Raw genomic sequence first — 72,089 nt, 5'->3', positions numbered from 1 at the left:
TTAAATGATATGAATTTTGTGCCACTGTATTACCTGAAAAGTTACTGTTTCTGTATATGGTCTCTCTTCCTTTCTAGTCTCTGTTCCTTTTGGGCTCTCTCTTTGCTTAAAGTATTTCCTTTAATATTTTTTGCAGGGCTGGTTTAGTGATCACATTCTTTGCATTTCTGTTTGTCCTAAAAGCCCTTTTCCTCTCCTTCTGTTTTGAATGACAGCCTTGCTAGATAAAGTATTCTTGGCTGCATATTTTTCTCATTTAGCACCCTGAATTTATCATACCAGTACTTTGCCACAGGTCTCTGTAGACAGGTCTGCTGCCAGCCTTATATTTCTACCCTTGTAGGTTATGGACTTCTTGTCCTGTGCTGCTTTCAGAATTTTCACTTTCTCTCTGTGATTTGTAAGTTTCAATATCATATGTCAGGTTGTTGACCTGTTTTTAATGCTCTTGAGGGGTGTTCTCTGTGTCTCCTAGATTTTGATGTCTGTTTCCTTCCCTAGATTAGGGAAGTTCTCCACTATAATTTGCTGCAATATACCTTATGTAACCCTCTTTCCTCTTCTTCTGGGATCCCAATTATTCTGATATTTTTTTGCTTTATGATATCATTTATCTCTCAAATTCTCCCCTCATGATCCAGTAGTTGTTAATCTCTCATTTTCTCAGCTTATTTATTCTCCAACATTTGGACTCTATGTCACTAATTTTCTCTTCTGCCTCATCCATCCTAGCAGTTAGAACCTCCATTTTTTATTGCATCTCATTAATAACTTTTTTTTTTAAATTTTGACCTGATTATAGTTCCTTTATTTCTCTAAAAATATTTTCTGTTTTTCTCAGCCTCAGCTAGTATCTTTAAAATTGTTATTTTCAATTTGAGTTCTGACGTCTTGCTTATATCCATATTGATTAAGTCCCTGGCGGTCAGTACTGCCTCTTGTTCTTTTTTTGAGGGGTGTGTTCTTCCATCTTGTCATTCTGTCCAGAGAATAGATAAATGAGAGAACAAAATACAGAAATAGCGACAACCCCAGAAAAATTTACACTAAACAGATCAGAAGAGATCAGAAACAAACAAAAAGAGAGAGAGAGAGAGCGTGCACAAGAGAATATAATATAAACAGGTGAATAGCATGGAGCAATACACTAGATCCTGGATGTATTTTGGTCTCTTTCTTAGAAGAAAGTAGATGCCTAATTTGTAAAGAAAAAAAATTTATATGTGTATATATATATATATATATATATATATAGAGAGAGAGAGAGAGAGAGAAAGGAAACCATAATGAAGAAAATATATATTAAATATGAATGTAAAAATGAAAATTAGAAAGACTTAAAAAACGTTGAAAAAGTAAGAAATTAGTTGAAAAGGGAAAAACAATTATTGGAAGACTAAAGAATCATGAGGAAAAATCATGAACTCTATATAGTATTTTCTCTCAGTCATGAGTTTGACAGTTCTGTGTAATGGGTAAACCTGCTATTAGCTAGAAGTTTCTGCTGGTCTTCTGGGGGAGGAGGTTGTGTGCTGATTCTCAGTTGTCCTTTCCACCAGTGGACTGCACAGCCCTTGCCAGGGGACCAGGCTCAATTTAAGTAGCTCTGGATAACTGGAGCAGGTGGGGGGAATGAAAATGGTAGCACCCAATCTCTAGCTTGGGAGCTTAAAGTTCATGCCTCCAACTCTTCAGTGAGCCCTCACAGATAAACAGTCAATCACTCTTGTCTCAGTTTCTGTTCACACTCTGTGTTCACCCAGCCTGTGACGAAGCATCTTTATCTCTAACACATGACCTGTTTTGAGTCTCCAAACTTTGCAGATTCCTGTGGCATGCAATTGTGCTGTTCTCTGAGGGGAGGGAGGGAGATCTAGGCCATGGTTCTGCTGCTTTCTGGGTTCCACTTGGAGAGTGGTCACCTGACCATGTTGTGATGAGTGGTTTATGGCAACACGGAGCTGCAAGCCCATTCCTGGTCTTGCTGATTGTGTCTGCTTCCCCTCTCTCATGCCTGGGAACTCTGCCACACTCATGCACAGTTTTTTCTGTGACTCCAGGGATCCTGAGACCGTACTGTCCCCCTTAGGATTCCACCCCTCCTTGCCACCTGAGTGCCTTTCAAACAGGGAGAAACCCCCTCACTGGAGCAGACATTTAAAATTTCCAATTTTGTGCTTCTTTGGTAGCCAGCTGACAGAGGATCCCATTACCCACATTTTGTCTACAAATATATTGTCTCAGATTCACATCTCCACACCTCCTACTTTGCAAAATGTGGTTGCTTTTCTATTTGAAAATTGCAACAATTTTTTTTCTTAGATCCCCAGTTAAGTTCACTGGTGTTCAGAATTATTTGATAGATATCTAGCTGAATTCCAGGGACCAGATGAAACTAGGGTCTCCTACTCCTCCACCTTCTTTCTCCTCTAGCCCTTGGTTCATTTTCTGTCTGAAAATAAACTTACATATAATTAACTATGTTTTCCTTTTTTTTTCTCTTTTGAATTCCATATTGTTGCATTAATGCTCCCTTTCATTTCACATCTAGAAGCCATATTATTCTAGAAGACCTAAACTTATTTTTCCACTAGCAGCTTATCTGTAAATTGGTGATGTGATTTTCTTATTTAACTTATAGGCTAATCCTTCCACCCAATCCTTTGTCTTCTCCAGAAAGATCGACTACTTTCGTGAGTCTCTGAGGAAAGCTGAAATTTGGTGAATTCAAACATTTTGGGATTTTGAATTTCCTCATCCATACCTACTTAATTTTAAATTTCTCAGAGAATTTCATGGTGAGCCCACCAAATCTTTATGTAAGGTAAGATTATTACGTTGAAAGATTTTTGTATTCGTTATGATATGACTCCTGATTTTCCTTTAAAGATTACTGTCTTAGTAACAGAGACATGATATTGAACATCTTTGGTTGGTCATTCTACTTCCGCTTCCCATGTCAGAAGGGCTCTTAAGATACAAAAAGGTGTCTTAGGCATTCTGTTGAGAAATTAGACTGAAAAATGGCATGATTGACATACATCTCAAAATATTATTTCTATAGTATGGATAACGGATCAAAGTGACAGGTAAGTAGAGCCACGAAAATCACTAAGGAGACTGCTGTAATCTTCCTAAACAAGCTGATGGAGTTATAAACACAGCCAATTATCATAATGGTAGAGAGATAAGCATGTTTTCCTCAGACACTTTGGGATAAATTCCACATTATTAATGAGTGAAAGGAAGTAAGAGTGGAGGGAAAGTAAGGAAATAAGGAAGTCTCCTGGATTTCCATTTTGAATGTTTATTTGATAGTGATGGTTTCTAATGATGTAGGAAACACATAGAGTTAGAATTTGTTTAAAATTAATACAATGAGCTCTATTTTTTTAATATTTACTTAGAGGAATAATCCCACTTGGTAGGATTTTCAAGTAGAATTTTCTAGAAGTCATTGGATAATATAAGTGTCAAGCTTAGCAAACAGAAAAGGAAATATTGAGAATCATTGGCATAAAGTAGAGTTCATGAGAATGAGAAAAAAATATCCAAATTTTGATTGATTTTTTATCTACCTGAAAATAGGTTCCTTTTGAAATGCAAAAGAAAATTATATTATATCACATTCCTAAATCTTCCAAGAAAAATATGTAGAGTGCTAGGTTGTTGGAAGGAAATTATATTGAGAAACAGAAAAAGAACTATTTAACTATCAATAGAGAGTGAGGAGGAAAATCTTCATTAACTTGTACTGTGAGAATATTAACCAAATCCTTTTAAGAAGGTTGCAGAATAAATGATGTTCTCAGGATTCTCAATTTCTATTTCTAGGAAAATGAGTATTGATGAAATTTCACTTCAGGATTATGAATGCCCTTTTTCTTGCCAATCAAGTTACAGCTGCAAACCAAGATCTATTAAGACTTAATATAATCAACCAATTTCTAACTAGAGATATCAAAAGAGAGGTGACAATTTCTCTGGCTCTCTAGATAATCTCCCATTCTAAATAAATTATCATCGAATTTCCACTTTTACACACACATACACACACACACACCCAAAAAAGTCACATAACTTCACAAAATCATCTCAGATAAAATGAGGAAGAGGGAGGAAATTATCCCCTTACAAGTTCTGTTTACTTCTTGATAAGAAGTTTGTGCATCATGAATAGAAGTCATGCTTATGGTGATTATGTGAGATTAGCACTGAATACAGAGATTGAAAAGCAATGAGGGGACAAAAACACTAATTCAAAGGCATACACACACCTCTATATTTATAGCAGCATTAATTACAATAGCCAAGATATGGAAGCAGTGCAAGTGTCCTCTGATGGGTGAATGGTAAAGATGTGGTACATACACACAATGGGACATTTTCAGCCATAAAAAGAATAAAATCTTGCCATTTTCAATGACATGGGTGGAGCTAGAGAGTATAATTCTCAGTTCAATAAGAGAAAGACAAAGAACATATGATTTCACTCATATGTGAAATTTAAGAAATGAAGCAAATGAATAAAGGAAAAAAAGAACAAGCAAGACAAACCAAGAAACAGACTTTTAATTATAGGAAGTGATGGTGACCAGAGGAGATGTGGGTTGGGGGAGGAGTTAAATAGGTGATGGGGATTAAAGAATGCACTTGTCATATTGAGTACTGGGTGATGTATGGAATTGTTGAATTGTTATATTGTACACCTGAAACTAATATATCATTATATTTTAATTACCAAGAATTAAAAATAAAAACAAGAAAAAAGCAATGAGGGGTCCTCTGACCAAGAACTCAATGAACTTAGGATACACATAAATATATGTGTATGTATTTATGTATATAAACACATACACATATACACATGATACATATATAAAGCTTCATTCAAACTTCATATATTTGGGGACATGAATCAACATAAATATTAAGACAATAATTTCTGAGATGTCTGAAATATTCCACTAATTTTAACAAAGCTTAAAGTGCAAGCTTACTCTCAATTTTGACATCATCTCTTCTCTGATCACTTAATAGCCTTTAATTTGGGAACATGGTGATTTCAGAGATGACACAAAAGTTTTCATTGAGAATACATGACACATGTCTAGAGGAGATTATTCTTATACAATGTGATGTGACTGGCCCAATGCCAGAGTTTGCAGTGGCCAACTTGTATAGCTACAAATGGCAGGGGTTTACTTTACAGAGACAACTAATATCAGTTCTGTACTGAGCCTGAAATTAAGGATATGTAACTCATGTCCACTGAATTGGGAACTTTTATACATCAGGAAGAGAAACAATCACTGTCTCCTCAAAATAGTTTATAATTATTGAGGCAGTTTAAATATGTTATCTCCTTCTATAATATGTTACTATATATCACAATTCTAATAAATATTTTATTAGCCCTATTAATAAGGGAAGACTTAAGCATGAGAAAGTTACCATGGAAACCATATATTTTTTTTAAAGAGCAGATAACACAGTAATAGTTTATTAGGTATAAACTGTTATGATAATAATCTCAGAAACCCAATTCAGACCCATTTCAAGGATTTCTTTTGAGGTGTATTTTTACAAGTTTGCAAACTCACTGTTTTTAATAAAATTAAACCTGGTAAGTAACAGTGTCCATCAATCATGAAAAGTGCTATATTCTTATCAACTAATCCTTTTGTATAATGGCTTGTTTCCATGGCTATTTAGAGCTATAAAAATAGAAAATACCCTCATTATTACTTTATGCTTGCCGCATCTGCTGATGAGTCTGCTGACTTAGAAGTCTGTATATCTTGGATTTCTTACATTCTTGTCTTTCTCTTTAAAGTATATTTTAAAACCAAAATCACTCTTCCCAACAAGTTTGTCCCTGGGCATTACTATTGGCATCTTAACAACAACAAAATAATCACTACCCTCCCTATGAAGTTGGGTTTGTTTTTGTTTTTGTTTGTATGACCCTGAAGTTTTAGAATATTAGTACCTTACATTTAAATTTTAAAATGGTTCAGTATTGCCCTTGAATTACATTTTCTTGTGAGGAGAGATAATTTCACATTATACATAAACAGTTCCACTTTGCTTGTAGATGGTAGTTGTAGGTCTCACTGATCAGGAGAAATGGGTTCTCAATAATAAGAGAAATTCCCACTCAGTGTTGATGTACAAGTAAAAATTATTTGGTAAATATAAAAAGTAAATATTTCCTTAAAATGATACCATGTGGTCATGGAGAAAAGAATTTACATTTTTAGTATAAAAAATGTAAAAAAAATTTACATTTGTGTAAAAATAACTGTCTTTCAACTCACATCAAGCTAAAGTGTATTTTTAAGCAAGAAAGACAGGACTGAATTCAAATAATGACTTGAATAAAGTCAGCTATATCTTAAATAATCTTCCCTTAAACACACATTTTATGAACATCTACCGCATTTTAAGCTGTGTCCCAGTCACTGGGCATATAAATATGAATAATAAAATGATCTGAGGGAAATTTCCTTTCTCTCTCTCTTTCTTCATACACACATACCCACACTTATATGAATATGCTTATCTGTTTAGGCAAATACATTTATGTCACATGTGTTTATGTATATACACACATGTATACACAAATATACATATATACATATATTTATAAATATGCATATTTATATTCCCATAGCCATGGTCTGGGACATTAAGTAACCATACATTCAAACAAGACTTCCTGATCTTAAATCTAGAACAAAAAAATTGAAGAAACTATAGATGAGCCAGTGGGGAAAATGTTCTCCCACCTGTTAAAAATTATGTTAAACACTTTTGTGGCTCACAACTGTGATGTTTGATTGAGTATCTGATCTGCCAGTGAATATAGGTAGATGAAGGCCATCGTTTCTTTCCCCCATTATGTCATGATCAGTTAATATGTTACAACAAAAACATCACAGACAGAATTCTGCTACATTTTCATATATTTATAGCAAGTAGGTAAGTAGTAAAATCAATAAAATCTTATCTTTTTGTCCACCCAATCACTCTAATGCATATTGTGAAGGATTCTTTGATCACTTTACTTGCTCACTAAATGCTGCTAGAGACAGCCTTCAGCTAGCTTTCTAGCAGGAACCTTGGCACCAGACTCTTCTGTTACTCCTTAGACACAAAACAAAATCAAAGCTCTGCCTGAGAGTCTCAACCCTAAGTGTGTTATGTCTCTGGATTCCCTAGACATGATTTATTTATCTGTTTATGCAAGGGCAGAAATACTGAATGATGTTTTCCATTAAGCCACAAATAGAACTCTTTCTTAATCTGACCAAAGGAAATAATTCTAATCTTCCTTATGCAAAGTAACTAATACTCCACTGTAGCTTTTCTTTGTAACCATTTATTTGTTTTAGAGAGAGAGTCAGTGAGTGTGAGTTGGGAGAGGGATAGAGGGAGAGGAAGAGACTCTCAAGCAGACATCCTGCTGAGTGCAGAGCTCAATCCCAGGACCCTGAGATCATGACCTGAGCCAAAGTCAGAAGTCGGACGTTTAACCAACTGAGCAATCCACCCACCCCTCCAGCCTACAGTGTTTGTGTGTGTGTGTATGTTTGTTTGTGTGTGTGTGTGTGTGTTTGTGTGTGTGTTTGTGTGTGTGTGTGTGTACCTGAAGAGCCTTCATTAACTCTTGTGAAGTATATAATCATAATTTAGTTGGATCAAATGTTAATTTCCTCAGGCATGTGAATTAAAGCTAATGAACAATCACACATATGCATCATTGTCTATGATGAAAAATTCTAAAGCAAATTATGGATACCATTCTTTGTCACAACTTACTTCCATCGTTACATAAAGATAGCAAACTCTGTATTCCAGCATACTCTTCCTTACCTCCACCATGGAGTAGTAATCCAATTTCCCTTTGGTGGTCAGGATCAATCACCCAGACAGCAGAGTTATCTTCCTTTTTGCCTGCAGATTTAGAGGCATGAGGACTCTAACTTCCTCCTTCCTATACATGAATGGTCATAGCAACATTATTTATAGTAGTCAAAAATGAAACAACCCAAATGACCATCAACTGATGAATGGGTAAAGAAAATGAAGTATATTCATAAAAAGAAATCTCATTTAACAATAAAAGATGATGAAGAACTGATATATACTACAACATGGATGAACCTTGAAAACATTATGCTAAGCCAAAGAAGGGAACACACACACACACACACACACACACACACACACACACACAAGAACAGAGAGTGTATGATTTATTTATATGAAATGGAGTAAGATTACTCTGGAGCAGGAAAATAGGGACAGAAAGTCGATTAGTGGTTGTCAGAAGCTGAGAAGAGGGGGAAATAAAGAATGACTGCCAATGGATATGGCCTTTTTTGAAGGGGTAATGAAAATGTCATAAAATTTGGGGCACCTGGGTTACTCAGTTGGTTAAGCATCTGCCTTCAGCTCAGGTCACAATCGCAGGGTCCTGAGTTTGAGCCCCATGTCTGGCACCCTGCTGACTGGGGAGTCTCCCTCACCCTCTCCCTCTGCCTGCTGTTCCCCCTGCTTGTGCTTTTGCATTCTCTGTCTCTCTTTCTTTCTCTCTCTCTCTCTCTCTGTCAAATAAATAAATAAATAAAATCTTTAAGAAAAAAAGAAGAAAATGTCCTAAGATGAAATTGTAGTGATGGCTGCATAACTTTATGGATCTACAAAGAATGGAATTGTGTATTTTAAAAGGAAGAATTGTATGACATATAAATTACATCTTAATAAAACTATTATATAAAAAAGTGGGGGAGTGAAGCATCACACAAAGAGAATAAGATTACAGCAATGGCTGACACCAATAAGGCATTAAAATGATATATGTACTGAGTATGAAACTGGATTTTTAACACCATTAGCATTCACAGAATAAAACCTGTAAATTACTGAGATTTGTTTGTAATCTCTTATCCAGAGAGATTATCCTGGTCAGTTAAAAATCCCTCATTTTTTCTGATCAAAACTTTAACATGCTTAAAATATCAAGAACATTCAAAAAGCCAGATGGTGGGAAACTATATAGTTACAATTTCCTCATACCAACAATACTGAATATGTATTTCAAAAGGGTACCAAACCTCCGGTTAAGTTTTCTTGTTGCACAATAATTGGAATTCAGAAACAAAGCTCTAAATTATTTGATTCAGAGCCACGAATCTGAGTGTTTATTCTGTTAATGTTCAATGGGTTACCCCATCAGTCAAAGGGTACACTTTTTGTACTGTGTGTTAACTAAATATGTCAGAACAGCTACTATTTTCCTGCCAAAGAGGACAAAGTCTTGTGAACAGGAACTTTGATTTTGTATAGCAAGGGATGTAATCACTTTCAAAAACTTATGGAAAGATTTCCATTCCTGGTTGGGTGTGCTTTGTTGTGGCAGCACACTCAAAAACACTAGAAAAAGATGGATAAATTACAAAAGTCATACTTTTTATGGACATCAAAAGTCTTCTGGAGCAACAAGAATGGATAAATTGTAATTCCAGAAAAGCAAGAGACACTACCACAATGAGCTAAGAGTTACTGCTTGTTTCTTGTTCTTTGCTGGGAGTATTTAGTGATTCTGAGCATGACGGAGAAGTCAGGCTTCTCTCAAGCAGATGACTCTCTTGGCAAAGAGGAAAGCAGCAGGCTTTTGGCTTTGTTGTAGACCTAAATCCTTGTTTAATTGGTTATTCATAATCTCACTACTATGTACTCTTGCTGGGGAATGGTGGATCAATTTTGTATTATTTACATAGGCCCAATATTTGTTCCTTAAAGATTTTTCTTAGAAAATGAGATAGTCAAATATTTCTCATTTAACATATCAGTTTATTTTCCCTCTATCACCCTTCATTTTTATTCAGGAAAACCTACCACATTATGTGAGATTATGGGGAAAGCTGAAATGTAGTTGATTTGAATTTACTGGGATTTTGAATTTCCTTACTCTTATATACCTGATTTTGAATTTCTTGCAGGACTGCACTGCAAACCTGCAAAGCCCCCGCCTAAGGTAATTAAATATGCTTATTTCTTCTTGTTTATGTGTTTATCTCCTGGAATTATTTCTAGCTTCTTATTTATAGTATTTGATCCCTTAAGTGAAAACACATCACAGCAATTAATGGACATTACTTTCTTAAACTGTTAATTACACTACCAGAGATATCTTATGGCTTTATTATTATTATTTGAACAAAGAGGAGAAATTAGGCTGAAAAGATAATTGGGAGATAATTTATATTAAAAAAGGGGGCAATACTAAGAATTCTTCATTTCAAATTTAAGATCGATGAGGGATCACTATATAATTTTTAAACAGTTAAATGATACAGCTTACCTTTTCATAAATATTGTTTATTGAATGTTTGATATGGAGCAAAATTTAACACAGGGAAATGAGCTGAGATACAGATGCAATAGCTCTTGCAAGAGATTATAGAGATACAAACCACAATATGACAGTAATTTTTTATTTGAAGTAGAGAGATTTAAAAAGTACCTACAAAGAAAGTAAATAAGATTGGGTGGTTTCCTGGAGGTGGAGATTAAGAGAGAATTCAAGAATGAATCCTTAGCTTTTTGTTTATTTCTATAAGCCTTTCCTTGTTTCTTAGTGGCAATTTAGAAGTAAATACTGATATTTACTAAGGTGAAGAACTAAAGGGGAGCAGTTGTGAGGGAAAATAGTGTGTTTATATTTTGGCATGCTGAATTTGAGGTACGAATGCAATGTAAATAAGCAACAATTAAATCAGTGTCTTAATCTCAGGGAATCAGCCTACGCAGAGTTTGTGTGTTTTTTTTTTTTTTAATTGATAGATTATTTTTAGAGCCAAATTACATTCACAGCAAAATTGGGCAGGAAGTACAGAGTTCCCACCCTTCACCTGCCCCTCTCCCACACACAGCTTCCCCACCATAAATATCCCACACCAGTGTAGCATATTTGTTACAATCAATGAATCAAGCTTTTCACATGAGTATCAACCCCTTTCCTTAGCTTAAAGTTAACTCTTTGTGTTATACATTTTTTAGGCTTTGATAAATATATAATGTCATGTATTCACTCTTATAGTATCATACAAAATAGTTTCATTGCCCCAAAAATCTCCTGTGTGTCATTTATTCATCCCTCCCTGTCTCTAAATCTCTGGGGATTGGTTTTGTTTTGTTTTCTTTTGTTTTGTTTTTGCTTCCATAGTTCTATCTTTTCCATAAGCAGTTGTTTTAAATTAAGAATGTCATTGAATAAATTGACATGATTATGTTTTGGGTTCTTATCATGAAAATTAAGCTACCCAGAGTAAAACCAGAACTTATGTGGAGTACAAGACTAGGAGCCAGTTGCCTCCGTGAATGGGAGATGTTCCCAAAAGCTTGACAATTGGCATTAGGGAGCATGGGTCATTAGTAGTACGGATTAAAAACGTAATGTTGAGGATACTTTTTTAAAGCATATAAAAGAAACTGTTTGGTGGGGCGCCTGGGTGGCTCAGTGGGTTGAAGCCTCTGCCTTCGGCTCAGGTCATGATCTCAGGGTCCTGGGATCGAGCCCCGCATCGGGCTCTCTGCTCCGCAGGGAGCCTGCTTCCTCCTCTCTCTCTGCCTGCCTCTCTGCCTAGTTGTGATTTCTCTCTGTCAAATAAATAAAATATTAAAAAAAAAAAAAAGAAACTGTTTGGAAATGTGGTCAAAAGAGAGGAGAACAGAGAACAAGCCTATACCTGGATCTTCATTAATATAGGTATGGTAGAATGAGTAGAATATACTTAAAGGATTATAGAGAAAACTGAAATTTCAGGTAAGACCAGAAAGTATTTGGAATACTCTCTGTAAAGACTGAGAGTTATTTAGGAACATTTTATTTTTATTTTTTATTAAAATATAATGTATCATTAGATTCAGGAATACAGATCCGTGAATCATCAGACTTATACAATTCACAACACTCACCGTAGCATATACCCTCCCCAATATCCATAATCCAGCAACCTCATCCCTCCCCTTAACACTGCCAACAACCCTCAATTTGTTTCCTGAGATGAAGAGTCTCATGTTTTTTCTCCCTCCCCGATCTCATCTTGTTTCATTTTTTCCCTCACTACCACACAACCCCCAGCCCTGCCTCTCAAATTTCTCATATCAGAGAGATCATATGATTATTACCTTTCTCTGATTGGCTTCTTTCGCTTAGCATAATACCCTCTAGTTCCATCCACATCATTGCAAATGGCAAGGTTTCGTTTCTTCTGATGTTGACATAGTATTCCATTGTATATGTATACCACATCTTCTTTATCCATTCAACTGTTGATGGACATCTAGGTTCTTTCCATAGTTTGGCTATAGTGGACATTGCTGCTATAAACATTCCGGTGCACATGCCCCCTTTGAATCACTACATTTATATCCTTAGGGTAAATACCCAGTAGTGTGATTGCTGGGTCATAGGGTAGCTCTAATTTCAAATTTTTGAGAAGCCTCCATGTTGTTTTTCAGAGTGGCTGCACAAGCTTACATTCCCACCAAAAGGGTAGGAGGGTTCCCCTTTCTCCTCATCTTCACCAACATCTGTCATTTCCTCACTTGTTAAATTTAGCCATTCTGGCTGGTGTGACGTGGTATCTCACTGGGGTTTTGACTTGTATTTGGTGAAGGGAACAAGAATCAAAATCCAGTAGCACAGAGAAACCCCCCAAAACAATAAAAATAGATCAACACCTCATCATCTAATAGTAAAACTTACAAGACTCAGTGACAAAGAGAAAGTCCTGAAAGCAGCTTGGGAAAAGAAGTCTATAACATACAATGGTAGAAATATTAGATTGGCAGCAGACCTATCCACAGAGATCTGGCAGGCCAGAAAGGACTGGCATCATACATTCAGAGCACTAAATGAGAAAAATATGCAGCCAAGAATATTATATCCAGCTAGGCTGTCATTGAAAATAGGAGAGGTAAAAAGCTTCCAGGACAAACCAAAACTAAACGAATTTGCAAACACCAAACCAGACCCACAGGAAATATTGAAAGAGGTTTTTAAGCAAAGAGAGAGCCTAAAAGCAACAGACCGGAAAAGAACAGAGACAATATACAGTAACAGCCATGTTACAGACAGTACAATGGTACTAAATTAATATCTTTCAATAGTTACCCTGAAGTTAAATGGACTACATGAACCAATCAAAAGACATAGGGTATCAGAATGGATAAAAAAACAAGACCAATCAATATGCTGTCTACAAGAAATTAATTTTAGATACAAAGACATCTCCAGATTTAAGGAGAGGGGTGGAAAAAATATACCATGCTAATGGACATCAAAAGAAAGCTGGGGCAGCAATCCTTATATCAAATAAATTAGATTCTAAACCAAAGACCATAATAAGAGAAGAAGAAGGAAACTATATCATACTCAAAGGGTCTGTCCAACATGATCTAACAATTTTAAATATCTATGCCGCTAACATGGGAGCAGCCAACTATATAAACCAATCAATAACAAAATCAAAGAAACACATCGACAATATAATAATAGTAAGGGACTTAATCACTACCCTCAGGGAAATGGACAGATCATCCAAGCAAAAGATCAACCACGAAATAAAGGCCTTAAATGACACACTGGATTAGATGGACACCACAGATATATTCAGGACATTCTATCCCAAAGCAACAGAATACACATTCTTCCTTAGTTAACATGGAACATTCTCCAGAACAGATTACATCTTGGGTCGCAAATCAGGTCTCAGCCAGTGCTAAAAGATTGGGATCATTCCCTGCATGTTTTCAGACCATAATGCTCAGAAACTAGAATGCAATCACAAGGGAAAAGCTGGAAAAATCTCAAATGCGTGGAGGCTAAAGAGCATTCTACTAAAGAATGAATGGGTCAACCAGGAAATTAAAGAAGACTTGAAAAACTCATAGAAACAAATGAAAATGAAAACAAAACTTCAAAATCTTTGGACACTGCAAAGGCATCCCGTAGAGGAAAGTATAGAGTGACACAAGCCTTTCTCAAGAAACAAGGAAGGTCTCAAGTACACAACTTAACACTACACCTAAAGGAGCTGGAGAAAGTACAGAAAAGAAAGCCTAAACCCAGCTAGAGAAAAGAAATAGTAAAGATCAGAGCAGGAATCATTGAAATAGAAATCAAAAGAACCATAGAACAGATCAATGAAACTAGGAGCTGGTTCTTTGAAAGAATTACTAAAATTGATAAACCCCTGGACAGACTTATCAAAAAAAAAAAAGGGAAAAAAACAAAATAAAATCATGACTGAAAGAAGAGAGATCACAACCAACACCAAAGAAATACAAGCAATTACAAGAGCATATTATGAGCAACTAACTATATGCCAGCAAATTTGACAATCTGAAAGAAATGGATGCATTCCTAGAGACACATAAACTACCAAAACTGAACCAGGAAGAAATAGAAAACCCGAACAGACCCATAATCTGTAAGGAGATTGAAGCAGTCATCAAAAATCTCCCAGCAAACAAGAGCGCAGGGCCAGACAGCTTCCCAGAGGAGTTCTACTAAACATTTAAAGAAGAATCACTACCTATTCTCCCAAAACTCTCCCAAAAAATAGAAATGGAAAGAAAACTTGCAAACTCATTCTATTTAGCCAGCATTACCTTGATCCCAAAACCCAACAAAGACCCCATCAAAATGGAGAATTACAGACCAATATCCTTGAGGAACACAGATGTGTAAATTCTCGTCAAAATACTAGCCAATAGGATCCAACAGTACATTAAAAGGATTATTTAAGATGACAAGTGGGATTTATTCCTGGGCTGGAAGCTTGGTTCAACAACTGCAAGTCAATCAATATGATGGAATATATTAATAAAGAAAGAACAAGAACCATATGATCCTCTAATAGATGCTGAAAAAAGTATTTGACAAAGTGGGTCATCCTTTCATGATCAAAACTCTTCAAAGTGTAGGGCTACAGGGTACATACCTCAATATCATCAAAACCATCTATGAAAAACCCACAGTGAATATCATTCTCAGTAGGGAAAATGGAGAACTTTCCCCTAAGGAGCATGACAGGAAGACAAGAATCACCACTGCTATTCAAAATAGTACTAGAAGTCCTAGCCTCAGTAATCAGACAACAAAAAGAAATTAAAGACAGCCGAATCGGCAAAGAAGAAGTTGCAGATGATATGATACTTTATGTGGAGAACCCAAAAGACTCCAACCCAGAACTGCTAGAACTCATACAGGAATTCAGTCGAGTGTCAGGATATAAAATCAATGCACAGAAATCCGTTACATTTTTAGACACCAACAACAAGACAGAAGAAAGAGAAATTAAGGAGTCAATCCCATTTATAATTGCACCCAAAACCATAAAATACCTAGGAATAAACCTAACCAAAGAGGCGAAGCATCTGTCCTCAGAAAATTATTAAGAACTCATGAAAGAAATCGAGGAGGACACAAAGAAATGGAAAAACTTCCCATGCTCATGGATGGTAAGAAAAAAATATTGTGAAAATGTCTATGCTACCTAAAGCAATCTACATATTTAATGCAATCCCTATCAAAATCCCATCATTTTTTTTCCCAAAGAAATGGAACAAATGATCCTAAAATTTTTATGGAACCAGAAAAGTCTCCAAATAGCCAGTGGAAAGTTGAAAAAGATCGTCAAAGTTGGTGGCATAACAATTCCAGATTTCAAGTTCTATTACAAAGCTGTCATCATCAAGACAGTATTTTACTGGCACGAAAACAGACACATAGATCATTGGAACAGAATAAAGAACCCAGAAATTGACCCTCACCTCTATGGTCAACGAACCTTTAACAAAGCAGGAAAGAATATCCAATGGAAAAAAGACAGTCTCTTCAACAAATGGTGTTGGGAAAATTAGACAGCCACTTGCAGAAGAATGAAAATGGGTCATTTCCTTACACCACACACAAAAATAGACTCCAAATGGATGAAAGACCTCAAGAAAGGAATCCATCAAAATCCTTGAGGAGAACACAGGCAGCAACCTTTTTGACCTCAGCCGCAGCAACTTCTTCCTAGAAACATCACCAGAGGCAAGGGAAACAAGTTGGAAAATGAACTATTGGGAATTTATTAAGATTAAAAGCTTTTGCAAATGGGGGAGGAGTTAAGATGGCAGAGAAGTAGCAGGCTGAGATGACATCAGGTAGCAGAGATCAGCTAGATAGCTTGTCAAACCATTCTGAACACCTACAAATGCAATAGGAGATCGAAGAGAATAAGAGCGACAATTCAAGAAACAGAAAATCGACCACGTTCTGAAAGGTAGGACCGGCGGAGAAGTGAATCCAGAGCAACAGGAAGAGATGGCGGGGGGAAGGTCGGCTCCCGGCAAGTGGCGGAGCAACGGAGCACAAAATCAGAACTTTTAAAAGTCTGCTCCACTGAGGGACATCACTCCAGAGGCTAAACCAGGGTGAAGCCCACACAGGGACAGTGTGGCCTCAGGTTCCACAGGGTCACAGAAGGATTGGGGGTGTCTGAGTGCAGAGCTCGCCAGTTATTAGAAAGGGGAAGCCAGCTACTGAGATAGAGCCAAGGAGTGAAGTCTCAACTCGGGGTCATCTTGAACTGTAATCCGTGGCACAGGCCACTGCTCTGTGAGTGGGGTCCCCACAAGATCTGGGGTGACACTCCCTGGAAGAGCTCAGGGATCTGTGGGGTTCAGAGATTCCAGGCAGAGCTGTGTGCCAGAGATAGAGATGCTTGGTCACAGGCTGGGTGAGTTTGGAGCATGGTCAGAGGCCCGGGAGACAGGAGCGATTGAACTCTTTTCTCTGAGGACACACTGAGGAGTGGGGCCCCGAGATCTCGGCTCCTCCAGGCTGGAGATTGGGAGACCACCATTTTCATTCCCATCCTCTGGAACTCTACTGAAAGCGTTCAGGGAACAAAAGCTCTCAAAAGCAAACCTGAGTGGATTATGTAGCCGGGCCCCTGGTGAGGGCGGTGCAATTCCACCTTGGGCAAAGACACTTGAGAATCACTACAATAGGCCCCTCCCCCAGAAGATCAACAAGAAATCCAGCCAAGACCAAGTACACTTACCAGGAGAACAGTGGAATTCTGGAGAAGGAGAAAGCAAAGCATGGAATTCAAGGCTTTCTCCCCAAGAATATTTAGTCTTGCAAAGTTAATTAATATTTTTTTAATTTTATTTTTTTCTTCTGCTATTTTTTTAAACTTTTACCCTTTCCTCTTTTAACATTTTTAACTAGTTTATCTTAACAATACCTTTCATTAAAAAACTCATCTTTTTTGAACCTTCATTATTAGTCAGAATTTATCCTTCATTATATCTAACTTTATTTTTTGTATACACATAGGGTTTTTTCTTCTAAAAAATTTGGGGTACAACTTCTTCTACTAGAACAAAATATACCCTAAATCTAGCACTGGGCTTGTTCTAGTCTCCAGCCCAAGCAAATTCTCTCCACCTTCTTTTTCTTTATTCTCCCACCAACTTACATTACATTGTTACATTACATTACATAACTTACATTATCAACACACTTTTTTAGAAATTAAAAAAAATTTTTTTTCATCTTTATAGTCCTATTCCTTCCATCCCTACATTGTGTTTATCCTTATATACTTTTTTCATTCTTTTACATTTTGGGAGGTAGTTTCTTCTAAGAGACCAAAATACTCCCCAAATTAAGGGGGTGACCCTGTTCTAGTGACTAGTCTAATATATATATTTTTGCTTTTTTATAGTTTTTCTTTATTTGTTTTTTTTTATTTTTTTTAACTTCTTTTTACCCCCTTTCTCTCCCCCATGATTTGGGGTCTCTTATGATTTGGTTAAAGCATATTTTCCTGGGGCCTTTGCCACCTTTTTATTATTTTATTTGCTCTTTCATATACTCTTATGTGGACAATATGACAAGGTGGAAAAACTCACCCGAAAAAAAAGAACAAGAGGCAGTACTGAAGGCCAGGGACTTAATCAATACAGACATGGGTAATATGTCAGATCTAGAGTTCAGAATGATGATTCTCAAGGTTCTAGCTGGACTTGAAAAAGGCATGGAAGATATTAGAGAAACCCTCTCCAGAGAGAAAAAACCCTTTCTGGAGAAATAAGAGAACTAAAATCTAACCACGTTGAAATTAAAAGAGCTATTAATGAGGTGCAATAAAAAATGGAGGCTCTTACTGCTAGGATAAATGAGGTAGAAGAAAGAATTAGTGATATAGAAGACCAACTGACAGAGAATAAAGAAGCTGAACAAAAGAGAGACAAAAAACTACTGGACCGACTTGACAGACAAGATGGCGGGGAAGTAGGAGGAGGTGCCGTTTCAACCTGTATCCTAAAGTGAGCTGATTACCCACCAAAGAACTCTGATCACCCATGAAATCAGCCTGAGATCAGAATGATCCAAGTCTGGATCTCTACAGGGGCAGAAGATGCCAGTGGGCAGGTAAAACAGAGTGGGAACGTCAGACTGATATCCGAAGATAAACAAAAAGGGAAGGGAGCCACCAGAGGCGACTTATTGGAAAGTAATACCCCAATCCGAGAGTGCCCTGCATCTGGGGAACAGCATTAACTTGGAGTCTGGTTGAAAGCACTCAAAGAGAGCAAAGGAGCTTGGGGGGAAATTGTGGGAATCGGGGCAGTTAGGGTCAGGGGCTTAAGTCCCTGGACCCAGAACAGCCATCCCTGCTGCTGAGTCAGAGAGAGTGTGGTGGAGAAACCAGGTCTTGGTCCCTGAGCCGCCAGCTCACCTGAGAACGCATGGGGTCCGGCTCCCGTGAGGGGCTGGGAGGCTCGCCAGCTGGCAGAAGCACAGTCTTTTTCCAGTTCCCATGCGAGCACCGAGCCATGCTATCAAAGCCTGAGACGTGCGTGCCCCACACCCTACCGTCAGAGAGATGTGCGCAAGCCCGGTGCTCTCGGACCCGGAAAGACCGGGCACATCCACCTCGCACCAGCAGGAAAATCTCAGTGTGCGATCACTGCTTGGAACCTCTCTGGTGGTCTGGAGCTGCCCAGACAGCCGCCGCTGTTGTGGCTTTGGTTACAAGCGGGAGTTCCTATGTCCCCAGGGACCATGACTCAGAACGTGCTCTTCCAGCGGCCAAGGGGGAACTTATGTGCTCCGCAGCACCTAGATGGGAGCAGACTGAGGCTTCTCTCTGAGAGGGAGGTCAGGGTGCATTTTGCTTTCTTCTAAACCTCCAAAAACCATCAAAAGTTGTCAAGGTGAGAGAGAAAAAAAAAAACAAACAAACAAACAAACATAAAAACCTCCAGAGAACAAAAGCCTGAAAACCGGTTTTCTCAGAGCCCACTCCCTTGAGGGGGGCAGGAGGACTTAACTCAGGGAAAACCCTGAAATGCCTGAAAACCCACGTGGCAGGCCCTTCAACCAGAAAACCAACCAGGAAAAAAAAAGAAAAAAAAAAGACAAAAAGAGAACAACCACCAGTACTTCATAGATACAACTTTTATTTTTAATTCATTCCCTCTCTTCTGGTTCATTTGTTTTTATAGATAATTTTTTAACCTATTTACCATCACAATGAGATGTCCAGTACATCAAATTGAATAATATCCTTTTAACCTGAACTTTTTGATACATATACCCGTGTTTTTCTTTTGCTTTTCTATTTTTTAAATTTTAGTTTAGTTTCGTTTAGTTTATTCTTTTTTTATTTTTATTTTTTAATATTCATATAGAGTTAGACTACAAGGTAATCCCCTTTCCCCAATCAATGCTCCCCCTATAGGTAAACCAATTTTTAATTCACCTTTATCTTAGGAAAGTTGAGTCCTTTAACAAATATAACAAGATACATGCAGGAAGAATCAAAATAACCTTCCTTGCACACACTGAGAATTTATAACCACTCTCCCAACTTTTTCTTCCGCCAGTGTTTCTGTGTATTTGTGTTTGTCCTGATAGTATATAAATCTTATACTTGGGGTTCTTTTTGATGAGGTTTTTTTTTCTTTTATATAAATAAATAAATATATATACATATATATTATTTTTTCTCTTGTCATATACATTTATCAGTCTTTTTATTTGTCTGTTTTTGTTTGTATACATCATAAATCTTACCTTGGGACCCATTTGGGCTGAGCCTTCTCTTTTATCTTTCTTTTTTTCCCTGTCTCTCTCTCTCTCTCTCTCTCCTCTTTTTTTTTCTTTTTCTTTTCTTTTTTCTCTCTTTCTTTTTTCTTTTATTTGGGTGGGGACTCCTGATTGCTCAGAAGCGTTCCAGGATGCACCTTGACTACACCATGGTCAATACATCCAGCTACATCCATTCAGCCATCTCTCACCAAAATGCCTAGGAGGAGGAATGCCCGACAGAAGAAAAATTCAGGAGGATGGGCCTTCTGCAACAGAGCTAATGGCTAACGACATAGACAATATGTTGGATAGGGAATTCAGGCTAACAATTATCCAGGCAATAGCTAGGTAGGAGAGAGCCATGGATGACCAAACGGAATTGATTAGGACAGAACTGAAAGCCACCAGGGATGATGTTCACAATGTTAGAGCAGAACTGAAAGCCACCAGGGATGATGTTCACTATGTTCTCAATGAGTTCCAATCTATTCTCAATTCTCTAAAAGCTAGGGTAACTGAGACAGAAGATAGAATTAGTGATCTAGAGGACAAACAGAGAGAAAGGATCAGGAGGAAGCCTGGAACAAACAGCTTAGAAGCCATGAAAACAGAATCAGGGAAATAAATGATGACATGAAACGTTCCAACGTCAGAATTATTGGAATCCCTGAAGGGGAAGAGAAAGAAAGAAGTCTAGAAGATATAGTGGAACAAGTTCTCCACGAGAATTTTCCCAATATCACAAATGGAACCAGCGTTCACGTACTAGAGGCAGAAGGGTCTCCCCCCAAGATTATAGATTCTCGAAATTCCTCAAGACACCTAATAGCAAGAATGAAGAATTATTATTGTAGGCAGGTCCTCTTGAAGGCAGCAAGGCAAAGAAGCTCCTTACGTACAGAGGAAAACCCATCAGAATAATGTCAGACCTGTCCACAGAAACCTGGCAAGCCAGAAAGGGCTCGCAAGGTATATACAGGGAGCTAAATGAGAAGAAGATGCAGCCAAGAATACTTTACCCAGCAAGACTCACATTCAAGATGGATGGAGTGATAAAGAGTTTCCAAGGCCGGCAAGTCTTAAAAGAGTATGCGACCGGGGCGACTGGGTGGCTCAGTGGGTTAAAGCCTCTGCCTTTGGCTCGGGTCATGATCTCAGGGTCCCGGGATCAAGCCCCGTATCAGGCTCTCTGCTCAGCAGGGAGCCTGCTTCCTCCTCTCTGCCTGCCTCTTTGCCTACTTGTGATCTCTATCTGTCAAATAAATAAATAAAATCTTTAAAAAAAGAAAAGTGTATGCGACCACCAAGCGGAAACTGCAGGAAATATTAAGGGGGCTTCTATAAAACAGGAAAAGTCTTAAGAATATCATTGAACAGAAATATAGAGACAATCTACAGAAATAAATACTTCAAAGGTAACATGATGTCAATAAAAGCTTATCATTCAATAATCACTCTCAATGTGAATGGCCTAAATGCGCCCATAAAATGACACAGGGTTGCAGATTGGATAAAACGACAGGACCCATCTGTATGTTGTCTACAAGAGACCCATTTTTAACCTAAGGATACACCCAGACTGAAAGTGAAGGGATGGAGAAGCATCTTTCATGCCAATGGGCCTCAAAAGAAGGGCGGGGTAGTGATTCTCATATCAGATAAATTATATTTTAAACCAAAGACTGGAGTCAGAGATACAGAAGGACACTACATCATTCTTAAAGGGACTATCCACCAAGATGATCTAACAATTGTAAATATCTATGCCTCCAATATGGGAGCAGCCAATTACATAAGAAAACTATTAAACAACATAAAGAGTCATATTGATATGAATACATTAATAGTAGGAGATCTTAACACGCCTCTCTCAGTAATAGACAGATCATCGAAGCAGAAAATCAATAAAGAAACAAGAGCATTGAATGACACATTGGACCAGATGGAATTCATAGATATATACAGAACATTCCACCCTAAAACAACAGAATACTCGTTCTTCTCAAGTGCACATGGAACCTTCTCCAGAATAGACCATATACTGGGTCACAAATCAGGACTCAACTGGTACCAAAAGACTGAGATTATTTCCTGCATATTGTCAGATCACAATGCTTTGAAACTGGAGCTCAATCACAAGGAAAAGTTCAGAAGGAACTCAAACACCTGGAATCTAAAGACCACCTTGCTTAAGAATGCTTGGATCCACCAGGAGATCAAAGAAGAATTTAAACAATTCATGGAAACCAATGAGAATGAAGACACTTCAGTCCAAAGCCTATGGGATACAGCAACGGCGGTCCTAAAGGGGAAATACAAAGCCATCCAAGCCTCCCTCAAAAATATCAAAAAATCCAGAATACACCAGCTGTCTCTACACCTTAAAGAAGGGAAATAATCAAGATTAGAGCAGAGAACAATGAGGTAGAATCCAGAGATACAGTAGAATGTATCAATGAAACTAGAAGCTGGTTTTTTGAAAGAATCAATAAGATCGATAAACCATTGGCCACACTAATCCAAAAGAAAAGAGAGAAAGCCCAAATTAATAAAACTATGAATGAAAAGGGAGAGATCACAACTAACACCAAGGAAGTAGAAAAAATCATGAGGAATTATGATCAACAGTTATATGCCAATAAGTTAAGCAACCTAGATGAAATGGATGCATTCCTGGAAAACTATAAACTCCCAAAATTGAACCAGGAAGAAATTGACAACCTGAATAGACCGATATCTAGTAAGGAGATTGAAGCAGTGATCAAAAGCCTCCCAGGGGAACCTGGGTGGCTCACTTGTTAAGCCTCTGCCTTTAGGTCAGTTCATGAACCCAGGGTCCTGGGATCAAGACCCACATTGGGTTCCCTGCTCAGCAGGGAAGCCTGCTTCTACCTCTCCCTGCTCGTACTCTCTCTCTCTCTTTGAAATAAATGAATATTTAAAACAAACAAACAAACATCAAAAATTTAAAAAAAAAAAAAAGAGACCAGGACCTGATGTATTCCCTGGGGAATTCTACCAAACTTTCAAAGAAGAAATAACACGTATTCCCCTGAAGCTGTTTCAAAAAATTGAAGCAGAAGGAAAACTTCCAGACTCTTTTTATGAAGCCAGCATTACCCTGATCCCCAAACCAGGCAAAGACCTTACCAAAAAGGAGAATTTCAGACCAATATCACTGATGAATATGGATGCTAAGATTCTCAACAAGATCCTAGCAAACAGGATCCAACAGCACATTAAAAAGATTATTCACCATGACCAGGTGGGATTCATCCCTGGGTTACAAGGACTGTTCAACATTCGCAAATCAATCAATGTGATAGAACAAATCAATAAAAGAAGAGAGAAGAACCACATGGTCCTCTCAATTGATGCAGAAAAAGCATTTGACAAAATCCAGCATCCGTTCCTGATTAAAACGCTACAAAGTATAGGGATAGAGGGAACATTCCTGAACTTCATAAAATCTATCTATGAAAGACCCACAGCAAATATCATCCTCAATGGGAAAAAGCTCACAGCCTTCCCATTGAGATCAGGAACACGACAATGATGCCCACTCTCACCAGTCTTGTTCAACATAGTAGTAGATGTCCTCGCAATAGCAATCAGAAAACAAAGAGAAATAAAAGGTATCCAAATTGGCAATGAAGAAGTCAAACTCTCTCTCTTCACAGATGATATGATTCTTTATATAGAAAACCCAAAAGACTCCACCCCCAAACTACTAGAACTCATACAGCAATTCAGTAACGTGGCAGGATACAAAATCAATGTACAGAAATCAGTGGCTTTCTTATACACTAAAAATGAAAATACAGAAAGGGAAATTACAGAATCGATTGCATTTACTATAGCACCAAGAACCATAGGATACCTGGGAATAAACCTAACCAAAGAGGTAAAGGATCTGTACTTGAGGAACTACAGAACACTCAAGAAAGAAATTGAAGAAGACACAAAAGGATGGAAGACCATTCCTTGCTCTTGGATTGGAAGAATAAACGTTGTGAAAATGTCTATACTACCTAGAGCAATCTATACTTTTAATGCCATTCTGATCAAAATTCCACCGGTATTTTTCAAAGAGCTGGAGCAAATAATCCTAAAATTTGTATGGAATCAGAAGAGACCTCGAATCGCTAAGGAAATGTTGAAAAACAAAAATTAAACTGGCGGCATCACGTTACCTGATTTCAAGCTTTACTACAAAGCTGTGATCACCAAGACAGCATGGTACTGGCATAAAAACAGACACATAGACCAGTGGATCAGAGTAGAGAGCCCAGATATGGACCCTCAACTCTATGGTCAAATAAACTTCGACAAAGCAGGAAAAAATATCCAGTGAAAAAAGACAGTCTCTTCAATAAAAGGTGCTGGGAAAATTGGACAGCTATATGTAGAAGAATGAAACTCGACCATTCTCTTACACCGTACTCAAAGATAAACTTGAAATGGATAAAAGACCTCAACGTGAGACAGGAATCCATCAGAATCCTAGAGGAGAACATAGGCAGTAATCTCTTTGATATCAGCACAGCAACTTCTTTAAAGATATGTCTTCAAAGGCAAAGGAAACAAAAACAAAAATGAACTTTTGGGACTTCATCAAGATCAAAAGCTTCTTCACAGCAAAGGAAACAGTCAACAAAACAAAGAGGCAAACGACGGAATGGGAGAAGATATTTGCAAATGACAGTACAGACAAAAGGTTGATATCCAGGATCTATAAATAACCTCTCAAACTCAACACACACAAAACTGATAATCATACCAAAAAATAGGCAGAAGATATGAACAGACACTTCTCCAATGAAGACATACAAATGGCTATCAGACACATGAAAAAATGCTCATCATCACTAGCCATCAGGGAGATTCAAATTAAAACCACAGTGAGATACCACCTTACACCAGTTAGAATGGCCAAAACTAGCAAGACAGGAAATAACGTGTGTTGGAGAGGATGTGGAGAAAGGGGAACCCTCTTACACTGTTGGTGGGAACACAAGTTGGTGCAGCCACTTTGGAGAACAGTGTGGAGATTCCTCAAGAAATTAAAAATAGAGCTTCCCTATGACCCTGCAATTGCACTACTGGGTATTTACCCCAACGATATGGATGTAGTGAAAAGAAGGGCCATCTGTACCCCAATGTTTATAGCAGCAATGGCCACGGTCACCAAACTGTGGAAAGAACCAAGATGCCCTTCAGCGGACGAATGGCTAAGGAAGATGTGGTCCATCTACACTATGGAGTATTATGCCTCCATCAGAAAGGATGAATACCCAACATTTGTAGCAACATGGATGGGACTGGAAGAGATTATGCTGAGTGAAATAAGTCAAGCAGAGAGAGTCAATTATCATATGGTTTCACTTATTTGTGGAGAATAACAAATAACATGGAGGACATGGGGAGATGGAGAGAAGGGAGTTGAGGGAAATTGGAAGGGGAGGTGAACTATGAGAGACTATGGACTCTGAAAAACAACCTGAGGGTTTTGAAGGGGCGGGGGGTGGGAGGTTGGGGGAACCAGGTGGTGGGTGTTAAAGTGGGCACGTATTGCATGGAGCACTGGTTGTGGTGCAAATAGAATGAATACTGTTATGCTGAAAAGAAGTTAAAAAAAAAAAACTACTGGGAAAGGAGGGGAGAATTCAAGGCATACGTGATACCATAAGATGAAACAATATTAGAATAATTGGGATTCCAGGAGAAGAAGAAAGAGAGAGGGGAGCAGAAGGTATATTGGTGAGGATTATTGTAGAGAATTTCCCTGATATGGCAAAAGGAACAAGCATCAAAATCCAGGAGGCACAGAGAACCCCCCTCAAAATCAAAAAGAAAAGGTCCACACCCTGTCATCTAACAGTAAAATTTACAAGTCTTTGTGACAAAGAGAAAATCCTGAAAGCAGCCCTGGAAAAGAAGTCTGTCACATACAATGGTAAAAATATTTCATTGGCAGCAGACTTATCCACAGAGACCTGGCAGGCCAAAAAGAACAGGCATGATATATTCAGAGCACTAAATGAGAAAAATATGCAGCCAAGAATACTATATCCAGCTAGGCTATCATTGAAAATAGAAGGAGAGATAAAAAGCTTCCAGGACAAACAAAAACTGAAAGAATTTACAGACACCAAACCAGCTCTACAGGAAATATTGAAAGGGGTCCTCTAAGCAAAGAGACACCCTAAAAGTAGTAGACAAGAAGGAACAGAGACAATATACAGTAACAGTCCCCTTACAGGCAATACAATGGCACTAAATTCATATCTCTCAATAGTTACCCTGAATGTAAATGGGCTAAATGCCCCAATCAAAAGACACAGGGTATCAGAATGGATAAAAAAACAAAACCCATCAATATGCTGCCTACAAGAAACTCATTTTAGACCGAAGGACACCTCCAGATTTAAAGTAAGGGGGTGGAAGACAATTTACCATGCTAACTGACATCAAAAGAATGCTGGGGTGGCAATCCTTATATCAAATCAATTAGATTTTAAGCCAAAGACTATAATGAGAGATGATGAAGGACTCTATCTCATACTCAAAGGGTCTGTCCAACAAGAAGATCTAACAATTTTAAATATCCATGCCCCTAAGGTGGGAGCAACCAACTATATAAATCAATTAATAACAAAATGAACGAAACACATCAACAATAATATCATAATAGTAGGGGAATTTAACACTCCCCTCACTGAAATGGACAGATCATCCAAACAAAAGATCAACAAGGAAATAAAGGCCTTAAATGACACTCTGGATTAGATGGACATCACAGATATATTCAGAACATTCCATTCCAAAGCAACAGAATACACATCCTTACTTAGCGCACTTGGAACATTCTCCAGAATAGATCACATCCTAGGTCACAAATCAGGTCTCAAGCAGTATCAAAAGATTGGGATCCTTCCCTGCATATTTTCAGATCACAATGCTCTGAAGCTAGAACTCAATCACAAGAGGAAATTTGGAAAGAACCCAAGTACATGGAGACAAAACAGCATCCTTTTAAAGAATGAATGGGTCAACCAGGAAATTGAAGAAGAATTGAAAGAAATCATGGAAACAAATGATAATGAAGACACAACGGTTCAAAATCTGTGGGACACAGCAAAGACAGTCCTAAAAGGAAAATATATAGCGATACAAGCCTTTCTCAAGAAACAAGAAAGGTCTCAAATACACAACTGAACAATACACCTAAAGGAGCTGGAGAAAGAACAAGAAAGAAAGCCTAAACCCAGCAGGAGAAGAGAAATAATAAAGATCAGAGAAGAAATCAATGAAAAAAAATAGAACAAATCAATGAACAATAAAAACAATAGAACAAATCAATGAAACTAGGAGCTGGTTCTTTGAATGAATTAATAAGATTGATAAACCCCTGGACAGACTTATAAAAAGAAAAGAGAAAGGACCCAAATAAATAAAATCATGAATGAAAGAGAAGAGATCACAACCAAGACCAAAGAAATACAAGTAATTATAACAACATACTATGGGTAACTCTATGCCAACAAATTTGACTATCTGGAAGAAATGAATGCATTCCTAGAAACATATAAACTACCACAACTGAACCAAGAAGAAATAGAAAACCTGAACAGACCGATAACCAGTAAGGACATTGAAACAGTCATCAAAAATCTCCAAACAAACAAAAGCCCAGGGCTGGACGGCTTCCCAGGGGAATTCTACCAAACATTTAAAAAAGAATTCATTCCTATTCTCCTGAAACCGTTACAAAAAAAAAAAAATGGAAGGAAAACTTACAAACTCATTTTATGAGGCCAGCATCACCTTGATCCCCAAACCAGACAAGGATCCCATCAAAAAAGAGAATTACAGACCAATGTCCTTGATGAACAAAGATGCAAAAATTCTCACCAAAATACTAGCCAATAAGATTCAACAGTACATTAAAAGGATAATTCACCACGACCAAGTGGGATTTATTCCAGGGCTGCAAGTTTGGTTCAACATCCACAAATCAATCAATGTGATATAATACATTAATAAAAGAAAGAACAAGAACTATATGATCCTCTCAATAGATGCTGAAAAAGCATTTGACAAAGTACAGCATCCTTTCTTGATCAAAACTCTTCAATGTGTAGGGATAGAGGGCAAATACTTCAATATTATCAAAGCCACCTATGAAAAACCTACCGCAAAATCACTCTCAATGGAGAAAAACTGAGACCTTTTCCACTAAGGTCAGGAACATGGCAGGGATATCCATTATCACCACTGCTATTCAACATAGTACTAGAAGTTCTAGCCTCAGCAATCAGACAACAAAAAGAAATTAAAGGCATCCAAATCGGCAAAGAAGAAGCCAACTATCACTCTTTGCAGATGATATGATACTATATGTAGAAAACCCAAAAGACTCCACTCCAAAACTGCTAGAACTTCTACAGGAATTCAGTCAAGTGTCAGGATATAAAATCAATGCACAGAAATCAGTTGCATTTCTTTACACCAACAAGACAGAAGAAAGAGAAATTAAGGAGTCAATCCTATTTACAATTGCACCCAAAACCATAAGATACCTAGGAAGAAACCTAACCAAAGAGGTAAAGATTCTATACTCAGAAAACTATAAAGTACTCATGAAAGAAATTGAGGAAGACACAAAGAAATAGAAAAATGTTCCATGCTCCTGGATTGGAAGAAAAATATTGTGAAATTGTTTACGCTACCTAAAGCAATCTACACAATTAATGCTATCCCTATCAAAATCTCATCCATTTTTTTTTCGAAGAAATGGAACACATAATCCTAAAATTTATATGGAACCAGAAAATACCTCGAATAGCCAAAGGAATAATCAGAAAGGAAGTCAAAGTTTGTGGCATGATAATGCCAGACTTCAAGCTCTATTACAAAGCTGTCATCATCAAGACAGTATGGTACTGGCACAAAAACAGACACATAGATCAATGGAATGGAATAGAAAGCTCAGAAATAGACCTTCACCTCTATGGTCAACAAATCTTTAACAAAGCAGGAAAGAATTTCCAATGGAAAAAAGACAGCATCTTCAACAATCGGTGTTGGGAAAATTGGACAGCCATATGCAGAAGAATTTCCTTACATTTCCTTACACCACACACAAAAATAGACTCAAAATGGATGAAGGACCTCAATGTGAAAAAGGAATCAATCAAAATCCTTGAGGAGAACATGGGCAGCAACCTCTTCGACCTCAGCCACAGCAACTTCTTTCTAGGAACATCGCCAAAGGCAAGGGAAGAAGGGCAAAAATGAGCTATTGGGATTTCACCAAGATCAAAAGCTTTTGCACAGCAAAGGAAACAGTGAACAAAACCAAAAAACAACTGACAGGAGTGGGAGAAGATCTTTGCAAACGACATATCAGATAAAGGGCTAGTATCCAAAATCTATAAAGAGCTTAGCAAACTCAACACCCAAAGAATAAATAATCCAATCAAGAAATGGGCAGAGGATATGAGCAGACATTTCTGCAAAGAAGACATCCAGATGGCCAACAGACACATGAGAAAATGGTCCACATCACTCAGCATCAGGGAAATACAAATGAAATCCACAATGAGATACCACTGCACACCAGTCAGAATGGCTAAAATTAACAAGTCAGGAAATGACAGATGCTGGCGAGGATGCGGAGAAAGGGGAACCCTCCTACACTGTTGGTGGGAATGCAAGCTGGTGCAACCACTCTGGAAAACAGCATGGAGGTTCCTCAAAAAGTTGAAAAGAGAGCTACCTTATGACCCAGCAATTGCACTACTGGATATTTACCCTAAAGATACAAATGTAGTGATCCAAAAGGGCACGTGCACCCGAATGTTTATAGCAGCAATGTCCACAATAGCCAAACTATGGAAAGAACCTAGATGTCCATCAACAGATGAATGGATAAAGAAGTTGTTATATATATAGACAATGGAATACTACGCAGCCATCAAAGAAATGAATTCTTACCATTTGTGATGTTGTGGATGGAACTAGAGGGTATTATGCTTAGCAAAATAAGTCAATCAGAGAAAGTCAGCTATCATATGATCTCCCTGATATGAGGAAGTGGATATGGAATGTGGGGGGTTTGGGGGTAGGAAAATAATAACTGAAACAGGATAGGATCAGGAGGGAGGCAAACCATAAGAGACTCTTAATCTCACAAAACAAACTGAGGGTTGCTGTGGGGAGGCGGGTCTGGAGAGGGTGGTGGGATTATGGACATTGGGGAAGGTATGTGCTATGGTGAGTGCTATGAAGTGTGTAAATCTGGCAATTCACAGACCTGTACACCTGGGGCTAATAATACATTATATGTTTATAATAAAATTTAAAAAATTGAAAAAAAAAAGCTTTTGCAGAGGAAAGGAAATAGTCAACAAAACCAAAAGAAAAGCAACAGAATGGGAGAATATATTTGCAAATGACATATCAGATAAAGGGCTAGTATCCAATATCTACAAAGAATTTATCAAACTCAACACTCAAAGAATAAAGAATCCAATCAAGAAATGGGCAGAGGACATGAACAGACATTTCTGCAAAGAAGACATCCAGATGGCCAAAGGACACATGAAATAGTGTAGCAAACACTCTGAATCAGGGAAATACAAATCAAAACCACAATGAGATATCACCTCACACCAGTCAGAAGGACTAAAATTAACAAGTCAGAAAATGACAGACACTGCTGAGGATGTGGAGAAAGGGGAATCCTCCTACACTTTTGAGGAAAAAGCAAGCCGACGCAGCCACTCTGGAAAACAGCATGGAGGTTCCTCAGAAAGCTGAAAATAGAGCTACCCTATGACCCTGCAATAGCACTAATGGGTTAAGATACAAATGTAGTGATCCAGTGGGGCACGTGCACCTGAATGTTTATAGCAACAATGTCCACAATAGCCAAATTATGGAAAGAATCTGTTCATCAACAGATGAATGGATAAAGAAAATGTGGTATATATATATATATTGGAATACTATACAGCCACCAAAAGATATGAAATCTTGCCATTTGCAGTGATGTGTATAGAACTAGAGGGTAGTATACTAAGCAAAATAAGCCAACCAGAGAAAGACAATAACCATGTGACCTCTCTGATAAGAGGAATTTGAGAGAAAAGGGCGTGGTTTGTGGTGGGCAGTGAAGGACAAAATGAAACAAGATGGGATCAGGAGGGAGGAAAACCACAGGAGCCTCTTAATCTCATGAAGCAAACTGAGGGATGCTGGTGGGTGGAGAGGTAGGGATAGGGTGGTTGGGTTATGGACATTGGGGAGGGTATGTGCTACCATGAATGCTGTGAAATGTGCAAGCCTGATGATTCTCAGACCCATACCCCTGCCGGAAATAATACATTATATGTTAATAAAAAATGTATAAAAGAAATTAGAAATTGCACAACCAAAGGGAAAAACATTCAATATCACAGACTAGAAGAGGTAATAGTTTTAAAGTGTCCATACTACTCAAAGCAATCTACAGAGTCAAAGCAATCTCTACCATACCACCAATAGCATATTTTATAGAAACAAAAGAATACTAAAATTTGTATGGAACCACAAAAGACCCCAAATCACCAAAGCAATTCTGAGAAGGAAGAAGAAAGTTGGATGTATCACAATCCCACATTTTAAGATTTTAAGATATACTACAAACTATACTAATCAAAACAGCATGGTACTGGCATAAAAACAGACACAAAAATAAGTGGAACAGAATAGAGAGCTCAGATAGAAACCCACACTTATATGATCAATTAATCTAAAAGGAATGAAGACTATATGATGGGGGAAAGACAGTCCTTTCAATTAATGGTGCTGAAAAAACTGTACAGATACATGTAAAAGAATAAAACTGAACCACTCTCTTATACCATACACAAAAATAAGCTCAAAATGGATCGAGGACCTAAATGTGTGACATGAAATCATAAAGCTGCTAAAAGAAATAAAGGCAGCAATTTCTCTGACATTGTTTGCAGCGACATTCTTCTACAATGTCTCCTCAAGCAAGGGAAACAAAAGCAAAAATAAACTATTGGGACTATACCAAAATAAGTTTTTGCACAGGGTAGAAAAGCATCAGCAAACCAAAAAAGCAAGCAACAGAATGAGAGACGATATCCACAAATGACATATCCAATAAGGGGTTAATATCCAAAATATGTAAAGAACTTATACAATGCAACACCAAGAAATGAAATAATCCCATTAAACCATGGGCAAAGGAGCTGAATGGACATTTCCCAAAGAAGACAAATAGACAAAGGGATGCCTGGCTGGCTCAGTCAGTAAAGCATGCAGCTCTTGATCTCAGGGTCACGAGTTCAAGCCCCACATTGCGCATGGAACCTTCGTCAGAGGAGGAATGAGGAGGAGAAGAAGAGGAGGAAAGAAGAAGAAGGAGAAGAGAAAAAGGAGGAGAAATAAAGGGAGGCACATAAAAAAACACCACATACTTTGAATGTGCTATGTATTATATACTGTATTATTACAATAAAGCTAGAGAAAAAGAAAAAAAAATCATATGATCCAGTAATTCCACTACTGGGCATTTACTTAAAGAAAACAAAAACACTAATTTAAAAGATATATGCACCCTATGTTTACTGTAGCATTATTTGCCATAGCCAGCATATGGAAGCAACCCAAGTGTCCATTAATGAATCAATGGATAAAGAAGATGGAGTATATGTAGACAATGTAATATTATTCCACTGTAAAAAATAATAATGTTGACTTACCATTTGTGATAACATGGACAGACTGAGAGAGTATTAGCTAAGAGAAGTCAGTCAGAGGGAGAAAGACAAATATCTTATGGTACCACTTACATATGGAACCCCCAAAAAAGAAGAACAAAAGCAGAAAGACTCATCAATACAGAGAACTGACTGTTGCTAACAAACAAACAAACAAACAAACAAACAAAACAAAACAAAACAAAAAACCAAGAGAGGGAAAGCAAAATGGGTAAGGAGAGTGGGAGATACAGGCTTCCAGTTATTCAATGAATGTCAGGAGGATAAAAGGTACAACATAAGGAATATAGTCAAAGTTATTGTAATAGTTGTGTACTGACAAATGGAATCTACACTTGTGAGAATGACATACCAGAGAGACTTGCTGAGTCACTATGTTGTAAACTGAAACTAATGTAACATTGTGTGTTAACTATGCTTTTAAAAAATAGTAATAAAAAAAAAGATTTTTAAAAAGCCCTCACCACACACACACACACACACACACACACACACACACAAATTCATGAGGTGATGGATGTGTTAAATAATCCTGTGGTGCAAACATTTCACAGTATATAAGGGAAGAAAGTCAGCATGTTGTACACCTTAAACATGCACAATGTAATAATAATGCTATCTCAATAAAGTCAGAAAACAAATTCCTAACATAAAACATTGTGCTAATTAAGGGAGCCAGTCACAAAAGACAACATGTTGTATAATTTCATTTATATGAAATGCACAGAACAGATGGTAAATATGACAAAAAGTAGATAAAATGTTGACTAAGGCTGGGAGATGAAGAAAATGCAGTTTCATTAGAGGGTAAAAGTTCCCATTTGGGGTGACAAAAGGGCTCTAAAATTGATCATCATGGTGGTTGCACAATTCTGTGAATATACTATGAACCACTGAATTGTACACTTAAAATCTGACAGTTGTATAGCATATAAATTACATGTCAACCAAATTTTTATGAACAAAGCAAAACAAAAATCTCTTGAACCATCATATCCAAGAAATAATATTCACCTGTAAAATAACTTTAATTCTTCTGTCACTGGAACTGTAGACAGTGACCTCTCACCACTGTCACTGACATTCTTCCAAAATATATTACATAAGATAGGTGAATTGCACATGTTAGGTCATTGGCTCTTAGCTAGATGGTAGAACTTATAAGCATCAAACAAATATTAAACATTTGTGTACAGATGAAATCATCTGCCTGTACCCCTTTCCGTTTGCCATCCAAATAATCTGACTGTTCACATAATCTGTTTACTTTGAAATGTGAGAGTTATACTTTAACTTACTGAGTGATTTCTCCTTGACTATAAATACAAGCAATGGGACAAGGAAACAAGAATTTGCAAAGAAGCATTGCATTCCGCCAGGATGTCTACGAAGTGGATTTCCGTTCTTCTGCTGCTACAGCTGAGTTGTTACTTCAGCTCTGGGAGTTGTGGAAAGGTGCTGGTGTGGCCCACAGAATATAGCCACTGGATCAACATAAAGACAATCCTCGATGAACTTGTCCAGAGAGGTCACGAAGTGACTGTTCTGACATCTTCAGCTTCCATTCTTGTTGATCCGAGCAAATCATCTGCTATCAAATATGAGATTTTCCCTGCATCCATACTTAAAGATGACTTTAAGGATTTATTCAGAAAAATGCTCGATATATGGATATATAACTTGCCAAGAGATACATTTTGGACATATTTTTCACAAATGCAAGAAATGTTGTGGATGTTTTCTGACTCTATTCAAAAGCTCTGTGAAGATGTGGTTTTGAACAGGAAGCTCATGACAAAACTACAAGAATCGAGGTTTGATGTCATTCTTGCAGATACTGTTGGACCCTGTGGTGAGCTGCTGGCCGAGCTACTTAAAATACCTTTAGTGTACAGTCTTCGCTTCTCTCCTGGCTATGAATTCGAAAAAAAAAGTGGAGGACTTTCTTTCCCTCCATCCTATGTGCCTGTTATTTTGTCAGAATTAAGTGATCAAATGACATTCATGGAGAGAGTAAAAAATATGATATATGTGCTTTATTTTGACTTTTGGTTCCAAACATTTAATGAGAAGAGTTGGGATCAGTTTTACAGTGAAGTACTAGGTAAGTCATGTTTCTAGTTGGTGACACAAAGTCTTAATTCCCAGTGCCTAGGAAGGTGAGTTTGTATTAAGTCAGAGGAATTTGTCTTTTATAAATGAAATGATGAAAGGATAATATAAAATGATCTTCCAATCTCATAAATATAATGGAAAGACTTATATGACAGGACCAGTTCCAACTGTGTCATCCATTAGTGAGTACATTACACGCCAGGAATTCAATAACCACAAATTAAAGCACTAAGGATTTCTTGAAGCAATTACATATCTATTTATTGTGTGTTTGTAATACTTAATTTTTTTTTACTTTTTCTGGAAAAAGTGTTTTAAAGTTCCTTTGTTATTTATTAAATACAGGTTGAAAATATTACTTTTGATATGCTTTACTTTTTAGAATAATTTTAAATGACAGCATATGGAGTCAAGATTTCCCAGATAACCCTTGCCCCCACACATGCATAAGGTCCCGCATTATCAGCATCCCCCACCAGAGTGGTACATTTGTTACAACTGATGAACCTACATTGACACATTATTATCCATCCAAAGTCTATAATTTATAGTGGAGTTCACTTTTGGTGGTGTATATTCTGTAGGTTTTAGCAAGTTTATAACGATATGTATACACCACTATTATATCAGAGTAGTTTCACTGCCTTAAAAATCCTCTCTGCGGTGCCTATTTCCTACATATACATTTTACTTTACTTTTCCCATTTGAAAAAAAAAAAAAAGGCATTAGAGGGGTTCCTGGGTGGCTCAGTGGTTTAAGCGTCTGCCTTCTGCTCAGGTCATGATCCCAGGGTCCTTGGATTGAGCCCTGAACTCGGCTCTCTCTCAGCAGGGAGCCTGTGCCTCCCTCTTGCTCTGCCTGCCTCTTCCCCTGCTTCTGCTCTCTCTCTCTGTAAAATAAATAAAATCTTTTTTAAAAAAGGACATTAGAAATTTCACTATCTTGATGAAAGCAGAGATGTTAATTGAGGAGTCACATATTTCTAGTACAACTGTCTATAGAGTATTGAGGATATTATTTCCACATGTTTCCCTTTTTTAATTTAAAAATAAAAATTTTTTCATATTACCTGAAAGATTCCATCACAACTGGAAGAAATACTGGCTCTATCCCAGACTCAGGAACCTATAATAAGAATTTTCTAATGATCACAAATTCTTTCATCAGGGCTTATAAATCATGATTTAAAGGCCTAAAATCTTGTTGAAGATTCCACATACACATTAATAGTTCACTTTTTTGAAAACTATGTTACTCCACTAAAGAAAGAATGAGTCAAAATTAATACTGCACATATCTATTTCCATACTTGATGAAAATATTCCAGCTATTATTTGCAAATATTATTTAATAATAATAATGCAATAATATATTATTATATATAATATATATTATTATAATTTATAATATATTATAAATAATATATTATATATATTATATATAATATTTATATATAATACAATATATTATATTATAAATAATATATAATATATATTATATATAATATTTATATATAAATAATATATATTATATATTATATATTATAAATTATAATATAATAAAATATAATAATATATAATATAATATAATATAATAATATTATAAATATATATATATATTTTATTATTATGATCCTAATGTGAACTAAGGACAATGATAAGTACAAGGAGTCAAGTCATACTTCAAAACTTCACAGTTTTCTTGGAAAATCTAGGATCAAGGGAATAACTTGCTATATTATAGAAATGAGACTGAGTACTCTAAGGAAGGTGTTTTCATTGCTTAATTGATTGGGGAACTCAAATAATTGTTTACATTTGCATCTGTTACTTTTGCAGCATTTCAAAGGAAATAAATGTACATTTAATTTGATAGTGGCTTAGGTTTAATAATTGTTTTATGATTGTGAATGTACTACTGTGATGTTAAAAATGAGACTTACCATTGTCTTTCATATATACATATGAACAACATATATAAGAATGTAAATATATATTTGCATCATTATACATATTTGTATCATATATGTGTTCTATTATCAAACTACAAATACTTTTAAACATTTTTCAATAAATTATTCCAAACTCCTTTCAGAAAATACCCTAGTATATTCACAATACATTACTCTCATTTCCTCTACCTGTTGCTTGTTGTAGGGTTTTTTAACTTATTTATTTATTTACTCTTATTTTTCTACCAAGTTTTAATATTTTTTTAACATATAATGTATTATTTGCCAGAGGGGTACAGGTCTGAATCGTCAGTCTTACACACTTCACAGCACTCAACATAGCATATACCCTCCCCAATGTCCATAACCCAGCCACCCTATCCTTACCTCTCCACCCACCAGCATCCCTCAGTTTGTTTCATGAGATTAAGAGTCTCTTCTGGTTTTTCTCCCTCCTGATTCCATCTTGTTTCATTTCTTCCATCACTAAGCCCCCCCAAGCCCCCACCTCTTCTCTCAAATTCCTCATATCAGAGAGGTCACATGATTATTGTCTTTCTCTGATTGACTTATTTTGCTTAGTATACTATCCTTTAGTTCCATGCACGCCATTGCAAATGGCAAGATTTCATTTCTTTTGATGGCTGGATAATATTCCATTATATATATATATAAAGAAGATGTGATTGATATATATATATGTATATATACATATATATCTCACATCTTCTTGATATATATATCAATCTTGATTGATATAGATATATATGTGTGTGTGTGTGTGTGTATATATATATATATATATATATATCACATCTTCTTTATCCATTCAACTCTCTGCAAAAGCTTTTGATCTTGATAAATCCCCAATAGTTCATTTTCCCCTTGTTTCCCTTGCCTCTGGTGATGTTTCTAGGAAGAAGTTGCTGCGGCTGAGGTCAAAGAGGTTGCTGCCTGTGTTCTCCTCAAGGATTTTGATGGATTCCTTTCTCACATTGAGGTCTTTCATCCATTTGGAGTCTATTTTTGTGTGTGGTGTAAGGAAATGACCCATTTTCATTCTTCTGCAAGTGGCCGTCCAATTTTCCCAACACCATTTGTTGAAGAGACTGTCTTTTTTCCATTGGACATTCTTTCCTGCTTTGTTAAAGATTCGTTGACCATAGAGGCGAGGGTCTATTTCTGGGCTCTTTAGTCTGTCCCATTGATCTATGTGTCTGTTTTCGTGCCAGTACCATACTGTCTTGATGATGACAGCTTTGTAATAGAGCTTGAAGTCTGGAATTGTTATGCCACCAACTTTTACGTTCTTTTTCAACATTCTGCTGGCTATTTGGAGACTTTTCTGGTTCCATATAGATTTTAAGATTATTTGTTCCATTTCTTTGGTAAAAAATTGATGGTATTTTGATAGGGATTGCATTAAATGTGTAGATTGCTCTAGGTAGCAGAGACATTTTCACAATATTTGTTCTTACAATCCATGAGCGTGGGACGTTGTTCCATTTCTTTGTGTCTTCCTCTATTTCATGAGTACTTTAGAGTTTTCTGAGTATAGATTCTTTGCCTCTTTGGTTAGGTTTATTCCTAGGTATCTTATGGTTTTGAGTGCAATTGTAAATGGGATTGACTCCTTAATTTCTCTTTCTTCTGTCTTGTTGTTGGTGTATAAAGATGCAACTGGTTTCTGCATTGATTTTATATCCTGACATCAATTTTAATTTTCATTTTAATTCTGGTATAGTTAACAGACTGTTCTATTAGTTTCAGGTGTACAATATAGTTATTCAACAATTCTGCACATCACTCTGTGCCCATCCGAAGTGTTCTCCTTAATCCCTCATCACCTATTAAACCCATCCACTTAACCCACGGTGCCTCTAGTAACACACTTTGTTCTTTAGAGTGAAGAGTCTATTTTATGGTGGTCTCTCTCTTTCTCTCTCTCTTTGCCTTTTGCTTTTTTGTTTGGATTCTTTTGTGTTTGGATTCCACATATGAGTAAAATCATATGGTATTTGTCTTTCTCTGATTGACTTATTTTATTTAGCATAATACTCTCTAGCTACATCCATGTCATTGCAAATTGTGAGATTTCATTTTTTAAAAAATATTTTATTTCTTTATTTGAGAGAGAGAGAGGGATAAAGAGAGAAAGAGAATCTGAAGTATACTCCACACTGAGCACAGAGCCCCACTTGGGGCTCCATCCCACGACCACTAGATCAGGACCTGAGCCAAAACCAAGAGTTGGATGCTTAACCAACTGAGCCAGCTGGGTGCCCCAAGCTCTCATTCTTTTTTTATGGCTGAATAATATTCATTATATAAATATACCACTTCTTCTTTAGCCATTCATCAGCTGATGAGCACTTAAGCTGTTTCCATAATTTGGTTATTGTAGATAATGCTGCCATAAACATTGACCCCAATGTTTCTGTATCCCTTTGAATAAGTATGTTTGTATGCTTTGGGTAAATACCCAGTAGTGCAATTGCTGAATCAAAAGGTACTTCAATTTTTAACTTTTTGAGAAACCTCCACACTTGTTTCTTGTGGCTTTGATTTTAGCCATTCTGAAAAATGTGAGCTGATATCTCATTGGAGTTTTGATTTGTATTTCCCTGATGATGAGCGGTGTTGAGCATCTTTTCATGTGTCTTTTGGTCAAGTGTATGTCTTCTTTGGAGAAATGTGTGTTCATGTCTTCTATCCTTTTTTTAATTGGATTATTTGGTTTTGGAGTATTGAGTTGTATAAGTTCTTTATATATTTTGGATACTAACTCTTTATGGTTTTCTACAATATCATGCCATCTGCAAATAGTGAAAGTTTTGCTTCTTCCTTACCAATTTGAATGGATTTTCTTTCTTTTTGTTGTCTGATTGGAATAGCCAGAACATATAGTACTATGTTGAATAAAAGTCATAAGAGTGGACATTCTTGTCTTGTTCCTGACTTTGGGGGGAAAGCTCTCAGTTGTTCCTCATTGAATATGATAGTCACTGTGGGTTTTCCATATAAGGCCTTTATTTTGTTGAGGTGTGTTCCTTCTAAACCAACTTTGATGCGAGTTTTTATCATGAATAGATGTGTATCCTTGTCAAATGCTTTTTCTGCATATATGGAAATGATCATATGGTTTTTCTCCTTTCTCTTACTAATGTGATGTGGTTTCTTTTCCCCCTTCAGGAAGACCCACTACATTATCTGAGTTAAGGAGGAAGGCTCAAATATGGCTCATTCGAACCTACTGGGATTTTGAATTTCCTCGCCCCCTTCTACCAAATTTTGAGTTTGTTGGAGGACTCCACTGTAAACCTGCCAAACCCCTGCCTAAGGTAACTGATTCTTATCTCTTTTGTTTTATTTGCTCTGAGGCATTTAACCAGTATTCTACTTAGAAATATCATTCCTCGACAAACCATAAAAGACTCAATCTCAAAAAACAGACTGAGGGTTGCTGGGGGGAGGAGGGATGGGAGAGGGTGGTGGGGATATGGACATTGGGGAGGGTATGGACTATGATGAGTGCTGTGAAATGTGTAAACCTGGCAATTCACAGACCTGTACCCCTGGGGATAAAAATACATTATATGTTTATCAAAATTTAAAAAATTCAGAAAAAAAAAAGAAATATCATTCCTCAACAATGTTTGCTTGTCCCAACAATATCTGCAGTCAAATCCAATGTTCACTTTGCTGTCACTCCAACATTTGCAAAATTCCTCATTTGAGATCCCAAGCCTTGACATCTTAGAGCATTAATGGGTTTGCTTAGCCTATGAGAACAAGTGTTTTCTGCCACACACCAAGGCTGGATAAAATCTCAGTAAAGATCATTAGGGGAGGGATGCCTGGGTGGCTCAGTCACTTAAGCGGCTGCCTTCTGCTCAGATCATGATCCCAGGGTCTTGGGATAGACTCCTGCTTTTGGCTCCTTGCTCAGCAGGAGCCTGCTTCTCCCTCTGCCTCAGCCTGCCACTCTGCCTGCTTGTGCTCTCTCCCTCTGACAAACACATAAATAAAATCTTAAAAAAAAAATCATTGGGGAAACATGGTTTTCAACATAATCAGCATAGAAAAAACTACATTTTGTATATAATAAGGACCACAAATTCTGCATATTTAATAAGGACCAAATTATTTCTACCACTTATACCTGAAAAATATTCATAGCATAAAATTGCAAAATAATTCTTTTAGTGTATAAGATGATACTTTATGAAAGAAAGCAATAAAGTAATATGTTTTAAGTTGATATTGTACCTTTAAGATGTAAGAAAAACAAGCATCCCTTACTGAATGATTTTATGGTCTCTTCAACATCTCATTGTCCACCTTTTTATTGGTAATAACATGAAACTAAGATCTTATTTGAGGGTTAACCTAATACCAATTTTGAATGCAAAATGTTTAAGCGTGTATGGTAACTTTCTCAAAGTCTAAATCCTGAGGTAAAACTGGCGAAAGTTCTATTCAGTCTAACACAAGTGTCCAGGGACAGATAAATCCATAAATATAATGTATTTACAAATAATGGAATATTAGTCATAAAACAGAAGAAACGTTGAACACATACTCTAAAGTGGAAAAGCTCCAGGATGTTACAGAAAGGGAAAGGGAGCAATCACAAAAGACAGATACAGTATGATTCCACTGATATGCGAGGTATGCAGATTAGTCAGATTCATAGAAATGCAAAGTATAATGATGGTTGCTAAAGATGGTGAAGGAGGGAATGAGGAATTGTTATATAATGGGCACAGAATTATAGTTTAGCAAGATGAAAAAGTTCTGGTGATTGGTTACCCAGCAGTGCAAATATAGACATTATTGACTGCATACCCAGGAATAGTTAAAATGGTAATTTTTTTGTGTATTTCACCACAATTTACATATAAAAACAGACATTACTCTAATAACTCCTGATACTATTTGGTATCTCTCTTTCGCAGTTTGAAGATTTTTTTTTTTTTTTGAGATTTATTGATTTGAGAGAGAGCTGGGTAATAGGGGAGGGGAGCAGAGGGAGAGAGAGAAGACCCAGCAGATTCTCCCCTGAGTGTAGAGCCAGACTCAGGGCTCAATCGCCCAACCCTGAGATCAAGACCTGAGATAAAATCAAGAGTCAGATACTTAACTGACTAAGCCACCCAGGCACCCCTGTAGAAATTTGTTTAATAGTGTTTGCTGTGGTGTTCCTCTTTTGTAATGGAACAATTTTTTTCTTCACAGGAAATGGAAGAGTTTGTCCAGAACTCTGGAGAAAATGGTATTGTGGTGTTTACACTAGGGTCTATGGTCACTAACCTGCCAGAGGAAAAAGCCAATGTGATCGCATCAGCCCTTGCACAGATTCCACAAAAGGTTAGATAAAGTAACTGAGTCCTATACAACTACTTAATGAGTGTTAAACTGTGTAAAGAGTTTGTTTACCGTTTCCTTCATGGCATGGAAACCATGATGATAGCTCCAATTTATCTCAGATATGAGCAAAATATACATGGCAGATGGTAAAGTAGTACAGAAGGTGTTTTGATAATAACTTTGGCATTAACATTGAGATCAGAAAGAAATATATTTAGGAGGTATATATTTAGGAGATACAGTGTAACGTTTGCTATTATAATGTATCGTGGGCAGATACAGAAATCACCAAATTCTGCCCTGTCATTCCCTCCTTCTCCTTACAGGATTTCCAAGGGCACTGAAAAACACATAGATGTTCTCGGAAAGGAGTTGAATTTCAACAGTTATGTTAAGCAGGAACTAATAAAAGTCTGAAAACACCATGCAGTTTATGCTCATGGAGTAATCCAGGTTTCTTTTCCTCCCACTAAATTTTTGAGAAAAGCCTACTCAGTTTACTGTTCAGAGAAAGGGTGGCCAAGGCTCACCAAGCTATGTTTTGGCAACCGCCCAGCCTAAGTGATTCAGGGAAAGAGAAAAACTGACACGAATGGTGGAGTGGACTCTGTTAAGAGTAAAATAAATGAAAAGGGAGGAGATGAGTCCACCCCTCTAGGTGACCCTGTACTTAGTAATATGTGGTTCCAAAAGGACTTTAACTTAGCAGAATAGTAACTCCTCCTGATTAAGGAAGGAAATGGAAATATATTAAGGAGTCAACCAGAAACAAGCCTAGGAAGGGAAAGTTTCAGGTTCCTCTTTTTACATAAAATATAGTAGTAAATTATTTTCCGATATATAGAAAACACCTGGAGTATTTGGGTGTTTGTGAACTACTTTTTGGTTTACTGATACAGTTTCTCTTTATGCTAATGTTTGCTTAATATCTAAAGTTACTTGAACATTTGCATAACAAATATGTGTTAACCAATGTAAACCATCATCCAGTTTCTGTGGATTCCAGGGGAATTCTGAAATCAATCTATTTTGGTACTGGGAATGGAGATTGCTTGGATATAGAACTCATATTAATCCATGCTATCAATGTTTTGTACTGCATCACTGAAGGGTTAACAATCGGTTAAATAAAATGTAGCATCATCACAGTTTGGGATGTCTTTCAACAGCTGCACTTTTATTTCTGAAGTTCCAACAGGCTCTTCTTTGTAACATTTAAAGAATTTCCAAATCAAGAAATAGTAATAATAATCAGGATTCATGTAAAAAATTACCTTTTTCTTGGAGGTAGTGCCTAATAATTAGTAATGTAAAAGAAAGTATATGTACTAAGAGAAGTTATTTATATTAAAAAATCTCTGGTAAGCAGAAATATTTATTTCTCACAAACAACAGATGGCATACTTAGCTTTTTTGTATATCAAAAGATGTAAAATTCTAATAAAATAACATATGGAACAAGTGGATATACATGACCTCCCTCCTGTAACACTTCAAATGAAATAAATAGGTAATATTACATTGGAAGATGATAGCAATTATAATAGATAAAACAAAACAAATGTGTAAATCTTAGTAATTTCCAAGTTGTTTGCACTAGATTTATAACTACCTAAACATTTCTTAAATACTTATATTTGTCGCTGTTAATCTCATTTGTCTAATCTCTATGTGTGAAACATCATGATTACATTCATACCTGATTGAATGTAAAAATAAGTTTAAAATGTGGGTATTTTATTATACCAGCATTTTGGTAGTCTCATTTTTAGTATTTTTGTCCTTATTTGTATCAGTCAGTGAAAGAGGTCTAACTAGATTATCTCTTAATTTCTTAAAATTCTAATATGCTATAACTTCAAAGTTTCAACTCATGAAATAAGGGATTTTCTTTAACAGGTTCTATGGAGATTTGCTGGCAAGAAACCAGACAACTTAGGACCAAATACTCGGCTCTATGAGTGGCTCCCCCAGAATGACCTTCTTGGTAAGAATCTGGAGAACACTAAATTAAAACTAATGCTAAACAAAATGATAAGAGTTATCAAGAAGCAAATTGATTGAATATTTATTATTGAAAAATCCCAAAACAAATCTTACCTTCCTTACATTTATTTTGCAGTGCTAGGGGGACAAAGATCAGATACGGCATGTTATTATACACAGTCACATTCCTTATGGCCAGAATCAAAGTATCTTTATTTCAGGTGTAATTACTTCTCAAGGGTAAATTTTTTTAAATTTTTAATTTAAATTCAAATAGCCAGCATAGAGTGCATCATTAGTTTCAGTTGTACTGTTCAATAATTTATCAATTGCATATAACACCCACTGCTCATCACATCAAGTGCCCTCCCTAATGTCCATCACCCAGTTACCCCATCCCCCATCCACCTACCCTCCAGCAACCCTTAGTATGCCCCTAAAGGGACAAACCATAGGTTTGTCTCCCTGTATGATTTCTTTCCTTTCTGTTTTCCCTCCTTCTCCTATGATCCTCTGTGCTGTTTCTTATATTTCACATATGGGTGAAAGCATAAGATTATTGCCTTTCTCTGATTGACTTATTTCATTCAGCATAATACCCTCCAGTTCCATCCCTGTCAATGTAAATGGTAAGTATTCAACCTTTCTGATGGTTAATATTCCATTGCATAAATATACCACATTATCTTTATCCACTCCTCTGTCTGTGGATATCTCAGCTCTTTCTACAGGTTGGCTATTGTGGACATTGCTGCTATAAACACTGGGGGTTATAGCAGTGCTGCTTCAGGTCAATACATTTGTATCTTTGAGGCAAATACCTAGAAGTGCAATTGCTGGGTCATAAGGTAGCTCTGTTTTTAACATCCTGAGGAACCTCCATGATAGTTTTCAGAGTGACTGCACCAGCTTGCATTCCCACCAACAGTGTAAGAGGGTTCCCCTTTCTCCACATCCTCACCAACATTTGTTGTCTCCTGTCTTGTTAATTTTAGCCATTCTGACTGGTGTAAGGTGGTATCTCACTGTGGTTTTCATTTGTATTTCCCTGATGCCAAGGGATGTTAAGCATTTTTTCATGTGCCTGTTGGCCATTTTCATGTCTTCTTTGCAGAAATGTCTGTTCATGTCTTCTGCCCATTTCTTGAGTGGATTATTTGTTTTTTGGGTGTTGATGTAGTTCTTTATAGATCTTGGATATCAGCCCTTTATCTAATATGTCATTTGCAAATATCTTCTCCCATTCGGTAGGTTGCCTTTTAGTTTTGTTGACTGTTTCCTTTGCTGTGCAGAAACTTTTTATCTCGATGAAGTCCCAACAGTTCATTTTTGCTTTCTTTCCCTTGCCGTTGGAGACATGTCTAGCAAGAAGTTGCTGTGGCTGAGGTTGAAGAGGTTGCTACCTGTGTTCTCTAGAATTTGGGTGGATTCCTGACTCACAGTTAGGTCTTTCATCCACTTTGAGTTTATCTTTGTGCATGGTGTAAGAAATAGTCCAGTTTCATTCTTCTACATATGGCTGTCCAATTTTCCTAGCACAATCGATGGAAGAGACTGTCCTTTTTTCATTGGATATTCTTTCCTGCTTTGTCAAAGATTAGTGGGTCATAAAGTTGAGGGTTCCTTTTGGGGTTCTCTCTTCTTTGCCATTGATCTAAGTATCTCTTTTTGTGCCAATGTCACACTGTCTTGATGATTACAGTTTTGTAATAGAGCTTGAAGTCCAGAATTGTGATGCCACCAACCTTGGTTTTCTTTTTCAACAGTCCTTTCTTCAATATTCCTTTCAACATTCCTCTCTCAACAATTCTTTTTCAACATTTTGGGTCTTTTCTGGAACCATACAAATTTTAGGATTATCTGTACCAGCTCTTTGAAAATTGTTGATGGTGTTTTGGTCAGGATTGCACAGATCGTGTAGATTGTTCTGGGTACCATAGACTTTTTAACAATATTTATTCTTCCAGTCCATGAGGATGGAATATTTTTTCACTTCTTTGTGTACTCCTCAAATTCTTTCACAAGTATTCTGTAATTTTTAGTGTACAGGTCCCTTACCGCTTTGGTTAGGTTTATTCCAATGTGTCTTATGGTTTTGGGTGCAATTTTAAATAGGATAGACCCCAATATTTCTCTTTCTTCTGTCTCATTCTTAGTGTAAAGAAATGCAACTGCTCTCCGTGCATTGATTTTATTTCCTTCCACGTGGTTGAATTCCTCCATCAGTTCCAGCAATTTGGAGATAGAGTGTTTGGGGTTTTCCACATAAGGTATCATGTCATCAGCGGAGTGACAGTCTGACTTCTCCTTTGCCAATTTGAATGCATTTTATTTCTTTTTGTTGTCTGACTGCTGAGGCTAGGACTTCCAGTACTATGTTGAACAAAAAATGGTGGGAGTGGGGATCCCTGTCATATTCCTGACCTCAGAGGAAAAGCTCTGTTCCCCCCCCCCATTGAGAATGATATTCACTGTGGGCTTTTCATAGATGGCTTTTATGATGTAGAGATAGGTTTCCTCTATGCCTACACTGTGGAGAGTTTTAATCAAGAAACATACTGTGGGGGCGCCTGGGTGGCTCAGTGGGTTAAAGCCTCTGCCTTCGGCTCAGGTCATGATCTCAGGGTCCTGGGATCGAGCCCCGCGTCAGGCTCTCTGCTCAGCAGGGAGCCTGCTTCCCTTCCTCTCTCTCTCTGCCTGACTCTCTGCCTACTTGTGATCTCTGTCAAATAAATAAAATCTTTAAAAAAAAAAAAAAAGAAACATACTGTGTTTTGTCAAATATTTTTTCTGCATCAATAGAGAGGGACATATATGGTTCTTGCCCTTTCTTTTATTAATGTGATGTATTGCACTGCTTGATTTGTGAGTGCAGAACCACCCTTGCAGCCCAGTAATAAGTCTGCCTTCGTTGTGGTGAGTAATCCTTTTAATGCACTGTTGGATCTTATTGGCTAGTATCTTGGTGAGAAATTTTGCATCCATGTTCCTCAGGGGTATTGCTCTGTAATTCTCCTTTTTGGTGGGGCCTTTGGTTTGGAGATCAAGGTAATGCTGGCCTCATAAAATAAGTTCAGAAGTTTTCCTTCCATTTCTATTTTTTGAAACAGCCTCAGAAGAATAGGTATTATTTCTTCTTTAAATGTTTGGTAGAATTCCCCTGGGAAGCCATTGGCTCTCGTCTCTTGTTGGTTGGGAGATTTTTTCTTACTATTTCAGTTTCCTTCCTGGTTATCAGTGTGTTCACATTTTCTATTTCTTCTTCTTTCAGTTTTAGTAGGTTACACGTTTCCAGAAATGCAGACATTTCTTCCAGATTGCCTAATTCATTGGCATATAGTTGCTCATAATATGTACTTAAAATTATTTGTATTTCCTTGGTGTTGATCATGATGTCTCTTCTTTCATTCATGATTTTATTATTTTGGGTCCTTTCTCTTTCTTTTTGATGATGTGGCTAGGGATTTATTGATGTAATTAACTCTTTGAAAGAACGAGCTTCTAGTTTCATTGATCTGCTCTACTCTTTTGGTTTCTATTTCATTGATTTGTGCCCTAATTGTCATTATTTTTCTTCTGGTTTGTGTAAGGTTTATTTGCTGTTCTTCCTCCAGCTTCTCTAGTTTTAAAGTTAGCTTGTATATTTGAGAACTTTCTAATTTTTTTTTGAAAAAGGCTTGCATTGCTATGTACTTCCCTCGTAGGACCACCCTTGCTGCATCTTAAAGGTTTTGAACAGTTGTGTTTTAATTTTCATTGGTTTCCATGAAACTTTTTTTTTAAGATTTTACTAATTTATTTGACAGAGAGAGATCAGTAGGCAGAGAGGCAGGTAGAGAGATGGAGAAGCAGGTTCCCTGCTTGCGGAGCAGACATCCCGATGCAGGGCTTGATCCCAGGACCCTGAGATCATGACCTGAGCTGGAGGCAGAGGCTTAACCCACTGAGCCACCCAGGCACCCCTCCATGAAACTTTTTAATTCTTCTTTAATATCCTGGTCGACCCATTCATTCTTTAGTAGAATGCTCTTTTACTTTCAAATGTTTGAGTTCCTTCCAAACATCCTCTTGTAATTGAGTTCAAGTTCAAAGCATCATGCCCTGAAAATATGCCGGGGATAATCCCAATCTTTTCATATTGGTTGAAAAACAATTTTGACCCTGTATGCGATTTATTCTGGAGAATGTTCCATGTGCAATTGAGAAGAATGTGTATCCTGTTGCTTTAGATGGAATGCTCTGTATATATCTGTGAAGTCCATCTCATCCACTGTGTCATCCAAAGCCCTGTTTCCTTCTTGATCTTCACTTAGATGTCCAATTCTGTGAATGGGATATTGAAATTCCCTATTATTGTATTATTATCAATGTGTTACTTTAATTTGATTATTAATATACTTATATAAATCACTGATCCCAAGTTAGAAGCATACATATTTATAATTGTTAGATCTTCTTGTTGGAAAGACACTTTAATTATGATATAGTGTTTCTCCTCATCCCTTTCTACAGACTTTGGTTTAAAATATGATTTTTCTGATATGAGGATTGCCACCCTAGCTTTATTTTGATGCCCATTAGCATGAAAAATGGTTTTCCACCCCCTCACTTTCAATCTGAAGGTGTCTTTGAGTCTAAAATGTGTCTCTTACAGATAGCATATTAGTGCATCTTGCTTTTTTTATGTAATCTGATACTCTGTGTCTTTCAGTTAGTCCATTTAGCCCATTTACATTCAGAGTAACTATTGAAAGATATAAGTTTAGTGCTATTGTATTACCTGTAAAGTCACTGATTCTGTAGGTTGTCTCTGTTCCTCTCTGGTCTATGTTACTTTTCGACTCTCTCCTCACTTAGAGGATCTCCTTTAATATTACTTTCAGAGCTGGTTTAGTGATCAGAAATTCCTTGAGTTTCTGTTTGTCCTGGAAGCCTTTGCTCTCTCCTATTTTGAATGACAGCCTTGCTGGATAAAGTATTCTTGGTTTCCTATTTTTCTTATTTAGCACTCTAAATACATCATGCCAGTCTTTTCTGACTTTCCATGTCTCTTGGATGGGTCTGCTGTGAGTCTAATGTCTCTACCTTTGCAGGTTATGGACATCTTGTCCCAAGCTGCTTTCAGGATTTTCTTTTTGTCTCTGAGATTTGCAACTTTCATTATTATGTATCAAGGTGTTGACCTATTTTTATTGATTTCCAGTGGTGTTCTCCGTGCCTCCTGGACTTGAATGCCTGTTTCCTTCCCCAGATTAGGGAAATTCTCAGCTATGATTTGCTCAAATATGCCTCATGGACCTCTCTTCCTCTTCCTCTGGGACCCCAAAAACTCTAATATTATTTTGTTTTATGGGATCACTGATTTGTCAAATCCCCCCTTTTCACCCTCTGGGTCCATTAGTAGTTTTTCTTGCTTTGCTCTGGCTTCCTTCCTTCCTATCCTTCATCTTGTCTTCTATGTCACTGACTCTCTTCTGCCTCATTTACCTTAGCTGTAAGAGCATCCATTTTAGATAACATCTCAGTTAAAATATTTTTAATTTAAGCCTGATTAGATTTTATTTCTGCATGAAGAGATTCTCTAGTGTGTTTTATGCTTTTTTCAAGCCCACTTAGTAACTTTATAATCATTATCCTGATTTCCAGCTCTGGCATTTTACTTATATCCATTATGATTATATCTGTGGCAGAGAGAGTCACCTATGGTTCTTTCTTTTGCTGTGATGTCCTCCTTCTAGTCATTTTACCCAGAGAAGAATGGAAGAATGAGACAATAAAATAAAAAATATCAACCTCGAATCAAATGAAACACATACTAGACAAATCCAAACAGGTCAGAAACTAAAAAGAAAAAAAAAAGGGGGGGGGGGAGATTATAATCTCCCAGGGGGACAAAACATGGTGATCCACTCGGTTCTGGGTGTATTTTGGTTTGTTACAAGACACTAAATCCCAAAACTGTAAAGAAAGCAAAACTCATATAAACAAAAATAAAATTGAAACAGTGAAAGGAAGCTAAAAATGAAGAATAAATCTTTCAAATATAAATTAAAAAAATGAAAGCTAAAAAAATACTTAAAAACAAAGAATTGATAAAATAAGAAACCAGTCGGGGTGCCTGGGTGGCTCAGCCGCTTAAGCTATTGCCTTTGGATCAGCTCGTGGTCTCCAGATTTTGAGATCGAGCCCTGCATCTGGCTCCCTCCTCAGCATGGAAACTCCTTCTCTCTCTACAATTCCCTCTACAATTCCCCCCTGCTTGGTCTCTCTCTCTCACACACATTAAAAAATATTTAAAAAAAATAAAACAAGAAACCAGTTGAAAAGGAAAAAAGGAATAAAAGAACAAGAGATTTTAAACTGAAAGTTAAATGACTCTTGAGAAAAAACTCAATTCCATACAATATTTTCTCCCAGTGCTGTAGTTTTATAGTCCTCCGTGCTCCAAAAACTGGGTGTTCCCTGTTGTTTCTGATGGTCTTCTAGGAGAAGGGCCAGCTGCACTGATTCTCAGGTGTCTTTGCCTGGGCAGATTTGCACAACGGGCTGGGCTCAGTGTAAGCTTTCTGATTGCTCTATGTGGCTTTTGGTCACTGAAGACCCTCTGTGCCTCTTTGGAGGATGAAAATAAAAATGGCTGCATGCTGGTCTCCAGCCCTGGAGCTGAAAGATCACAGCCCCTTCTCTTCAGCAAATCTTCAGGGATAAGCAGTTTTCAGTTTGGTGTGTGCCCAACTGCAGACATGTGTGGTGTGCACCCACACTGATCCTCCCAGGGAAATGTGGAGGATCACCACAATTCTGACCTTTGGAGATCCCACACACAGAGAATGGTCACCCGATCATGGTGCAGTTTGCAGTTTATGAACTGCGCTGAGAGCCCCTCCCTGTCTTACTGAACATAACTGGTTTCTCTCCTCTAATGGATTGGGAATTCTACAGCTCAGGCACTCCTGTTCCTTCCGTGACCCCAGGGATCCTGAGACCACACTGTTCCACCTAGGATTCTGCCCCACTTGGCCACCTGAGCACCTTTCAGGCAGGGACATCTCTCCCTGAAACAGACTTCTAAAGAGTCTGAATTTGCCCTCCAGGGCTAAATTACTTTCTGGTAGCCAGCTTAGGGACGCTCCCTCCCCCTACCATTTGTCTTCCGAACATACCTTCAGATTCATTTATCTGCACCTCCCACCTTGCAAAAAGTGCCCACTTTTCTATTTGTAGAATTTCAGCAATTCTTTTCTTACATCTCAAGTTGAATTCATAGGTGGTCAGAATGGTTTGATAGTTATCTGGCTAAATTCAGGGACAAGATGAAATGAGGACCCTTACTCTTCCACCATCTTGCCTCTCCCAATAAATTTTTAATAACTAAATGGATCATCACTTTGTCTCCTGATTTTCCCACTTTATTCCTATCTTCTCATTCTGCATGGGTATTCACTGCTAATGAAAAATTATTCCCACTGACTCTACACTTTCTCCAGGAAAACACCATAATCTTTTTCATGAAGTCATAACACATTTCATGATAAAGTGCAGTCTTTCTTTCCCCTGACTTGAACCACCACTGTCATACTTCCTGTTGCTTTGACACTCTACATGTTAAACTCAGTGGCTTTACCGTTTAAGAGAATATGTTCTAATATGCCACCTCCTTTTCTTTTCTTTTTTTTCTTTTTTTGTTTTTTGCACATGCTATTCTCTTTCCAGAATTTTCCCCTTCAATCTCTCTGTTCAGCCATCTTGTAACCATTTTTCAAATTACAACTACCAACTCACATTTCACTTACTTCTCCAGGAAATTTTTGCTCTTCTTGCTCTGGGATCTAAAAGACATTTTAATGTCATTTCATATGTATTGTATTATGTGCCTTATGTTGCTAAACTCTCTTTTTTTCCCCTAAGAATTATAATTACTAATGCGCTGAGATTCATCCAATCCTAGGTCATCCAAAAACCAAAGCCTTTGTAACTCACGGTGGAACTAATGGCATCTATGAGGCGATCCACCATGGGATTCCAATGGTGGGCATTCCCTTGTTTGCGGATCAACCTGATAACATTGCTCACATGAAGGCCAAGGGAGCAGCTGTCAGTCTGGATTTCCACACACTGTCTAGTACAGATTTGCTCAATGCATTGAAGATGGTCATTAATAACCCTTCGTGAGTAATATAATTTTTTTTCATTAATAGTATTTAGAGATAGGTTCTTCTATCAATGATGACTGTGCATTTCATCCTATATTTAAGAAGCTAATTTTGAAATTTTAATATGTACAACTGATCTTAAACCTACCCTTATTTTCAACCAGACATTTATTCCAAAGTTGCTTTTTAACGGGCTGCAACAATTTTCTATATGAGCAAATGCAAAAGTTATATATGGAATTGTAAGAACACGTGTTTAAAAATATGATAGAATTCCTAGAATGAAAGAATGAAGAATTTGCAGTTATGTAAAAGAACTTTCAACTCAGCACCAAAATTTCCAAAACTATAAATCTTTTTGCCCAAGAATTAATTTTGATTTTTATTTTAATATATTTTATAATATGGGATGTATGTACCATAATATTTAAAGTACAAAAATCAAACACATGTAGTATGTTACAGAATTATGAAGCCATGACTATAATCCAAGTATGGGACATTTTCATTAACCCAAAAAGGATTTGCATATGACTTAGAAGTCATTTCCCATTCCTCTTGCCTTAAGTAAACAATCTACTTTCTGGCTCTCTTAATTGCTGTATTCTGGATATTTCATACAAATGGAATCATACAATTTATGGCCTTCTGCACATGGCTTCTTTCACTTGGCATGTTTTCGAGTTTCACTGATGTGGTAGTTTTGCATTGCTGAATAATATTCTATGGTATGGATATACTACAATCTATTTATTCATTCATCAGTTCATGAACATTTTGGTTATTTCCACATTTAGGAATTATAAATATTACTACATATGCTATTGTGTGAACAAAATTTGTCACTTCTTTTGGAAATGAAAGGAAATTTTTGGAAATTCTTGGAGTAGAATTGCTGGTCACATATTAACTCTGTAAAGAACTGTCAAATTGATATCCAAATGAGATGCACCATTTTACATTTCCACCAGCTGAGTATGGGAGATCCAAGTTCTCCACATCATTACCAACACTTGTTATCATCTGCTTTTTTAAAAAGATTTATTTAGTTATTTATTTGACAGACAGAAATCACAAGTAGGCAGAGAAGCACACAGAGAGAGAGGGGGAAGCAGGCTCCCAGCTGAGCAGGGAGCCTGATGAAGGGCTCTATCCCAGGACCCCAAGATCACTAACTGAGCTGAAAGCAGAGGCTTAACCCACTGAGCCACCCAGGTGCCTCTATCATCTGTTTTATTCTAGACATCCCAGTGGGTGTGAAGTGGTCTCTCTTGCGCTCTTGATTAGCATTTCCCTTGTAGCCCAAGTTATTAAGCATCTTTTCATATACCAATTGCCATCCATGTGTCCTCTTTAGGGAAATGTCTATTCCAATACTTCGATAATTTTAAAATTTGATTTTTTGTCTCATTTTATTAAATAATTTTTTGTGTTATGAATATAACACATTAACAGATAGATGATTTGTTAATGTTTTCTTCCATTCTGGTTGACTTGATTTTTCACTTTCCTGATTGTGTCCTTTGAAGACAAATCTTTTTAAAGATGATAACACAAATAAAGAAATTTTCTATATTGCACAGGAAAATAATGTTTGGGAATTTGTAGTGCCTAGCACAGTAACCCCAAATTCAGTATTTGTTACTACTATCAGTATTAATTTTATATTAGGAAGGTATCATCTAAAGAAATACCGAAAAATGTATTATCGAGAAGAAAATGGTAGAACGATGAATTAATAAAATACTTTAAATAGATAAGAAAGAAAAAGAAATATAAGGCAGGTTGGAGAAATAGAACAGAAAATAGAGAATAAGACAGTAGGTAAAAATATAAATATGCCAGCACTTACATTAAACTTAAGCAGATTACATAATTTAAAGACGAAGGTTGGCAGAATGCATTTTAAAAACTATATACTGTTTATAAGACATGTTCAAACAGAAACGTAGAAGAGGATTTTAAGTACAAAGGTAGAAAATGATCTATTTTAGCAGTAACCATTTAGAAAGATGTTGCGCCTATATGACTATCAGACAGTACTCCAGAATCACTAACAAAAATAAAGATACATATTTCATAACGATACATAGACTGATCTGTCAAAACAACACAAATTAGTAACTGGTGACACCTACGATGAAAATACCAAAATGCAGCAGACATAGACAAAAGAACAAACAAATACACAACTCTGCAGTCATAATATTGAGTTTTCAAACATCTTTCTCAATAACATAGAAAAAGAAGACAAAAAAAGAAAGAAAGAAGAAAGGAAAAAAGGAAGGATGGATGGACGGAGAAGATTCTGGAATGACTAAATTCCTGAATGATTTAAAGTATTCAATTTGATATATAACCTATCCAACATACATATACATAATAATATATAAAACAACAGAGAATACGTATATTTCAAGAATGGAATAGGTACTGGAATTAACCATATGCTGGGCTATACACCAAGAGTAAATTTGGAAAATATAAATCATCAACAGTATACTGTCCAGCCTTACTGGAATTCACTTAGAAATTGTCAAAAAGAGGGGCACCTGGGTGGCTCAGTGGGTTCAAGCCTCTGCCTTCAGCTCAGGTCATGATCCCAGGGTCCTGGGATCGAGCCCCACATCCGGCTCTCTGCTCAGAAGGGAGCCTGCTTCCCTTCCTCTCTCTCTGCCTGCCACTCTGCCTACCTGTGATCTCTGTCTGTCAAATTAAATAAAATCTTAAAAAAAAAAGAAATTGTCAAAAAGAAAGATAACAGAAACATCTCTAAATTTTTGAAATTAAGTAATATACTTCTACATAATTCAGTCAATAAAGAAATCACAACCCTAAATAACCTTCTTCTCTGCAATTCCACTTTCACATTATATACAAACACAACTGTATAAACATGTAAATCTAAAGAAATACACAAGATTTTTAGGACAGCTTTAGTAATAATGGCTAAAAAATTGTTCACACAAATGTCCACTGATCATTAAGTGAAGAAATACTCTGTGGTATTGCCAAACAATGGAATGCTATACAGTAATAGAATTAACTGACAACTGTTAGACAAAAGACAAAGGAAATGAGTGTTATCTTATTATTCTGATACATAAATAATAAAAGCTAATCTATGACGACTTAAAGGGTCAGAGAAGATGGGATCCTTCTGGGTAGCATGTGATACCCTATATCAATATCTTAGTAGTAGGTGTATTATTACATCCACTTCACAATTATATTCTAGCTAATTTTGAATTGAGGAGCTATTCAGTTAAGACCATGTGCATTTTTCTTATGTTATATATTTAAATGTTATTATGGAAAATATGTTTTTGAATTCTAGGTTTCAAAGAGCAGCACACACACGCACGCACACACACACATCCCAAATGTCTAAGGGTGCTTTGATAGTGTTACCCAGAAAAGCCTGAGATGGAACACAGAGCTTGATAGATTATCAAGATGTAGAAGCTGCTTTGGAGTGTTGCAGGGAAAAGTGTCCAGCAGAGAGACAGAAAGTGCAAAGGTGCTTAAGTGAGGACATGTTTGGCAACTTCAGTGAACTCCTAGCAGGCCTTTATGCCTACAAAAGAGTATACATGGGACAAAGTGACAGGAGGAGAGGTTGCTGGGGGGCTGTATCTGTAAGATCCTATAGTCCAAAATCCATAGCTGGATTTTACTCTAAAGGTAATGAGAAGCCAGATGGAAACTCTGAGCAGGGAAGTGCCATGATCTGATATCGGTTTCAAAAATCAGACTGGCTACATGATGGAAAATGAAGAGTAGAGGGTAGAAGAGTGGAGACACAGGGACCAGTGAGGTGGCATTTTACTTACCATGACACAATTCCCTTTGCTGCTTCATGAGATCATGCTATAAGTGCATTCCCACCGTCTCATTTACAGCTGTGACAAGGGCCCATAGCATTTTCTCTGTTAGAAAAGGTCAAACTATCCTCACTGCACTTCCATTTTCACTTCTTAGAATAGTTGGTGATGGGAAAATTCCAATTTATATGCCAAATCTCCAGTGCGGACCCAAATAAAAAAACATACTACTTCTGTAATTCTATGACATGTATTTTGAATCACTTGTATGGCACTTTTCAAAAACCTTTCATGGGAATTATACGATTAGGCAATGAACTTCCTTTCAGTGTCGGTATCTTTATGTTTCTGCTTTAGATACAAAGAGAATGCTATGAGATTATCAAGAATTCACCATGATCAGCCTATAAAGCCCCTGGATCGAGCAGTCTTCTGGATAGAGTTTGTCATGCGCCACAAAGGAGCCAAACACCTCAGGCCAGCCTCCCATGACCTCACCTGGTTTCAGTACCACTCCTTGGATGTGATTGGGTTCCTGCTGGCCTGTGTGGCAGCTGCTATGTTTGTCACCACACAGTGTTGTCTGTTTTGTTACCGGAAGTTTGCAAAAGCAGGGAAGAAGGAAAAAAAGGAGTAGTTACATCTGGGGCCTCAAGCTGGTATGTCTCATAAATGGGACTCATCCAGTTTATTCCAGCAAGAAGTTGTGATAGAAGGTTTCTTCCTCCTGTGACAAAATGACCTTTCGCAACTTAGCTTCTCAGAACAAAATCTGTTTTCAAGGGATTTACAGCCTATCTGAGAGTTAGAAATATCATGCCAAAAGGAAAACTGGGAAAAAATAAATAAAATAAAAATAAAACTGCATGGGTATTTATCAAAACTTATTATTCTAAATCAAAAGTCATCTCCCTCCAAAAATTATTGATCTTAACTGTGTTTCAAACATTGGGTATGGACACAAGAACATTATGAAAGCTCTTCACAATATCTCTATTATTGTGCAAATACTCAGAATATGTTAACTTAATTTGGGGCCAGAATTTTGTAGTTTTCTCCTTCGCTAGAGAAACGGCAGGTAGTTAAAATTGTGTAAAATGATTTATTTGTCCATTTCGTTTTGGGAGACCACTAATTCTCCACAGTAAGATCCACCCTCAGCATCACTCCTTACCTAAGAACAGTGCAAGCTCCTGGGTTTCATCCAGCTTGTCACTTCCCAGCAGAACGTAGGTGAATTTAGAAGTCTAACACCTACCCCTTTCCTATTATAAAACTGAGCTGTCCAACTGGTTAAGCTTCTGACTCTTGGTTTCAGCAAAGGTCATGATCTCAGGGCGGTGAGATCAAGAGATCAAGCCCCAGAGTTGGGCTCTGGGCTCAGCAAGTAGTCTGCTGAAGGTTATCTCCCTCAGCTTCTCACTCCCCCTGTTCTGGGGCACTGTCTCTCCAAAATAAAAAAAATCTTAAAACAAAACAAAACAAAAGCAAAACTGAGCTATTTATGACAGGCTTCGTTTCATTAGCTTATTCTCTTTACCTCACAGTCCTTTAAAAAGATTCACCTGGTGGCTTCCACGGTCATTCTACCCTTTGATAATGGCTGGAAAGTCTCACTTGTAGGTTTGATAATAGAGGACACGCTCCCTGAAGGAACTTAGTGAGCATTCAACTCTCTCCTATTGAGAGGGAAGAGGTTGCCAAGCCTACCAGGGAGGGAGTCATCACCTTGTAGGCTGAAGAGGCCCATTAGGAGGAGCACCTGGTCCCCTGAAGCAGAGGCTGGTGGCCAGAGTGTGATGACTGGTTCTTGTGGCCCAGAAGGATGCCCTGGGTGGATGTGAGATGTGGCTCCAAAGCCTACAAGTGCTGCCTCAGCTTGGCATGTCCAGCAGCGCCACCTGGAGGTAGCCTCCGTGCTAGTAGTGGGTTGTCATGGAGTTGGCTGCCCCAGACCTGTTCCAGTCCTCAGCAACCCAGCCGAGGCCCCCTGGGCCCTATGGACTACGACACAGCGGGAATGAACAGCCTGGTCCCCCAAGTGCTGCATGGCTGGCAGCCCTCGGCCAACCCAGTCTTTACAACCCCAGCCTGGCTGTGTGCCTCAGTTCACCCAAAGGCGTACATGCCCTACATGGTGCTTAGCCGGACGCCGCTCTTTCTAGTCTGCGACTGGGGCATGTGGCTGATTGCACAGATGACAGCACATTCACTACCTGGAATATGTCTCCTATGTGCTAGGCACATGGTCTCTGCTGTGGGCCACTTTTCTGAGCTTAGAGGGTCCAATCACAGCCCACCACTCCCAGTGGGCCTTGCCACGGCTTCGTATTCCACCAAGCACCTCCAGCAAAGACTGGTGACCAACCGTGCAGATAAATGTCTGGGTACTAGGTGCCATTACTGAGATCCTTGGCTGTCTGCAAGCTCTGAAAGGGTTCATGGATGACCGCAGGCCTGGGCCTCTCTTGACATGGCAGCCTGATCTTCTCTGATGCCTTCAGAGGACACTGCTGCTGTATTGAGCTGCAAAGCCACAATCCCACATGCGGCTTGCAGGCAGCAGCCCACTGTGAAGCTCTCTATGGCTCCTGAGCCATGGCTAACATATACCTAAGGTCAGCATGTTGTCTGATAAGACATTCTTTGGCTTTTATTTCTACTTCAAGTGGTAGAATATATCCTACAGAAATAAGTGTTTAAAATGCAAATTGTTTTACTTATCTGTGAAGAGGTCATTATAGTAAATATTCTTAATTAATGCCAGAATGAGATAATTACTACTTAGCAAGCCAAAGAAACCACCTTTACATTCTGTCAGTTTCTCTTATAAATGGTTGATTTTTTTTTTAATTAGCTTCAGGGTCCATCTTATGTTGAACACATATAACACTTTATTTTATGGCCAGAACCCCAAGTACAATATTGAAATGAGATGGAATTGTGACCATACTAATCTTCACAATCTCAGTGAAAACCTTTGACTGTTTCACCAGTATTGCCTGGTATTGCCTTACTGTAGGAAACTATTCCATCAAATTAAGGAAATTCCCTTCCACTAAAAAAGAAAAGAAAAAGAATCTGAGAAAACTGTTTTTATGAAGTATAATGCAGAATGAGGCTTTCAAATAAAATTTTTTTGAAAGATTTTATTTATTTATTTGACAGAGAGAGAGATCACAAGTAGGCAGAGCAGCAGACAGAGAGAGAAGAGGAAGCAGGCTCCCCACTGAGCAGAGAGCCCAATGTGGGGCTTGATCCCAGGAACCCAAGATCATTACCACAGCCAAAGGCAGAGGCTCAATGCACTGAGCCACCCAGGCACCCTCAAAAAAAATGTAAACATACTGTTAACCTTGCATTTCTACCTCTAGGAATCAGTCATGTAGAATTATACATGCACATGTTTATGCACCACATATTCCTGAAGTACCTAAGTATCTATCAAACATACCTCCAATGAAAGACATAACGTATACAGTAGTTACACAGAAGAGTTTGTTACAGACAATATTGCTGCATGTTCCCCACAACACATTGCTAAATGAACAAGTTCCAGAAAAAACACAAGCATGATACTCTCTTTTGGAAATAAAATAAAATACACGTAAATGTGTACAAACACAAAAGAAACATTCTGAAAGAACACCCAGAACATCAAATGATGTTAGACGTTTATACATGTCTTCATCTTTTGACATTTCACAACATGGTTTTCATGTATTAATTATACTGAATTAAAAAATCTGTTAATGAAACAAGCACATGATTTCAATATAACAAGTTCCAAGATTTTGCTATTGTGCTATCAGGTCAGTAATGTCATTCAGAATACTTGAATTCACCAAAATCTGTTACACCATCTATTGTTACAAATTTGGGCCCCTTTCTCATGTTTAAGAAGTCTTTCATCTAAAATATCTAGTAATAAATATGTTAAGATGTTAATTAAAAATTTCAATTCATGTGAAGATCTAAATGCCCAATTCTTAATGAGTTGACTCTGTTTTTCATGTCACTATTACATGAATTTTACAATAGCTTCGTGACCTCTGCTGGCTGGCTTCCAAAAGATTATAGAGTGATGGACATTGGGGAGGGTATGTGCCATAATGAGTGCTGTGACTTGTGTTAGACTTATGAATCACAGATTGGTACCCCTGAAATAATAACACATTATATGTTAATAAAAGATTATTTTATGGTAATTTTAAAACATAACTACAAATAGCAGGAACTTGAGTATTCCCTAATTATCACTAGATGTGTGAATGAAGATCCTTTGGATGATTACATCCCAGCCATTATATAACTGTAACCCACTGAGAAATCCAGGAATCAATGCAAAGACCTGCTGCCTGAGCCCAGCTGACACCCAGAATTATGAGAGACAATAATAAAAAGATTACTGATGTTGTAGGCCCCCACATATGGGGGCAGGTTGTTCTGAAGAGAAAGAACTCAGGAATGACATTTCTACATTTTTTGTTTATTTATTTATTTTTTTGATTTTTTTTTTCTTTTTTATTTTTATCTTAATAAACATATAATGTATTTTTATCCCCAGGAGTACAGGTCTGTGAATCGCCAGGTTTACACATTTCACAGCACTCATCATAGCACATACCCTCCCCAATGTCCATTTCCCCACCACCCTCTCCCGTCCCCCCTCCCCCCAGCAACCCTCAGTCTGTTTTTTGAGTTTGAGTCTTATTACTTTTGCAGCTGCACAGAGTAAAAAAATGCATGTTAAATATTGTAGTGGCTTAAGTTTAAAAATTATTAATGTTTGGAGTCCCTGGGTGCTCAGTGCTCAGTGCTCAGTGGGATAAAGTCTCTGCCTTTGGCTCGGGCCATGATCCCAGGGTCCTGGGATCAAGCCCCACATTGGGCTCTCTGCTCAGCAAGGAATCTGCTTCCTCCTCTCTCTCTCTGCCTGCTTCTCTGCCTACTTGTGATCTCTGTCTGTCAAATAAATCTTTAAAAAAATTATTAATGATTATTAATGAGTGGATGTGATATTAGAGATGAATGTCTATTGCATTTTTTCTTTTGTATCTATTTTTATGAACTATATATATTTACATATCTTAATTTTCAAACCACAGGCACTTTTTTAAACATTTTTTTGGTTTTATTTCATTTCATTTTATTTCATTTTTTTATTAACATATAATATATTATTAGCTCCAGGGGTACAGGTCTGTGAATCCTCAGGCTTACACACTTCACAGAACACACCATAGCACATACCTTCCCCAGTGTTCATAACCCAACCACCCTCTCCCTATATCCCTCCCCGCCCAGCAACCCTCCATTTGTTTGATGAGGTTAAGAGTCTCCTATGGTTTATCTCACTCCCGATCCCATCTTGTTTCATTTTTTCCTTCCCTACCCCCCAAAATCCCCACATTGCCTCTCAAATTCCTCATATCAGGGAAATCATATTATAATTGTCTTGCTCTGATTGACTTATTTCGCTCAGCATAATATCCTATAGTTCCATCCACGTCTTTGCAAATGGCAAGATATCATTTCTTTTCATGGCTGCATAGTATTCATATATATATATATATACATATATATATATATATATATATATATATATATATATACCACTTCTTCTTTATCCATTCATCTGTTGATGGACATCTAGGTTCTTTCCATAGTTTGCCTATTGTGGACATTGCCGCTATAAACATTCAGGTGCCCGTGCGTCTTCAGATCACTGTATTTGTATCTTTAGGGTAAATACTCAGTAGTGCAATTGTGGGTCGTAAGGTAGCTCTATTTTGAACTTTTTGAGGAACCTCCATTCTGTTCTCCAGAGTGGTTGCACCAGCTTGCATTCCCACCAACAGCGTAGGAGGGTTCCCCTTTCTCCGCATCCTCACCAGCATCTGTCATTTCCTGACTTATTAATTTTAGCCATTCTGACAGGTGTGAGGTGATATCTCATTGTGGTTTTGATTTGTATTTCCCTGATGCCAAGTGATGTGGACCATTTTCTCGTGTGTCTCTTGGCCATCTGGATGTCTTCTTTGCAGAAATGTCTGTTCATGTCCTCTGCCCATTTCTTGATTGGATTCCTTGTTCTTTGGGCATTGAGTTTGATAAGTTCTTTATAGATTTTGGATACTAGCCCTTTATCTGATATGTCATTTGTAAATATCTTCTCCCATTCTGTCGGTTGTCTTTCGGTTTTGTTAATATTTCCTTTGCTGTGCAAAAGCTTTTGATCTTGATGAATTCCCAATAATTCACTTTGGCTTGTTTCCCTTGCCTTTCATGATATTTCTAGGAAGAAGTTGCTGTGGCTGAGGTCAAAGAGGATGCTGCCTGTGTTCTCCTCAAGGATTTTATGGATTCCTCCCTCACATTGAGGTCCTTCATCCATTTGAAGTCTATTTGTGTGTGTGGTGTAAGGAAATGGTCCAGTATCATTCTTCTGCATGTGGCTGTCCAATTTTCCCAACACCATTTGTTGAAGAGGCTGTCTTTTTTCCATTGGATATTCTTTCCTGCTTTGTCAAAGAACAGTTAACCATAGAGGTGAGGATCTATTTCTGGGCTCTCTATTCTGTTCCACTGAACTATGTGTCTGTTTTTGTGCCAGTACCATACTGTCTTGATGATGACAGCTTTGTAATAGAGCTTGAAGCCTAGAATTGTGATGCCACCATCTCTGGCTTTCTTTTTCAACATTGCTCTGGCTGTTTGGAGACTTTTCTGGTTCCATATAAATTTTAGGATTATTTGTTCCATTTCTTTGAAAACAATGGATGGGATTTTGATAGGGATTGCATTAAATGTGTAGATTACTTTAGGTAGCATAGACATTTTCACAATATTTCTTCTTACAATCCATGAGCATGGGATGTTTTTCCATTTCTTTGTGTCTTCCTCAATTTTTTCATGAGTACTTAATACTTTTCTGAGTACAGATTCTTTGCTTCTTTGGTTAGGTTTATTTCTAAATATCTTATCATTCTGGGTGCAATTGTAAGAGGGATTAACTCCTTAATTTCTCTTTCTTCTGTCTTGCTATTGGTATATAGAAATGCAACTGATTTCTGTGCATTGATTTTATATCCTGACACTTTACTGAATTCCTGTACAAGTTCTAGCAGATTTGGAGTGGAGTCATTTGGGTTTTCCACATATAGTATCATATCATCTGCACAGAGTGATAGGCTGACTTCTTCTTTGCTGATTTGGATTTCTTTTTGTTGTCTGATTGCTGAGGCTAGGACTTCTACTACTCTGTTGAATAGCAGAGGTGATCATGGACATCCCTGCCCTGTTCCTGACCTTAGTGGAAAAGCTCTCAGTTTTTCTTCATTGAGAATGATATGCACTGTGGGTTGTTCATAGATGGCTTTGATGATATTGAGGTATGTACCCCCTATGCCTACATTGTGAAGAGTTTTGATCAAGATAGGATGCTGTACTTTGTCAAATGCTTTTTTAGCATCTATTGAGAGTATCATATGGTTCTTACTCTTTCTTTTATTAATGTATTGTATCACTTTGATAGATTTTTGGATGTTGAATCAATCTCACAGTCCAGGAATAAATCCCACTTGTTTGTGGTGAATAATCCTTTTAATGTATCGTTGGATCCCATTGGCTAGTATTTTGATGAGAATTTTTGCATCTGTGTTCATCAAGGATATTGGTCTGTAATTTTCTTTTTTGATGGGATCTTTTTCTGGTTTGGGGATCAAGGTAATGCCGGCCTCATAAAATGAGTTTGGAAGTTTTTCTTCCATTTCTATCTTTTGGAACAGTTTCAGGAGAATAGGAATTAATTTTTCTTTAAATGCTTGGTAGAATTCCCCTTGGAAGCCATCTGGCCCTGGGCTCTTATTTGTTGGGAGATTTTTGATGACTGCTTCAATCTCCTTACTGGTTACGGGTCTGTTCAGGTTTTCTGTTTCTTCCTGGTTCAGTTTCAGTAGTTTATACATCTCTAGGAATGCCTCCATTTCTTCCAGGTTGTCAAATTTGCTAGCATTTAGTTGCTCATAATATATTCTTATAATTGTTTGTATTTCTTTGGTGTTGGTTGTGCGATCTCTCCTCTTTCATTCATGATTTTATTAATTTAGGTCCTTTCTCTTTTCTTTTGATAAGTCTGGCCAGGGGTTTATCAATCTTATTGGTTGTTTCAAAGAACCAGCTCCTAGTTTTGTTGATTTGTTCTATTGATTTTTGGGGTTCTATATCATTGATTTCTTCTCTGATCTTTATTATTTCTCTTCTCCTTCTGGGTTTAGGCTTTCTTTGCCGTACTTTCTCCAGCCCCTATACTTGTAGGGTTAGGTTGTGTATTTGAGACATTTCTTGTTTCTTGAGAAAGCCTTGTGTCACTATATATTTTCCTCTCAGGACTGCCTTTGCTGTGTCCCACTAATTTTGAACAGTTGTGTTTTCGTTATCATTTGTTTCCATGATTTTTTTTCAATTCTTCTTTAATTTTCTGGTTGACCCATTCATTCTTTAGTAGGATGCTCTTTAGCCTCCATGTATTTGAGTTTTTCCCAACTTTCCCCTTGTGATTGAGTACTAGTTTCCAAGCATCATGGTCTGAAAATATGCAGGACATGATCCCAATATTTTGGTACCAGTTGAGACATGATTTGTGACCCAGGATGTGATCTCTTCTGGAGAATGTTCCATGTGCACCAAAGAAGAATGTGTATTGTGTTGCTTTGAGATGGAATGTTTTGAATATATCTGAGATGTCCATCTAATCCAGTGTGTCATTTAAGGCCTTTATTTCCTTGTTGACTTTTGTTTGGATGATCTGTCCATTTTAGTGAGGGAGGTGTTAAAGTCCCCTACTATTATTGTATCATTGTGGATGTGTTTCTTTGACTTTCTTATTACTTGGTTTATATACTTGGCTGCTCCCATGTTAGGGGCATAGATATTTGAAATTCTTAGATCTTTGAGTATGATATAGTGATTGGACAGGCACTTTGAGTATGATATAGTGTCCTTCCCCATCTCTTTTTATAGTCTTTGGCTTAAAATTTAATTTATGTGATATAAGGACTGCCATCCCAGCTTTCTTTTGATGTCCATTAGCATGGTAAATTGTTTTCCACCCCCTCAGTTTAAATCTGGAGGTGTCTTGGGGTCTAAAATGAGTTTCTTGTGAACAGCATATCGATGGGTGTCATTTTTTAAAATCCATTTTCATATCCTGTGTCCTTTGATTGGGCAATTTAGCCCATGCACATTTAGGGTAACTATTGAGAGATATGAATTTAGTGCCATTGTGTTGCCTGAAGGGGCACTGTTACTGTATATTGTATACTGTATATTGAAAAATGTATGCTAACCATATCAGAAGAGGCCCTATATCAGGGGGAATTTAAGGGGGGAAAGAGAAGTTTTTAAATTTTTTTTAATTAAAAAATTTTTGTGTGTGTATGTGTGTGTGTGTGTATAATCAATTATATCACTTATAATCTACAATTTGTGAAAATTTACTCAATCTCAAGTAAAATTCACACAATCTCAAGTAATCAAAACCCAAAGACTTCATAACTCATGGTGGAACCAAAGGCTTCTATGAGGCAATCTATCATGGGATCCCATGGTGGACATTCCTTTGCTTGCAGATCAACCTGATAACATTGCCCGCATGAAGCCAAGGGAGCAGCTGCCAAATTGGACTTCCACACAATGTCTAATACAGATTTGCTCAATGCAAGGACACTCATTAATGACCCTTCATGAGTATTACAATTTTTTTCAATAACTAGAACTATTGATAGGTTCTTCTGTCAACAGGGACTATATGAGTTTCATCCCATTCTTGAGGCTAATTTTGAAATTAGCAACATGAATTACCTGATCTTAAATCCACTTTTATTTTCAACCATCTATTTCAAAGTTGCATTTTAACCTCTTTGATTTAATAGACAACTAGTGCAACAATTTTCTACCCCAAAAATACAAAGTAATATACATAATTGTAAAAAGGACACTTCTTTAAAAATAGGATAGAACCCATTGAAGGAGAGAATGATGAATTCGTAGAAATATCATAGATTATAGCAACTTAGTATCTAGAATTTCTGAAATTAAAAGTCTCTTTTTGCTCAAAGGGTGATTATATTATCATTATTTGAGTAGATACTGTAATAAAAAGTAACTCACATACCATAATTCGCCTGTTTAAAGTACAAAATTCAAATATATATAGCACGCTTATAAAGCTATGAAACCATCCCCACAACATAAATTTAGAACATTTTCATCATCCTAAAAAGAAACCTCATATGTCCTAGAGGTTATTTTGTATTTTCCCTCCCCAAGCAACCATTAAACAAATTTCTGTCCCTATAGGTTCGCTTTGCTGGGCATTTGTGTAAAAGGAATCTGCCATCCATGGTCTTTTGTAGCTAACTTCTTTTATGTAGCACATGGATTTTTAAATGTTTTAAATTTATTATTAAAGTATAATTGACAGAAATATTATATTAGTTTCTGTTGCTGATTTTTAAAATTGAGGTATCTTCTCATGATTGGATTGTAAGTATTCTTTATATACTATGGATATAAATATCCTATCAGAAATTTGATTTGCAAATATTTTCTCCCTTTCTGGGTGGTTAATTTTTCACTCTCTATTTGGTGTCCTCTCAAGCAGAAAACTTCTTAATTTTGATAAAATAACTTTTGGTAATTAAGTTTTTCAGTACTCCAAAGGAAAATATTATTTTGTGGCATTTGTAGTGCCTAACATGGTAACCATCAACTCAGCATGTGTTACTACTATCAGCATTATTATATAAGGATGATAAAGAATAAATAAATAGAGAATACATTAAAAATGAACAGAATAGAGAGCCCAGAAATGGACCCTCAACTCTATGGTCAACTAATCTTTGACAAAGCAGGAAAGAACATCCTATGGAAAAAAGACTGTCTCTTCAACAAATGATGTTGGGAGAATTGGACAGCCACATGCAGAAGAATGAAACTGGATCATTTTCTTACACCACACACTAAAATAGACTCCAAATAGATGAAATACCTCAGTGTGAGAGAGGAATCCATCTAAATCATTGAGGAGAACACAGGCAGCAACCTCTTCACCTCAGCCACAGCACTTCTTCCTAGAAACATCACCAATGGCAAGGGAAGCAAGGGCAAAAATGAACTATTAGGACTTCATCAATATAAAAAGCTTTTGCACAACAAAGGAAACAGTCAACAAAACCAAAAGCCAACCAGCAGAATGGTTATTTTTTTATAAATATATGTATTTATAGATAACAGAAGATATTTGCTAATGACATATCAGATAAAGGGTTAGTATCCAAAATCTCTAAAGAACATATCAAACCCAACACACAAAGAACAAATAATCCAATCAAGAAGTGGGCAGAAGATATGAACAGATATTTCTGCAATGAAGACATCCAGATGGCCAAAACACCCATGTAAAAGTGCTAAACATCACTTGACATCAGGGAAATACAAATGAAAACCACAAGGAGATACCACATCACACCAGTCAGAAGGACTAAAATTAAAAACCTAAGAAACAACAGATGTTGGTGAGGATGGAGAGAAAGGGGAGCCCTGCTACATTGTAGATAGGAATGCAAGCTGGTACAGCCACCCTGGAAAATAGTCTGGAGGATCCTCAAAAATGCAAAAAATAAAAACAAAAAACAAAAAACCCTAACATATGACCCAGAAATTGCACTACTGGGTATTTACCCCAAATATACAAATGTAGTGATCCAAAGGGGCATGTGCACCCCAATGTTATAACAGCAATGTCCACAATAGCCAAACTATGGAAAGAGCCCATATATCCATCGACAGATGAATGGATAAAGAAGCTGTGGTATAGATATACAGTGGGATATTATGTAGCCAGAAAAAAAGAAATCTTACCATTTGCAACAACATGGATGGAACTAGAGGATATTATGCTAAGTGAAATAAGTTAGTCAGACAAAGACAATTACTATATGATCTCACTGATATGTAGAATTTGAGAAACAAGGCAGAGGATCATAGGGGAAGAGAGGAAAAAATGAAACAAGAAAAACCAGAGAGGGAGACAAATCAGAAAAGACTCAATCTCAGAAAACAAACAGGGTTGTTGGAGTGGGGGCGAAGGATGGGGTGCTGAGTGATGGACGTTGGGGAGGGTATGTGTTGTGGTGGGTGTTGTGTGAGACTGATGAATCACAGACCCGTACTTCTGAAACAAATACTACATTATATATTAGTAATAATAATTTAAAAATATTCACCTGGCTGCTTGCACTCTCATGTTCAGCCTTTGATAATGGATGTAAAGTCTTATTAACTCACTAACCCCTCAGGGCTCAGCAGAGGCAACAGACAGAAAAGTCCATCTCCCATCTTTTCCCTGAAAGAACCCTATTTGCGTACCTTGAAAGCTGCTGCCTGAGGAATAGGCTTCAAATTCAGCACACATCTAGCAACAGACTGAAATCTTCCCTGGAGTTCAGAGGGTGCTATTCTCATGCTCACACTTTCACCCATTCCAGGTCACCACTGTCTCACCAGAATGACCTTGTACACATGTCAGGCAGGCTGACATTCGGTGCAGGTAGGTGCACAGGAGTCATAAAACTTGATCAGCTGGCTCAAATGTAACAAATACATCATATGTTAGGCGACAAAAATATCTAAATAAATATTAAAGAATTGAAATCATATCATGCAAATTCCCTGATTCACTGCACAGATGTGTCAGAAGTGTTGTATTGTGAAGTAATAAGAAATACATATACTGGTCTCAGCTCCCAGTTTCTGACACAGAGTTCCTAAAATCCTTATAAACTCCTTAGTGAAAAGTGCACTAGGAGTATCTTTTGTTCTAATATTTTGTCTTTGACCCCAGTCCCTGACACAAGGCTCCTAAGACCTTGTAAATTCCTAAGTGATAAGAACACTCTTTTATTCTAATGAGGTAATTCTAGGTGGGCTCCTAGATGGAGGAGGGGGTAAACCAGGAAAACCACAGCATAATTGGAGCTTGGGATTTTCAACCTCACCCCCCACTTCTTTAGAGGGGAGAGATGCTAGAACTGGAGCTAATATTGATCATGCTTCTGTGAAAAAGCCTTCATAAAAATCCCAAAGATACAGGGTTCAGAAAGCTTTCAGATTGGAGAACATATCCATTTAATTTTGGATGGTATACCCCATATTCACCAATATAGAGCCTGCTATACTCCAAAACCTCCTAGACCTTGACATATGGATCTCTTCATTTGGCTGTCCATATCCTTTAACAAACTGATAAATGTAATTTAGTGTTTCCCTGAATTTTGTGAGCTGTTCCAGCAAGTAATCAAAACCACGGGGGAGGAGGTCACGAAAACTTCCAATTTGTATCCAAGTTGAACAGAAGCTATAGGTAACCAGAGAATGTACTACCTGTAATTAGCATCTGAAGTGGCATCCTATGAGACAAGAGCCCTTAACCTGTGAGACATGGTGTTGTCTCTGCCACTTTCTGAGGGTGCACAGGAGAAGAATGAAGCACAAACACATCAGCTGCAACAGAAAGGGAGCAGGGGGAGACAGTACAAAAGACTGTCACCCTGAAAAACTCCTCAGTCATATATATTGGAAAGCAGGTAACAACATATAAAGAAGCCAGAGTAGGTTACATGTTGACCATGAGTCTTGTAGATAAGTAAGAAGAAAGGCTAAATATGTGTGGTCACATAGTACATGACCTATAGAGAGTAAGCCCAAACAAAAGATTGTCTGACTAACTGCAGGCACCCTCCAGGAAGGGCAGATAACAGAAAAATGAAGCAGGTAGCGTACTGCTCTGAGTGAGCTGATCATCCCCGATTGCTCGGCTTCAAAGACCTATATCGTCCTCTCCCCTGGTGGACTGTTGCCAGCACATGTTTTTCTTAAGTCTATATCTAAGCATGTTAAGTGGCTAGTATCATTTCGGATGGGTTATATTTTAAGCAGTACATTGTTCTGAGGGAGGGTTACAGTCTCCAGGTAGCTAGTGTCAGAATTGAACTAAATTCAAGGACACCCAGGTGATGTCACAGAAAGGAAAAATTAAGACTGTCTCCATTTGCAGGTGACATATTATATATAGAAAAATGTAAAAACTACACCAAAAAAACCAAAACAAACAAACAAAACAAAAACCCATTACAAGGGCTGTGTCTTGAGCATGAGCTCTTATGGGGACATACTAGCTTCCCCACGGGGAGGAGGCCAAGGCTACAGCTTGAGGGAGGACCTGTGTCTGTTAGAGCCAGTGTGAGATGAGGAGAAAATTCTTCCCCGCTGCTCAGATAATCAAGAGTTTTGGCTGGACCTTTGAGTATGCACCAAGAGAGTGAGCAGCCAGGCAAAAAAAAACAGGCTAAGGCACTGAAATGGATTAATAAGGAACATAGTGACTTGGCCCACGACTCACCAGCATAACGTTCTGCAGGTCTGGTTGGAGATTGCATGTGTCATTGGCAAGCAACAATTGTGGGACCTAATGACAGCTCAGATCGAGGCAGCGTATTGTTTTTAACAATTAATTTTCCTGCAGATTACACCTTCAAATCACCTAAAGTTGCATTTACAAGAATTTATCATCCAGATATTAATAGTAATGAGAGCATTTCTCTTGATATTCTAAGATCACAATGGTCTCCCGCTGTAACTATTTCGAAAGTTCTTTTATCCACTTGTTCATTGGTGGGTGATCCAAACCCAGATGACTCCTAGTACCAGAGATTGCATGGATCCATAAAACAGACAGAGAGAAGTACAACAGAATATCTTGGGAATGGATTCAGAACTATGGCATGTGATGCTTCCGTAAAGTCAGAAAAACCTACATTATAGCTGGAATAAACTTTAAATCACTGTTCCTTTTGTTTGTTTGTTTGTTTTATTTTCTTACCTGGCTGCTCCCCTATCAGACCTCATCTGTTTTAATTTTATTTTTTGTTTGCCTCCCTGCACCCATTCGCATGCTCATCTGAGAAGAGTTAAGTTCTTCCAGCTTTGGACAGTAACTGCTTTTAGAAACTGGAAAGTAGTTACAAGAGAACAGTTGCCCAAGATTCAGAATTTTTTTAAAAATGAAGCATGTTTATTACATGGCCAGTGTCTTCACTCTAACGTGGTTATGAGACTAAAGCCATTCCTCACTGCTCTAACATGCTGAAGAAACCATCTGAGTGGGAGGGAGATGGATGCTCGGTTGTCGCATCAAAGGAAACAGCATTATTCTAGCACCAGTCTTTTTTAAGCCTTCCACCGTTACTGATTTGAGGTTACATGATATATTTTATGCTTATAACTGATGTGGCTGGAAAATTGGTATTGCATTGATAGCATCAGCAGAACAGAAAATGCGAAGTATTTTATGCATGTTGATAAAGGAATGGCCTGTTCTTGTTCTACAGAGAATGAAAATTGGAAGTCAAACACCTTTGTATTCCAAAATAGGGTCTCAAATATTTTGTAATTCTCGTTTAAATTGTAAGGAGGCTTGGCGCTATGAGTTAATCTGTCTTCCAATATGATATTTAATATAGCACTGAATAAATGAAGCAAGTTGTTGATGGATGAGTGAGCAACTCTGCTAGTAACTGATTTATTTTTCTTCACAAAGTTGCATACACTACAACAACAACGAACTACTAGAAGTAATAAAGTCAGTAAAGTAGTAT

The 72,089-nt window shown here is 37.4% G+C and overlaps 1 protein-coding gene and 1 pseudogene across 3 annotated transcripts; both read left to right on the top strand.

The window, feature by feature from the left end:
- The first annotated feature begins 34,323 nt into the window (after nt 1-34,323).
- LOC308339095 (UDP-glucuronosyltransferase 2B31-like) lies at nt 34,324-57,237 on the top strand. Of its 2 annotated transcripts, XM_080797481.1 has the most exons (6): nt 34,324-35,074; nt 40,230-40,378; nt 42,276-42,407; nt 44,307-44,394; nt 52,342-52,561; nt 56,728-57,237. In XM_080797481.1, the coding sequence occupies exons 1-6, from the start codon at nt 34,351-34,353 to the stop codon at nt 57,005-57,007; spliced, it is 1,593 nt and encodes a 530-aa protein (XP_080653607.1). In that variant the 5' UTR covers nt 34,324-34,350; the 3' UTR covers nt 57,008-57,237. The 2 variants fall into 2 exon arrangements, with proteins under 2 accessions (XP_080653607.1, XP_080653608.1); XM_080797482.1 differs by lacking the exon at nt 52,342-52,561 and having other exon boundaries at nt 34,325-35,074.
- A 13,554-nt stretch (nt 57,238-70,791) lies between these two features.
- LOC308338410 (ubiquitin-conjugating enzyme E2 D3-like) lies at nt 70,792-71,222 on the top strand (annotated as a pseudogene). Its single transcript has one exon. The product of its transcript is annotated as a ubiquitin-conjugating enzyme E2 D3-like (transcript).
- Nucleotides 71,223-72,089: the final 867 nt, after the last annotated feature.

The sequence above is a fragment of the Martes martes genome, assembly GCF_963455335.1.
Source record: "Martes martes genome assembly, chromosome: 2".
Classification (NCBI taxonomy): Eukaryota; Metazoa; Chordata; class Mammalia; order Carnivora; family Mustelidae; genus Martes; species Martes martes.
The sequence above is the reverse complement of the archived record's forward strand: the minus strand, read 5'-3'. Positions and strand labels throughout refer to the sequence as shown.

Excerpts from the sequence above, each read along its gene's own strand:
- LOC308339095 (XM_080797481.1), top strand. The coding sequence starts at position 34,351 with ATGTCTACGAAGTGGATTTCCGTTCTTCTGCTGCTACAGCTGAGTTGT. Across the intron at positions 42,408-44,306 it reads TTGCACAGATTCCACAAAAG|GTTCTATGGAGATTTGCTGG; the intron begins GTTAGATAAAGT and ends TTTCTTTAACAG. Across the intron at positions 52,562-56,727 it reads ATGGTCATTAATAACCCTTC|ATACAAAGAGAATGCTATGA; the intron begins GTGAGTAATATA and ends TTTCTGCTTTAG.